At 37.0% G+C, this 72,089-nt stretch overlaps 3 protein-coding genes and 1 long non-coding RNA gene across 8 annotated transcripts; all 4 read left to right on the top strand.

Moving 5' to 3' along the window:
* The first annotated feature begins 13,538 nt into the window (after positions 1-13,538).
* LOC111888715 (uncharacterized) lies at positions 13,539-16,285 on the top strand. 2 transcript variants are annotated; one of them, XR_006188378.2, is made up of 4 exons: positions 13,539-14,422; positions 14,632-14,697; positions 15,696-15,902; positions 16,002-16,285. It is a non-coding gene; the product is annotated as an uncharacterized LOC111888715 (long non-coding RNA). The 2 variants fall into 2 exon arrangements; XR_002849300.3 differs by having other exon boundaries at positions 13,542-14,422; positions 15,823-15,902.
* Positions 16,286-42,984: 26,699 nt separating this feature from the next.
* Positions 42,985-45,153, top strand: LOC111888738 (uncharacterized). Of its 2 annotated transcripts, none has more exons than XM_023884862.3 (3): positions 42,985-43,219; positions 43,360-43,902; positions 44,272-45,153. In XM_023884862.3, exons 2-3 carry the CDS (start codon positions 43,366-43,368, stop codon positions 44,911-44,913), a joined length of 1,179 nt encoding a protein of 392 aa, XP_023740630.1. In that variant the 5' UTR covers positions 42,985-43,219; positions 43,360-43,365; the 3' UTR covers positions 44,914-45,153. The 2 variants fall into 2 exon arrangements, with proteins under 2 accessions (XP_023740630.1, XP_023740622.1); XM_023884854.3 differs by having other exon boundaries at positions 42,985-43,223.
* A 60-nt stretch (positions 45,154-45,213) lies between these two features.
* On the top strand, positions 45,214-47,505 carry LOC111888730 (pentatricopeptide repeat-containing protein At3g26782, mitochondrial). Its single transcript, XM_023884849.3, has 2 exons — positions 45,214-46,292; positions 46,381-47,505. Exons 1-2 carry the CDS (start codon positions 45,357-45,359, stop codon positions 47,422-47,424), a joined length of 1,980 nt encoding a protein of 659 aa, XP_023740617.1. The 5' UTR covers positions 45,214-45,356; the 3' UTR covers positions 47,425-47,505.
* Positions 47,506-55,015: 7,510 nt separating this feature from the next.
* Positions 55,016-58,784, top strand: LOC111888753 (histone-lysine N-methyltransferase SUVR4). 3 transcript variants are annotated; one of them, XR_006188377.2, is made up of 9 exons: positions 55,017-55,356; positions 56,100-56,337; positions 56,519-57,253; positions 57,490-57,752; positions 57,851-57,917; positions 58,004-58,054; positions 58,165-58,258; positions 58,366-58,559; positions 58,639-58,784. XR_006188377.2 is itself a non-coding variant. In XM_023884875.3 (8 exons), exons 2-8 carry the CDS (start codon positions 56,107-56,109, stop codon positions 58,431-58,433), a joined length of 1,506 nt encoding a protein of 501 aa, XP_023740643.1. In that variant the 5' UTR covers positions 55,016-55,356; positions 56,100-56,106; the 3' UTR covers positions 58,434-58,784. The 3 variants fall into 3 exon arrangements, 2 of the variants coding, with proteins under 2 accessions (XP_023740643.1, XP_023740639.1); XM_023884875.3 differs by having other exon boundaries at positions 55,016-55,356; positions 58,369-58,784; XM_023884871.3 differs by having other exon boundaries at positions 58,366-58,784.
* The last annotated feature ends 13,305 nt before the right edge of the window (positions 58,785-72,089 follow it).

Genomic DNA, 72,089 nt, shown 5'->3' with positions numbered 1-72,089 from the left:
CCAGACTTTGATTACATAGTTGACAATTAACATCTTGGACATTTATGGCCCTGCATTTAAGATCCACGACAACTAGGATTCTATCTGCTCTCCATACAAAGCACCTAACCTTTGGAGGGATAAGATTTGACCAACTTATGAACTAGACTGACCAGTGTGTTGAATAAGGTGTGTCTCTATCAACTTCCTTGTTATGCCAACTGAATAATTTCCATTAGGACTATTGATTGAAATAAAATCCAATGTTTTTGTAATAACTAAAATTTGTTGAGCAGATCAGAGAATAAACTTCATGAAGTTATGTGCATGCTACATCATCAAATCTCTATGTTTTCCATTTCCAGATAAATCTTGATACATAACATAATATGGTAATTAAAGGGACAAATGAACCAAAGTTGCTACATGCATAATCTTGAAGAAGTAAAAGAGTAAATCAGGTAGGCCTGACAATCGGGTTGGGTTCGGGTTGGCGGATCACGAGTCAGAAAGCATAAACTCAACCCAACTCATATAATATATGGGTTGACGGGTTGGAAACATTAACCCAACCCAACCCATATACCCGTTTAAGTATATGGGTTCATGGGTTTACAAGTTAGCGGGTCAAACTCAACCCATATAACTTGTTTAATAAATAAGCAATTCACTTTCAAAAATGAGGATTTTTTAACATAAAGTCATGAAGTTGCTGACTAAGGGGCTGTTTGGCAGGATCTGAATTTTTAAGAGCTGAATTTTTAAGAGAGCTGAATTTTTAAGATCTGAATTTTCAAATATTGTTTGGTTGAAATCTCTGAATTACAATGCTGATTTATAAAAATGACCATTTTACCCTTTTGTGTTATTTTTTATTGAATTCAACATTTTTGTTTATAAAATAACCGAATCAACTACTTGAATAATTATAAAAAAAATATACAAACACCATATAAAATCCAAATTAAACATATATCCAAATCAAACATAACTCTATCATTTCTTAATTATACTCAAAACAACTCATTACAATAATACAAGAAAATCAAGATTTCACATCACAAATGACAAGCCTGTTTCTTAATTGTTGTACCCAAAACAATTAAAAGCTCCAAAACAATGATAACCTAAAACATATCTAAAAATGTAAAAATATTCTATTCTCTTGTTAATTTTCACTTATTCCCCAAAATACCCTTTATGTGTAAAACATAATTTCTTTACTTCAATCAATAATAAATGATGTTAATGAATGTCTGGTATGAAATTTTCTCCACTAATAGACACCGCCTGTTCAAGATATAGCATCATACTTTTAGTTAATGAATCCATAACATGTCTATAATAGCACACCGAATACTCTTATAGTATTTTAATTTTGTTTAGGTTTGGTTCTATAATCTCTTTGGATAATTTAATGGTAACTTTTTGATTCATTGTCCATCACAATTACTCCCGAATACATGTTGGTCATATTTTGAATGAATGTAGTTGATCAGGCTACATTCACCCCCAATATGACTACATAGCTGCCTGAGTTTAATAGCGATGTTCAAATCCTCCAAAGACTTTTACAGTTCTTGTTGTGTTATTACTCTAAAATGCACATATAGGTATGTATTTTAATTATTATGTTCAGAGTATTTTAGTCCCATTGTATTTATAGTTGCATATCTTGTATGGTTATATATGTTAGTTCACTATAAACAATGCTCTGATACTAATCTGTCACACCCCCAAACCAGACGGCGGAAACGTCATGGGGCTTGTGCGTGACTTCATCTTGAAATATCATTACAGTGAATATAAATGAAACATAACATCATCATTACCATGCATAATATAATACAACTGTCATTGTTTACATCAAGTACAATGTAACGCCTGTGTTTCTGGGCTTGTCATTAATGTTGATATAATAGTCTAGGTTAACCTTTGTAACCCGTTTTGAAATAATAGGAGTGTATTATTTGAGTATTATGTGTTTTGTGCTTAATTGCTTAATTATGTGATTTGATTAATTAAGAATAAAAATAAGCGTCAAAATTTAAGTGTAAAATAAACCCGTTATCTTTGCATAACGATGTAGTGGTCGAAACAAGGATTCCGAAGATATAAAGAATGCCGAAATCCGAGTTATAACGAAGAAGTTATGACCTGTCGAAGTTTCGCGATAGAACCGGAACGCTGAATGACGTAAAAAGTGAAATTTACATTAGAACGATATTTAGCCTTAGTGATCTAAACGAAATTCGTAGAGTTCATTAAACCGAGAGCGTACATAAAAGGAACGCCCAAATCTGACTTCGTATGAGGAAGTTATGATTTTCTGAAGTTTCGACTTAGCGGTATGCAACCCGAATATTCGATTTGAGATCGGGCGGTTTTTAGCCAAAACAATCTAAACGAAAATCGAAGATCTCGTTGTTAGTAGCGAAACGATGAAAAGTTAGGCGAGAACGGATACCGGACGAAGAAGTTATGAATTTATAACGAAGTTTTCCTGTCCGGGCCTACTAAAAATAAATAATAAAAATAAAAGTCAAAATTAACCGACGGAGTCTAAACGAAAGTTGTAGAGCGTAGTCTCACCTACGCGTGGATATAAAGAACGTCGAAAACGGAGTTCGTATGAAGAAGATATGAATTTCCAAAGTTTGTTAAATAATTAATATTTAAATTTAATCTTTAATTCGGATGTATATCCGAAGGAGTCACCGATCTGATCCGAAGTACGCCCAGCGTACAGCGAAGCATGACACGCCTCGCACTTGAGTTCTTCGGATGACGCATGCAGTGACGAATTCGGACGCGTACGCCCTGCGTACGGCTGTACGCCCAGCGTACTGCGAGGGTTCCGAGCATATTTGCTTAGTTCCTCTCTTTTTTCGTGCCGAAGCTCTGCGTGTAAACTTCCGAAGCCATCCCGACACCCTGGATCTTATATCCAAGTTAAGAAGGAAGTTTTACGCTCCCGAGATCCCGAGAGGTGCGATTCTCGAGCCGAAGCTCTGCCCGCGAGGAGTTCGATTTTTGTGAAGATCTTCCAGATCTACGGAGAAACACTACTTCTGCATGTCGTAGTGTTGTCTGATCATCTTCTGATCAAGTGAGTGTGTGGTTACTTTCTTCTAACGCATAATTATGAAGTATTTTATATAAAATACGTGTTATGTGTATATTTTGTTGTTATAAGTGTGAATGTATATTCACTCTCTTCTATTTCATAGATCTGATTTATTCTCTATGAAATACGTGTTATGTGTGTGTCTCATCTGTTATGTGGAATATGTATTGATTAAAGCATGCTATACAGGTTTTAAACTATGTATAAAAATGTATATTTTTATCTACTAATATGTTGGGTAGAACATGGGTAGATAGTTGGTGTGTAATAAACAGATGAGAGGCCTCAATGTTGTTTTTGATTCAGTCATCTAGCGGAGTTTAGATGACGACCACAGACTTTTCTAGATAGTCTAGTGGAACGCTAGCAGGCTCATAACCTGTAGGTGTTAATGAACTTGGGTGTTCATTCGTTGTACTTCATCCCCCTCATGGTTGCCTTATTTGACTTATATTGCTGAGGAACCCCTGAAGCATGTGTTGTCGCCCCGATGAAATATTCTTAGACTAGGTCCCTTATGTTAGTTGTCTTAGGGACGTAAAGTGAGAATAACGGGAATGGGTAATTGGGTTATTGTTGATTGGTGGAATTAAATATAATTATTTATTGTGGGTTAAAAACCCTATATGCTCACCAGGCTCCCAAGCCTGACCCACTCAGTTTTATTTGTATTACAGGAAGTGGCGCAAGGGCATAAGATGGATGAATCATCAATTTGTTTTGTTTACAAGTCTGTATATGTATATATTTGTTGAACGACTTGTAATGTTATCGTTTATGCTTTATGGTCTGTATCAGAACATAACATCCCGAGTTTTGATTATATAATGAAAATACATTTCTTCATGAAATGCTTTGGTAAATATTATTTTATCATACTTTGTTTTTGGGAACAAATTCCGCAACCCTTTCAAATCAAAAGGATTTACTCTGAAATTATTTTAAAAGCATAAATGAAAATCGGTATTTTCTGGCCGAGATTTTGGGGATGTCGCATACAATCATTTAAATAACATGACCTAAACATTCAATGTATGATGTTTAACAGTACACAAAACTAATCCCCTATTCTTGTTGATTCTTTTGCTTAACGAGTCCCTGAGAATACAGGTTATTTTGAAAACGTCAACATGTATAATGTTGGTGAGTTCATAAGCATGTTTGTGAAAATGATTTGTATAACTTTGAAACCACCAGAAAATTCTTTATTTTCTGCAAACTGTTTAGTATGTTTGTGTCAGATCTTGTATTAATGCATGTATTTTTTTGCTTATTTGACCAAAAGGGTAGAGAGAATGTAGATGGAATGTAAAGAGCATGTAAAGAGAATGTTCCCAGACAACCCGATGTTGTCTGTAAAAGAGAAAGCTGTCATACCAACCCCGAGGTTGAGTACCAGTACGAGTATGTTTCCGAGTAATCCAAGAGAAAAGAGAATGGTCTTCCGTAAACTTCATAATGTTAATTCATCTAAGTGAGTCGTCATAACCATACTAAATAATGACAATTTTGTCTGTCTTGGCATTGTTGGACGCCGATTTTGATTATAAGGTTTTCGTCACCCTGGACTGAGTTAGCCTAACTGTAGCGAACAGCTCAGGCGTGGGGTGTCATCCCCGTATAGATCTATACACAAATCCCCCTCTCCCTCCAAGAGACTCTGGTTATAACTACATGCTACAATCGTACACTTAATAGGTACCAACCGACAAAACTCACTAGATCCTTAATCGAATTTACGCGAAGAAAAAGTATAAACTCATTCCATGCCCAATGAACCATGTAAGTGAACCATTAAGGCATCACTAAACATGTAAGTCATTTCAAGGCCCAATAGGAATGGGATTATATAACATGGGCCCAAAATATATGTAAAAGGGACAACTAAGACTCATTTCACATGTAAGATACTTATAGGCCCAAATAGTATGCAATTAGTATCCAAGGTCCGTCGCGCATGTTAATGGGTCAATGAGGCCCAATAAACATATAAATAGTATTCAGGACCTATCGAACATGTTAATGGGTCACTAAGGCCCAATTATAACACAAATAGTATCCAAGTTCCGTCGCACATGTTAATGGGTCAATGAGGCCCAATAAACATACAAATAATATTCATGACTCATCAAACACATAAATGGGCCACTAAGGCCCAATAATATGAAAATGGCAAAATTAGCCCGTTTAGTATTGTATTGATAGTTTTAGCCAAAATATTTACCAAAATAGCATAAATCGTCCACTTTTTGTAAAAATGACATTCTTGGCCCAATAAGCCAAAAATTTACAGTTAAGACCCAACCTTAGTAAAAATAATATTTTAGTCCCCATTTTGTTCAAAACTTGTATTTATGGTTAGTTTTTGGTAAAAATAACATTTTTAACCCATTTTGTCAAAAATATCACTTTTGGCTTGATTTTTGTGAAAATTATACATTTTTATGATTTTTGACTTTTCTGACCCGTTTGTTGCAAAATTTGTAGAAAAATCATCGTAATTCAAAATTTGGATCCGTAAACTCTGGAAGTTTGGAAAAATTGTCTACTTTGTTCACAATTTGTATCATAGTTTTTTAATGGCCTCAAACTAGTGTGAAATTGCTCACCTTCACAGGTTGGTCCGAAAGTATTTCAATTTTGATAGGCAGTTTTGTAAAATTCACCAAAAATTGTAGAAAAATCGTATGAAAACGTGAGAGTAGTAATTTTAAAGGTATAAATCTGGACTATTTGCATGTAAAACAGTGTTGAAAATATTACCATTAAGGGGTCAAAACAGTTCGAGATTGGCCTAAAACTTTTCTGTCAAAAGCTGATTTTTTAGTATAATTTATTCATGTTTGTTCACAACACTTGTTTTTGCTATTTTAAGTGTATAAATCCCAGATCTACAAGGTTACATGTATTATATGTGATGACACATACTTTTCTCAAGGTTTTTATGCAGATCCAAGTGATAAACTTCATATTCAAGTAAAGATCTAAAAGGTAAACACATAAACATGCATATATATATATATATATATATATATATATATATATATATATATATAGATCTAACACAAAAGCACTTGTATCCTCCCCCATAAACATTATAAAACCGAAAACAAGGGGGTATGAACTCACCTTTGCTTTGATGTTTCAGTTGTTGATGAAGAAGTGAAGAGATCTCGGCCCTATGTGTGTTATTGAGATGATTTTCGAGCTTTAAGGTGTTATATGAGTATGATTCACGAACACATGGGTGTAAGTGGAGTGAATGAGTTTAAAGATGAAGTATGACACTTGGATTTGCAAGATCTTACCACAAAATGAAGCTTGAGGTGATTCTCTTGAAGATCTTCCTTATACTCATGAGTTTCTTCAGGAAAGTGGATGGAGGGGTGTTAGATGATCTAGAGAAATATTGTTGAGTTTGAAAAGGGAGAGGTTGGAGAAATGAGAGTGTGGCCAAGAATTAAAGAGAAGAGAGAAGAAGGAGGGAAATGTGAAAGTGATGAGCTTAGATGTATGTAATTCCCTTGTTATATGGTGGGTTTAAGCATGGAAGTCCCCCATGCAAAGATTAGGTGGCACTTGCATGTTTAATCTCTCTCTCTCTCTCTCTCTCTCTCTCTCTCTCGCTCGCTCTCTCTCTTTTGTTAATTGGGCCGAGAATTGGGCCAAGGAAGGTAGGAATTTGAATAGCTTGAGCCCATTAAACTTTAGTTAGGATTTTTGGAGCCTAATCATAAAATCTTTCGGCCCATTGGGCCTTTAGGGTATCTTACGGCCCAATAGTATAAAAGAATGGGTTCTAAGGTCCATTAAGGTTAATTGGAGTTGTTATGGCCCAATAAAGCCCATTAGGGTTAGATTGAATCTTTCTAGGCCCAAATGGTCCAAAATGTTATAGATTTATGAATTGGGTCCATTTAGAATCCAAATAGGGTTTCCAAGCCAAAAATAGTCGAGTTGAATGCTTATTGGTCTGTTAGGCCCAGTAAGAAAATCCTAGTCCATAAAGAACTTGAACCGGGATTTCTAAGGTTTTCAGTCCTTAGTTGGGCATATGAGATGTATTTGAACGAGAATAGAGTATAGTATTCACTTAGAGTATAGGCTTTTACAATGGATGATGTTTACATGGGAATAGAATTTCCTAGCAAAATACCAGCTGTGACACATGATCATCATAATTTTATATTAAATCATTATTGAAAAAACTTACAAATAGCTTCACTTCTATTTTTTACGAAAAGGCTAAAATCCTATGAGTATCACATTTTTTTTGCACCAAAGGGCTTCTAGCCCAGCGGTATCCGGTGTTGCCCTCCCTCCCTTAAGGTTAAGGGTTCAAGTCCCGTCGTGTACATAGGTGGATTTAAGGTGTAGTTTAGGAGTTGGTTAGATTTTCCGTTTAAAAAAACCATGCTTTTTTGCAGCTTTATAGCCTCACCAACAAATCATCAGTGCGCTTGAAATTTGTCCCTTCAAATAAATTTTGATCTCTATTGACTTTGTGTTCTTTTGCTACACCAAGTGAGCACCTTCAGTTTTAATAACTTTAAACAGATCACCCTTCTGGGATAAATGAAAAAATAGAACAAAAACAATTAAAATACGTGACATGTCTCTCTTCAATGTCCAATTCTCCATTTTACCCTTCACCCTCTGCCTCTTCCTTTACACCGTTGCTTCAGCTTTCCCTTTCCTCAAATATGCTTCTGCAAAAACAATAATCCACAATCATGAGAATTTTATACTAATCATCATTATAATAATCCAATTCTCCATTTTTCCCTTCATTCCCCGTATATGCATTCAAATCACGTTTGATATAATTGTAATATCTAACAAAATCAAATCTAATTAATATAATAGTCTTTCAACTTTGAAATTTTGATGAAAACATACACAAAATCTATTGGTAGATACAAAAAATCATAAGCAGATCAACTCTAATTCCTCTCACAAGGTCTGAAAACAATTGTCTACTTCTAGACTTCAGTAGATAAGGATTGTTAATAGGAGCAGTCACATGACCTCCAAACATATATAACAACAACAATAGCAAGAAACTATTTAATTACCAACCCCATTCCAAAAATTGAAATATGCAATTAGAGTACATGTGGAAATTAACAGTAATCTATCAACACCGACATTGAAGACTAAACCTACGTTTTTTTTTGTGCATTGATTTGAAGATGGAACACATATCACTACAGCTTATTGCTCTTTTAAACTAAAATCAACGAGTTTTTGAACATATAGATGTTTAGATTCCAAACCATTAAGAACTTAAACACATCAGAGCTTACCGACGATAGAAGAAGTCCCTAGCCGAAAGAATCATGGTGAAGAAGGCGTCGATGATGGTAGAATGGAGGTGCAAAATCCAGTGAAGACAAAAGCGAGAGAAGGAGAAACGATGGGGATTGTCGTTCATGTCATCATGATGTAGAGTACAAATCATCGGGGCAAAGTGGGCAAATTTTCGGTCAGCTTCCTTTTTAGGGACCGTTTGAGGTTTGAAGACGTGCTTCTAACTGAAACTTGTTGTTTAATTTTGCATCTGATTGATAGTACAAAATGATTATATTACCTTCAGATCATATAAAAATTATTTTATGATTTACCATTTAATTTATAACATTACATTTTTTACTAAAACATTCAATGATGTCAAGGTTATTAGCTTGATATAAAAACATTTCTTTATAGAAACATATATTTGATCTTCAATCTTTGAGTTGATATAATAAAAAAAATTATCACTCTATGGAATGGAATTTTGGTCATGGTTTTAATATGTTCAACGTTATACCAAGACAATCATGACAAAATAACTATTCCAATAAACATATGTGTTCATGTACCAAGGTTTATGACTAATTACACGTTTATGAAGGTGAAAACAGTCCATAAATAACACTAGTGATTTTTGGTGGAAAGGAAAAAGTTGTATTGGTACTTTACGATATTAAATTCCTATGCACTACATCCATGTCTTTGTGAAGACTCACCGATTCTTATGCCCTGCAATACACAATTACACATACACATATTAGAGATAAAGAGCTTTGCAATACATAATTACACATAAATATATTAGAGATAAAGAGCTCTTAACGGAAGCAAGGTGATCTAAAGATCCAAGTCTTTAAGTCGTGCAATTATCCTTATGATCTCATTATAATAAAACTAATTACAATAACAAAAGGACTTTATGATGTTACAAACACTTTGTCCTGAAATTATATTCAAAGCATATAAGAATGTGCTAAAAAGTACCAGTGGGTCACTTTCTATTGGTGTAATCTCCATGAGGGCCTAGTTTAAAACAAAAGGTTAAACATATGTGTGGAAGCTCTAAGTATCGCATGTCAATCACTTTCCATTTCTATGTTGACCTGTGGATACTCAACTCCAACAATCATTCCTTTCCTCAAGATTATATGTGATCCTAAAGTATAATTCAAAGCATCAACAAATTGAAATATGCACAGCTATTAACTCACCCGAGAAGGTAGCAGATGATCCTAAAATATAAATGCTTAAGGTTTTTATGTGATCTCTTGCAATCCAAATTCTAAACATATAGCAAAACTATATAAGAAATTAGAAAATCACATTCTTGTCTCGTGAAGAACATAAACATCATAATATTCCCAACATCGTCAATTCAACTACATGATTCTAAAATTGAGGGGTAAAAAAACATAAAAGCAGGAATCACATTAATTAAACTCATAACAATGTGAATTTACAAGATTTTAGACGGCTTCACACAATTGTGATCACAAAGATGAAACATTGAGTACATATGCTTAAGTACTTCTGAAAAATGTCTTTTTTTTTTCTCAAAAACCCCTTTCTCCAAAAAGGAAAAACAAACTATTTACCTGCATCGATAGGGGAGAGGCGCATAGACTAGGGATTAAGAGGATATGAAGCTTGATCGCAATATAAGAAGTGGTCGATGATAGAGAGGACGGTGCTAGAGGATCACGTGGTCGGCAAGGCTAAAGTCTGGAATAAAGCCGTCATCCTTGGGAGGTGCTGGAGTGAAGTCCGGTTCAATGAGAAGTAGAAGGGCACACACATGAAATTGATGCAAATACCCAGTCAGCTGGAATTTCTTTCGATACTCGGTCAACCATTAATCAGCCAATCTACTGACCGAGTAAGGGTAAACACCTTGGTAATTGGTATCAAACGGCCTTACTCGGACCGAGTCAGTTAAAAGCTCTGACGGGGCCCGGTTAGAGTGATATCAAACAACCCCTTACTACGGACAAAATCGGACAATTATCTAGGACCGAACAAGAATATTGGACCAGGTTAGACGAGAGTAGCCCTTTATCAAACAAGCTGACCGGGACCGAATCATTCAAAAGTGTTGAACAGACACGGTCAACTGCATATCAAATGGACCCTATGTTGGGTATGTTGCTGATAACCCTCAACCAAATACATTCATTTTTCAGCCACCACATCCTTTTTATTAGGAGGGATATATTTTGCGCTTTAAGTGTGCCTACTCCAAGACCCCCATTTGTTTTTACAGCAACCACTTTCGTCCAGTCCATCCATTGTATTCTTGCCTTGTTGTCTCCTCCACCCCACAAAAATTTACACCTCAATTTCTCCAATGCATCTATAACTCCAGAAGGTGCCTTAAATAGAGAGAAGAAATAGGTAGGTAAACTACCTAAAACAGATTTAATCAATGTCAATCTGTATCTGTAACACTCGTACTTTCAACTAGTAATTAACCGGGTAGGGGATAAGGTTATGATTAAAGTATCACCTTGGAAATGAGTGATTAGATGCAGGAAGTATGGGAAACTTAGTCCTCGATTTCTTGGACCCTTCACCATACTAGAAAACTAGAAAGAAATGAATCATAAGCGTATCGATTTTAATTACCACATGAGCTACAAGGTATTCATAATATCTTTCATGTATGTTATCTACGTAAATGTTTAGCAGAAGAAGATATTGTTATACCTTTATCAGACATCCAAGTTGATAATGAGGTTTGGTATGTTGAAGAACCTATAACTATATTAGATAGAAAGATCAGGAAACTACGTAGAAAAGAAACCTGGTTATTCAAAGTTCAATGGAAACTTTTAGTGGTACTAATATGACATGGGAACCTGAAAATGATATGAGACAACGTTACCCTCGATTATTTACTTAAGCTGATTTTGATGACAAAATCTATTCTAAGGAGGAGGAAGTTGTAACACTCGTACTTTCAACTAGTAATTAATCATTTATGTTTTACAATGTTAGCTATCAATTATTTACTTTTAGATATATCATAAAATAATATTTATTATATACTCGAAAATCTGTCATATGTAATTATATAGTAAATAAAATTTTATTTACAATATCTTTTGAAGATTTTTTTTTTCTCTCAAATTTACATACATATAATTCAAAAAAAATGAAATATGTATTGTTAATATAAAAGAAAATTAATTGTTAATAATAATTTAACGTGTATGCATATATTTATTTGATATTTCGTTACTTGCATGGAAAAATAAATAAATAAATAACAATAGTAATAATAATAATAAATTATCCAAGTTAGTTGGCGATTCACCCAAAAATGACATTTATCAAATTTAACTAGGCAACTCAATAAACCCTAATGTGATAAGTCTATTTAATTTGTGTCAATGAACTAACTATTAGTGCACAATTTCAAAATGATTAGCGTGGTATGTGTTAAAATTTGGAATGACTAAGACTTTATGGTATATTGAGCACGAGACTTGTCGACCACACACTACCCCTATCCTTTATGGTTGCTCGTTATCGTGGAGGATCGTGGCCACCACCACATTTGACCACAAACTCTTCTTTCTGCATTCTTTCTTCTTGTTGTCTTCTTTCTCGCTTTGACCACAATCTCCTCTCGTGCACACTATCCTGGTTGCAAGGGGAAGAGTTGTGGTGGTGATGTGGAGGTGGAAGACGGTGGTGGTCGTGAAGACCATTACAGATGGCCTAAGATGCATAATCGTTGAGTATAAATAGGAACGTTCTTTGTGAATTTTAAAATACATCAGCAACAAAATATTTAGAGGGAACCAATGGAAAAAAAAAGAATTTAGAAGATAATATCTACATTGTTTGATTTGAGTTTCATGATGCCTTTTCAAAACTGAGATATATATGATATATATTGTGTTTGTGTGCCTAATTGTTTATTGTCTGTCATATTTATTGCTTTATTGTATTATATCATGTTTATCATTTTTACATATATAAGTAACGAGTTGTTTGGTAAATGTACAAATAAATGTAACATCATCTAATATTAGATAAGTTTTGTACTATTATTACACGGGTATAATAGATAAGTTTTGTTACTATTAGTACACGGGTAACATCCTGAAGCTACTAAATCGATACCGGCAGTACATATCTTGCCCCGCTAGAAGTTTGTGCAGAAGTCATGACTGAGATTGCATGTGGTATTTTTTTTGGTACACTAACATACAATTTCACTAAGTTGTATGTCTTATAAATTTAAATATATATCTCAGGACACATCCGGTAAGAAAAGTTTGGAAAAATTTCAGTATCGTAGTTATGGGACCAAATGACACTCGAAGACGTAGTTTAAAATATATAGTCATTAATAAGTTTATGGTAGAAACACTAGTTCGTATTTTATTTTATTTCCGTTGTAACCATGAATTATGGTGTTTATAAATAAAATTCATAGTTTGTTTATATGAGGTCTCAGGTGTCACAAGTTGGTATCAGAGCCCGAAGGTTTAGATTAAAATATGTTGATAATTAGATAACCTTAACCTAGTTTTACCCTAGACCATGAAGGCATGATATTTAGTTTTGCCACACCATAAACATACACCGGCCATATATATATATATATATATATATATATATATATATATATATATATATATATATATATATATATATATATATATATATATATATATATATATATATAAAAGGAAATTATCAAATGAGAACACCTAAAAAGTTGAGAACGCGAGAACAATTATATTTATCTGTGATTCCATATATTCATTTGTGGATAAATGATAAATTTTTATGCATAATCAACATGAATATGTTTTTTTATCTTCAATGGAATTTAAAGGTGTAAAATTTACCATTTCTCCACAAATGAATACATGGAATCGCAAATGAATATACTTTGTTCTCGTGTTCTCAACCTTTTTGGTGTTCTCATTTGATTATATATATATATATATATATATATATATATATATATATATATATATATATATATACATATATACCTTAATAAGCATTTAACATGTTTTGCTGAATTTAAGATGTACAAGACTTAATGTGATTTGTACAATAAATTTATGGACTAACTGTATTATATAAAATTAGGGAAGGAGATCGGTCAAAAGACTTAGTATTCCCTGTTTTAAGCAAATAGAATCGGTCTACAGATGAAGGCTATATAGCATATCCTATCTCTTCCCACCACTACCACACTCTAGACTAGCCCCCTTATCAATGAATTCTGGCATTCACCTTCCTCCATGACCACCTTCACCATTCACGATGGTTCACCATCCCATCTCCTTAAAACCCAGTCAAACCAACAACAACACCTTCACCTTAATCTCTCCTCACCTGTCCCACTTGGCCATTTCCTCGGTCGTAAGCATCGTCGCCACCAACTTTCGGCTTCACCATATTCTCTATTGTCGACCCACTGGTAAACCTTCCCTCTCTGTCCAACAAAACACAAAATCACAACTACTTTTCCTCCCTTCCTCTAGCCGCATCTATCTTACTGGTGAAACCTTCTAATCTGATTGCCCCTTTTTCCCGCCTATACTTGCATCACATCGATCGAGACTCACAACAAAAAAATCCCTCTCCACACCACTAATAGCTCACCCTACCACCGCTACCACGACCACCATTAAGCACCATCGTCACCAAATCAGCGACACCCACTATATCGTGGCCATGACACTCCAGCGTCGTCATCGGCAAATAGCTCAAATATCTTAAATTCTACATATATTGACCCTGCTCTTCATCTTCACCCAACTGAATCAGATTGGCCCTTCATCTTCATGTAATTGAATCGGTCAATGCAAGATTCAGTGGAGACTTATTCAAATTGGAAGAACTTTCAATCTCTTTTTTCCCTCTCACTTTCTCACATCACCGTTTGCACGAACAAAAACTCTAGCATTTGTCACCGCATCCTACATTGTCAGATCACTCACAGCCGCCTCTATTTATCTAATACATCAAGCAATGAATCTCACTAAGAGTCTGGTACTTTTTTCTCATCTCTACCAAACCACCAATGCAACACCAACATCTCTTTCTTCTCTCTATCTCTCTGTTACTCTATCAAAGAAACCCTAACTACGGAATTTCTGAGCAACCACCATCTACATTGTGTAATTTTGATTATACTTTTAGAATATGAAGTTTTCCGATTTTGGTTTTAATTTGATTTGTTTTCTTTTCCATTTATGTAGGTTTGTGAAACTACTAAATTAATTTTCTACTTTCCCTTTTAGTAGGACGAAAATCTGAACTTAAAGGTACTTCTTTAATTTATTTTTCATTTTCTTTCATTTTTTCACTTTTATGTTGATGATTAAAGCTATGTGTGGACAAATTTGTTTGTATGTATAAATATATGTATTACAATTTGGTAAATCTATACAGGCTATGTGTTTAAGATATATAAATATGTACAAATGTGTGTACATCAATCTCATTAAAGCTATGTGTGTATGTATATTAGTATTTCTGTAATTTAGGCAAACTATCTTCGAACACCAACTAAATGTTGAAAATTAACTTACTTGCATGGATGTTGAAACTGTTCCAGTTATATATTTTAGAGTCAAATATGCACCTAACGATTATGCTTCTGAATCAGTGAGTGAGTAGACATTTCTTGAAAATTTTCTTTCAAATATTTTTTAATCATATTCTTTTCTTGTCAATTTAATATTTATGAATCTTGTAGGAGTGGAAATGTAGGTTATTTAAGGAGAAATCCTTAGGTATGAAGTGTCCTTCACTCTTTTAGTATTTAACAGACACCAAGAAAGTTTAGCATGAGCTTGCAAAACCTAATGTACTCAAGATGTAATTTTCAACTTAAGATGAGTTTTTGGTGATTTGTGTTGTATTTATCATGTGGGGGAAGATTTCTTGATGATAAATATGGCATAGCAGCTTCAGGCATGCTTTGCTGTATTATGCAGTTTTGATGATTCAAATTCGTGCACAATCCAAAGACAAATTTCTACTCATTTTTTTCTGCAACTGTTTGTATATACACACTAAATTGTCCAGTTTTGCTCTCTGTTTCAAATAACATTCCAAATTCAACTTTGTATAGAAGATGGTGAGTCGAAACGGAGAAGGTGAGACACATAGATGGCTTAATATGTGGGTCATGTAGTTACCAGACCTTGCTTTTCCATGTTTTTAGTTCTAATTTAATTCCAGTTAATTTAATCATTTATAGGGAAGCATTAAAATCATCTTTATTTCTTGTGATTTTATATTATATTTGATGGTGCAGGGTGTAAGGACCATCATTGGTTTTCATTGCAAAATTATATTTTAATGAGGTTTATTATATAATTGTTTTTTGAAGTATTTTCTAAGGGCTACTTAGTTTTTACATTGTTTTTCTGACATTATTATAGATTTCGTGAGCAGATTTGTATATGTGATTAATGGATGACACCCCAACTTTCTCATAGACACAAGTACTTCTCCCACAAAGGTAATATTGTATTAAAAGGAAAAAATATAAGATTTCAAATACCTTTTATTTAGTTTTCTAATGGCCACTGTGTTGACTATTGACTTTTCCTTATTGTAGTTTACATCCAAAGTTATGATTTTTATAAAGAAGTCTTGTGGCCCACAGAACTTGCTATTTAGTCCATCAATTGCAACATGATAGTGAAAATGATAATGGAGTATAATTAGAGCTCTTAATTATCCATTTCAAGATGTGTAATTATGAAACTCAATCTGTTGTGGGTGGATTAGTTTAATGTGGAAATTCTGATCCCTTGAATGAGTGTTTTTGAAACAGTTCAAATTTACTGTAAATTAAAGGATTATAAGTTCTTCTAATTAAATGAAGTTTCCATTGCTAATTGTCATAGTTTTTTCCAATAAAAAATCATGATTTACATTGAATTTACTATGATGTTATATTTTGATTCAATAGGGAGAAGGGCACGTATCTTACAAAACATATGCATGTTTCCTTCGAAACATATTGGTTTTATTGTTTGCTTAAAAAGAAGTAGAGATATCCTTAAAAATGATGGGTTTTGGTCATAAGAACATCCTATGTGCTCATACAAACCCTAATGCTTGGATCTAGGTTTCTCTATTGTACATGCAAGTTATCTAAGACTATAAACCCTAGATCTAGCATATGATAATCAATATAACATACAAATTAGGGTTTAGATCATACCTTGATTGTTATGTAGCAATAACAATCTCAATTCTTCCTTGTAATGACTTTAGAAAGCTTAGAGTCACAAATGTCACTCCTCTAATGGTTCACAAACACCAAGAGCAAGAGGATGAAGAAGATAAGAGAAGGAGGCTGCCCAAAACGTGTGGAAACCCTAGAAGGAAGCTTGTCCACGTTTTTGGGGCATAATGGTTCTTTAAATAGTGAGGCTATTAGGGTTATCTAACAAGGAAACCCTAATTTGGATGCTTAAGCCCTAAGCAACCCATGGACTCCTTTCCTTAAAGGCCTTGGACGATTTCTAATGGGTTTCCCCATAGAATTCATCCAACCTTATAATATAAGGCAATCCATAGCCCAATTGCAATTATCTTATAATTACAATTCTAGTCCCTTAAGTTTAATTAATCTCTTTTAGCCACAAAATTAATTACCAATTAATTCTTGACTAATATTAATTAACCAATATGATTTCTCCTTTAATATATAATTCTCATAATATATTAATAAATCATATTTAATCCTTTCTTTCCATTATTCATCCTATCAAATTGCTTTGGTGAAGGCAACCCAAAAGGACCATGCACCATCGGGTCAAGTACATACCAAAATAGTTATTGACTTAGACACTAATCCAACAGTCTCCCACTTGGATAAGTCTAATAACTATTATGCGTATGACTTTAGATCCTGATCTGCAATCGTAGCTTTCCAAAGCCGCTGTCAACTCTGATCCTATCAGATACGCGTGTCCTTTAGATAAGGGATCATGTATTCCTCCATTCTAGATATCGTATGAGACATGATTTCTAATCATTATCTCTGTACTATTTCTCGACTTCCGATTTATGACGACTGACTAATTGAACAAATCAAATTAGCCCTAGCCCGGCCGAGCATTTACGTTTGTCATCACAAAATCATCGAGGGGCCCAAAGATATCGCTTTTATCCTACTTTGGATAAAAGGAACGGATAAACTTTGATTCAATGCTCGCTTGCACTCACTCACCGAATCACACACAACAATATGTTTTATGACACCAAGTTACTGGTGCGTTTACATATTATCAATGTGCAACCGATTTGCAAGATACAACTCACACATCTCGGTTTCAAGAATATAAGATGTTATCGTCTCACCAATCACTCGTGACACAATTCATGGAGTGATCCAAGTGAGCGTGGGTTTAATCCAATGCTCAAATCATATTCATAAGCACTCATGAACATTGCAGCAAACATTTGCTTATGTCTAATACCCTTTAGACAATCCACACACCAATTCACGACAATCTTCATTCATACGTACTTCCAACATATGAACGACTGTGGCCCGTTCGAATAATTTGACTGTTCTCAACCAATTAAATTATTCAGGAAGTCAAAACATGCAAAGTGAAACACAAGAATAATACTAATCCCATATGGCCTCAAACCTTTGAGCATAAATAAAACACCTTTTATTTATCACCATATCGATTACTCATTATTTGTTGTTTCAGATAATCAACTTTTTACTTGAATTATTACTAAACTTTCCCCACGCTCCTAGCATGCACACAATGTTTACCTATGGTTCTTACTTTGTGAAATAGATCAAATTGAACACATTTTCAATCATACTCATTTCACAACTCCGAATCCTTTTCACAAGTGAAATAATATCAAATTCTTGCCACTTATGGAATATTTTAGATTCTAACATTTTATGCAACGATCCTTTTGTAATGTCACTGCACTAAAGTCACAATGACTAATGCCAATGAATTATAAAGTCCTTTATCGGAGATTGTTACAATACAATTCCTTAGATATGATGTCTCTCACTCAAAGTACATTCCTTTGAACATCCTTTTGCATAAAAGTTTCTAATCTAGATATAGATTTTCAATATTCAATTCCCAATATGGACACGTTTCCATATTTTCCATATGAAAACTCATTCTTAATAGAATCTTATCTATTCATAATAATTTCGATATGGTCCATCCAATACTGTGACATCCCCATTTTCACGGCCAGAAAAGACCGATTTTGTTTATGCTTTGTTTTATAAAATCAGAGTAATCTTTTAAAGATAACGGTTGCGGAATTTGTTCCCAAAACAAGATATGATAAAAACATATCAAAACATTTCTCAAAGAGAATGTATTTTTATTTCAATAATAAAACCTCGGGATGTCATGTTCCGATACAGACACATAAGCATAAACAGAACATACATTCATTTACTCTAGTAATTTACATCTCCTTTAATCTCTCAGTGCAAAGCAGCTTCATATCGATACCTATGATACAATTAAACTGAGTGGGTCAGGCTTGGGAGCCTGGTGAGCATATAGGGTTTTCATCCCACAATGTTATATCATATAAATATATATATAGAACATCCAAAATTATATAATTTCACCATATAAAAGCAACTCTTATCCCACCCCATCGATCCTCACAACGACACGATCTGAACTCTCGTATCTAAACTTTTCCTCTTTATCTGATCCCTACTCACGGATCTAAACTAATCTCTCCACCTGATCCATACTCTCGGACCTAAAACTAACCTTTTGGTCTAATCCATACTCCCGGATCTAAACTAATCTCTTGGTCGGATCCATACTCCCGGATCTAAAACTGTGCCCAATCCATACTCCCGGACTAGGGCCAATTAACTATGTCTTAATCCATACACCCGGATTAATAACAAGTTTACCTATTGGTCTGATCCATACTCCCGGATCTAAAACTGTGCCCAATCCATACTCCCGGACTAGGGACAATTAACTATGTCTTAATCCATACTCCCGGATTAATAACAAGTTTACCTATTGGTCTGATCCATACTCCCGGATCTAAAACTGTGCCCATCCATACTCCCGGACTAGGGACAATTAACTATACCTTAATCCTGATCTGATCCATACTCCCGGATCTATAACTGTGCCCAATCCATACTCCCGGACTAGGTACAATTAACTTAGTCTTAATCCATACTCCCGGACTAATAGCAAGTTTATCTCTTTACCTGATCCATACTCACGGATCTAAACTAACCTCTTAATCTGATCCCTACTCACGGATCTCATCTACCCATGTCCTACCCAACATATTTGTAGATATAAAATACATATATAGTTTAACTCATTAAAAATCTATATAGTTCATCCATTCCACTAATACCTCAATTAAACAACAATATATAAACACATAGCATGTATTTCGTAGCAAATACTTCATACTTATGTGTTAGAAGAAAGTCACCACACACTCACACATATAAATCACAATATACTTAATACACTCAAACCATACTTGTATTATTATCGTGTTCATGAAAGGTAGTATACACTCACTTGATCAGAAGATGATCGGACAGCACTACGACTTGCAGAAGTAGTAATCCTCAGCAGATCTGGAAGATCTCTTCAAAAATCGAACTTCTCGCAGGCAGAGCTTCGGCTCGGGAAACGCACTTCTCGGGATCTTCGGGCTTCGGGACTTGCTTCGGGTCTCGGGGTTGACACCGGGGCTTTGGGGTACTTCTGGCATGCAAATCGATGCAAAACGGGAGAGAGAAGAGAGAAAATAGCAACCCTAAACGGCTGGCCCTTCAAATCTATTTATAGGGCAAATTTGGCCCTTGCCACGTCGTGGCAACCTTGTTCCACGTCGTGGGCTTGGTCGTCACTGCATGCGTCATCCCAAGTTGCATCTGGGGGCCTTCCGGAGGTGTCAGGACACTTGCCACGTCGTGGCAACCTTGTTCCACGTCGTGGGCTCTGACAGTTTTGGGGTTTCGCAACCCGAACTTCAGAAATTCATAACTTTCGCATACGAACTCCGTTTTCGACGTTCTTTATATCGCCGCGAAGGTGAGATTATGCTCTACAACTCTCGTTTAGACTCCATTGGCTAATTTTGAATTGATTTTTAATATATTATAAGTATATTACTTATATAGTATTTTTAGTAGGCCAGGACAGGAAAACTTCGTTCGAAATTCATAACTCCTTCATCTGAACTCCGTTTCCGTCTGTCTTTCCGTCGTTGCACTACTATCGATGAGATCTTCAATTTTCATTTATATCACTAAGGATAGATATCTATCTACCTTAAATTCACTATCTACGTCGCGCTGGGTCGCGCTGGGTCGTGCCGGTTCTGTCGTGAAACTTCGACATGTCATAACTTCTTCGTTATAACTTGGATTTTGGCGTTCTTTATATGCACGGAAACCTTGTGACATATACTACAACTTGGTTAAGATTAATCCTTCTAAATAATCTTCCATCAAAAAGTCATTTTTGACGCTTATCGTCTCTAAATTGGCTAGCCCTGATCTACGGGCGTTACAAATACTATACTTCTAACTACTCACAAGCGACCAATCCTCGGTGAACTTTGGATTGTCCTTTGATAGTTGTTTAATTATCTTAGTCAAAACCGATTCTTGTCCTTTTTACCTCTAAATGCGCTAGACATTTTGAAAATTTTAGAATGGCAAAATATTATAGCATTTGCAATAAATCCTATACCCGAAGCGTATGGGACACGATGCATAATGTCTTACATAAAGATTTGATATTTTATCCATCTTCTGCTATAATATTTTATGTGCTACGTTCTCAAAATTCGAACTATGAAGAGGAATGCCGTAATCATAATCGAAATTTGAGAACACACTATGTATCCTTGACTAAATTTATTAACATTCGACAACCTAAGCCTTTAGATTTGAAATGAAGCATAATATTCTCTCCCTTAATTATAGCAAAACAATATTCAACCCTTACAGCTTTGCAAAGTATGACTCTTGTTTTCTATAATTAATATTGCTAACTTGCAATACTTGCCTTAATAATCATACAATCATAACATTTATGCTCCCACTATCAATATGATTATTATAAACATAACACTTATGCTCCCACTAGCTTCCAGAAAAACAATTCCTATTGAATTTCTTTAAGTTCATATTTCTAATACCCAATGCTTTGATAATCTTTTATCAAGGCTTCTTAAACTTATACACCTTTGCCATAAATAGCTCATATGTGTTTCTAAACAATTCAGACTAATTGCCAAATCTCACAATTCGAATCATGGAAAGGGATACCGTAACCAAAATCGAATTCGAGAATACAATTTCACAATCACTATCTTCTTAAAATCTCTATTAGTGAAAGCATTTCCTCACAATCATTTTCATGAAGGAGGGAATCTTATGAAACTTAGATTTTAATGGTGTATGTGTTCCTATCCATGTGAATTTGTTAAAACAAAAGTTTACGACAAATTCAAACACATATGGACCGAACTTTCTTAATCTTGATTTCTTTGCCTTATGGTAATACAGCTGCCCACCATGTCTTCCAAGTAGTTAAGCAGCTCACCTTTTCTTATAAATGTACTTTTCATTGATCAAGGTCTTTGCCTTTTATGCATTCAAATGAGAATTCATAGAACTCACATGCATAATTAACTTAATTGGAACGACACATAAACAAAATAATGTCAACACGATAGGTTGTAAACCTCAACTCGTGCGCTAGTGATGATCGATAAGGTCTATTTTGATTTGTTCTTGAAACATTTCAAGACCATTAAGACTCCCATTGACTCCTTGACATATAAGGTTCTCTTGTCAATAAACATTTCTTGACAAACAAATATTCAAGAGTTAGTGTAGCTTTTATTAAAACACTTCATAAATTGGTCCTAGTTGGTCTTTGTCGTATCCAAGACATCACAACTTTCCACATTTGATGAATGTTATAAACCTTCATAATACTTGTCACTCAATATCACAATCTTAACTCTAAGACTTTTTTTGGAATGAAGTATGATTGACTTTCTGATTTAACCATTTCTTCAATTCTTGATTCCTCTTCTTAAACATACAATTGCACTAAGACTCACTTAAGGATCAACTGAGATATAGTTCTTAATCATTAAGACATATCATAAAGCATAAAAGGTACTCTCCCTTCTTCTTAGAATAGAGAAACTATTATCTTTCTGCCTACTTGATTCTTCTTATTCGTTCTGCTATTGATCCAAACCCTTTAATCAATTCAGAATTACACTTAATCTTGTAAGTATAATCATATTTACTAAACCTTTAGTAAATCATGACGAATATCTTTGTTATTTTTGTGGTGGAATCAACACACAACTTTGTGTACTCGATCTCTTAGTCCTTCACTTGACACTATGTCAACGAATTTAGTCTAATTTCCAAATATGAAATTTCTCATTCATCGTGCAACCAAGTTGCATGATTCCAAGTTTCTGTCCAATTGAAACTTGGGCGATGAGAAACTTTCCCTATTCGGTAAATTTCCACAAATAACATAACTAAGAATCAAATCCATTATTGCTAATAATAGAAACATTTTAACGTCAATTTTTCATACACGCCATTGTAAGGATAAATAAATAAAATTTATTTTATTGCGGAAAAATTTGTCCTTACAATGCAATTCATTGAAAAACTATGCTAATACGTCTTTCTTAGCAATCTAATTCTAACTCTAAGTAGCAGCTCAAGAATCTAATCTTCAAGTAATGCGATCAAAATCCATTCCTTCACGGTTAGATTCTGCTCACTTCTTCCTTTAAGCTTCCTCTCTTTTCTTTGATCCTACAAAACATCAATTGTAATCTTATCACATTATGTATTAAGAATCTAGAATAGGAGCTTAAAAGAGTTAGTCAATGGATTTTACCTAAAGCAGAGCCATACGTTTTGACTCTCCAATCTCTTAGGTAAATAGGGCAGCTTCGTCTCTAATGCCCCTTCTCTTGGCAATGAAAGCAAATTGACTCTTTTGGAACAGCACATGGAACTACTTCAGATATTGCCTTTCTCTTATGATCAAACTCTTTGATCATGACATGTCTTTCGTTGCTATTACCTATATCCATAGAGGTCTGGAAGGCAGATTCACCAATCAACTTTGCTTCTCCATTGCGCCAAACCATTGCTGATTCAGCAGCAATAAGCAAATAAGTGAGATCTATAAGGGTCACGTCGTGGTTCATCATATAGTACTCTCTTACGAACTCACTATACGAGTTAGGAAGTGATTGAAGAACCCAGTCAACAGTCATCTCCTTACAGACAACGGATCCCAACATCCTTAACCTGTCAATGTGTGACTTCATCCCTAGGACGTGTGCACACACCGACTTTCCTTCTTTATGTTTACTTGCCAAAAGGGCTTGATTGAGCTTGAACTTTTCAAGCCTTCGAACTTGTGGGTTAGGGAGAATAATTGGAGGAGGTGGAGGAAGTGAAGCATGATGTCTTGTTCCTCGATCGAATCGTGGAATATCATCTTCATGTGGAAAGCTTGTTCCACAGGATTTGGGAATACCATAGTTGTCATACTTTGACATCTACAAAACGGGAGAAAAACAAATTCAAGTTAGTTGATTGACTGAGTCCTTAATAAATCACCCAAATGATATATTAAGGCTAGGACCCAACACCATACGCTACAACCTAGAAAAGGGATGCCGTAATCTAGTTGCAGAATATTTGAAGGTAAGTGAATGAAGATTCACTAATTTTCCACCATGAAAAACGAAAAATAAATTTAAGTTTTAAATTTATGAAAACTATTAGATCCTTTGAGATTCATTGAACATTTCAATGGCATGTTTAAATCTCGATATGCCCCTCTAGTTTGTGACTGGGATGCCGAGGATCATAAAGCGGGTGTGAATAACCATGCAAACTTACATGGTGCCCTCACATGTTATGTGACAACCCCAATTTCACGGCCCGAAAAGACCGATTTGTTTATGCTTTGTTTTATAAATCAGAGTGATTGTTTAAAGAAAAACGGTTGCGGAATTTGTTCCCAAAATAAAATATGATAACCATTTTATCAAAACATTTCTCGAAAAGAATGTATTTTCATTAAATAATAAAACCTCGGGATGTCATGTTCGTTACAGACCAAAAGCATAAACAATATAAAATAGATCTTACAATAGTTATTCAACTACTGATCTATAATCCAAAATCTCTCGTCAAGTCCGTCGAGTTATACTCTTGTGTCATTACCTGTAATGAAAAGAAAACTGAGTGGGTCAGGCTTGGGAGCCTGGTGAGCATATAGGGTTTTCAACCCACAATAATACATTTATTATATTCACTTATCAAACAATCAACCCAAATACCCATCCCCATTATCTTCTTAAGGTTTTACCCTAAGAATCCACTATCCTTCATTCATTCATTCCTAAGGATTTACCTAAGGAATTGGCACGAAGTCCATTGCTGCCAAAGTTTATAGATCAGGTACTAAATCCATAGTTATCAGACGCTAACTCCATAGTCGTCGGGGTTTACTCAAGTGACGCTAACTCCATAGTCACCAAGGTTCACTTAACAGGCACGAAGTCACATCGTCACCAAGGTTTACTTAATAGGTGCTAACTCCATAGTCACCAAGGTTCACTTAACAAGCGCTAACTCCATAGTCGCCAAGGTTTACTCAACAATAGGCGCTAACTCCATAGTCACCAAGGTTTACTCTACAATAGGCGCTAACTCCATAGTCACCAAGGTTTACTCTACAATAGGCGCTAACTCCATAGTCACCAAGGTTTACTCTACAATAGGCGCTAACTCCATAGTCACCAAGGTTTACTCTACAATAGGCGCTAACTCCATAGTCACCAAGGTTTACTCTACAATAGGCGCTAACTCCATAGTCACCAAGGTTTACTCTACAATAGGCGCTAACTCCATAGTCACCAAGGTTTACTCTACAAGCGCTAACTCCATAGTCGCCAAGGTTCATCAAATAGGCACGAAGTCACATCGTTGCCAAGGTTTATACAATAGGCGCTAACTCCATAGTCACCAAGGTTTATCTAATAATAGGCGCTAACTCCATAGTCACCAAGGTTTATCTAACAGCAGGCGCTAACTCCATAGTCACCAAGGTTTATCTAACAGCAGGCGCTAACTCCATAGTCACCAACTATCCCATCTACCCATGTTCTACCCAATAATTTTTGTAGATATAAACAGTTACACAGTTTAAATCATTTAACACTTATATAAAACTCCAAATTCCATGCCCATCTCAAATAGACAAATAACATATAAACACATAACACGTATTTCATAGCAAATACTTCATATTTATGTGTTAGAAGAAAGTAACTACACACTCGCGCATATAAACAACAATATACTTAATACACTCAAACCATACTTGTATTATTATCGTGTTTATGAAAGGTAGTATACACTCACTTGATCAGAAGATGATCGGACAGCACTACGACTTGCAGAAGTAGAAATCCTCAGCAGATCTGGAAGATCTCTACAAAAATCGAACTTCTCACGGGCAGAGCTTCGACTCGGGAACCGCACTTCTCGGGATCTTCGGGATCTCGGGACTTGCCTCGGGGCTAGAGAATAATACCGGGGCTTCGGGGTATTTCTGGCACGCAAAACGATGCAAAACGGGAGAGAGAAGAGAGAAAATAGCAACCCTAAACGGCTGGCCCTTCAAATCTATTTATAGGGCAAATTTGGCCCTTGCCACGTCGTGGCAACCTTGTTCCACGTCGTGGGCTTGGTCGTCACTGCATGCGTCATCCCAAGTTGCATCTGGGGGCCTTCCGGAGGTGTCAGGACACTTGCCACGTCGTGGCAACCTTGTTCCACGTCGTGGGCTCTGACAGTTTTGGGGTTTCGCGCCCCGAACTGCAGAAATTCATAACTTTCGCATACGAACTCCGTTTTCGACGTTCTTTATATCGCCGCGAAGGTGAGATTATGCTCTACAACTCTAGTTTAGACTCCATTGGCTAATTTTGAATTGATTTTTAATATATTATAAGTATATTACTTATATAGCATTTTTAGTAGGCCGGGACAGGAAAACTCCGTTATAAACTCATAACTCCTTCATCTGAACTCCGATTCCGTCCGTCTTTCCTTCGTTACACTAATATCGATGAGATCTTCAATTCTCATTTATATCACTAAGGATAGATATCTATCTACCTTAAATTCACTATCTGGGTCGCGCTGGGTCGTGCCGGTTCTGTCGTGAAACTTCGACAGGTCATAACTTCTTCGTTATAACTCGGATTTCGACATTCCTTATATGCACGGAAACCTTGTGACATATACTACAACTTGGTTAAGCTTAATCCTTCTAAATAATCTTCCATAAAAAAGTCATTTTTGATGCTTATCGTCTCTAAATTGACTAGCCCTGATCTACGGGTGTTACATGTTACAGTCACCTATTCGATGTGCCGGTAAACCACACACGCTCCACCGAACTATGACAAACATTGAGTCACCCTTTGCTACCTTTGTTTAGAACCATTTAAGTGAATGAAGATTCACAAAGTGTAATTTCATGGAATTGCATCAATTCACTTTTGCCTAAGTAACTAAGATTGGGAATTTGTAAAATATTTAGTTACTTTTGTACTTCATTATACTTATAATGGAAGGTTCCTGTCCTATCCTACCCGTTCGGTTAATGACCCTCCACTAGTCAAGAGTGCGGTGGGTAAGAGTGGATACCCATTCAATCGCCATTTTATAGGCAATTTCCTTAAACACCCCTTATAGACCAGCTTCGTGAATGAGGCCTACTAACGATAAGACTGACTTTTACTCACACATATATATATAATGTTAGACTTTTAATGTTATATATAGTATAGGGTGTATTTTACACTTTTAAAATACTAGGTGGTCAAATTTAACAATTATACTCTTAATTCAATTAAATTGTAAACCAAAACTTTATGGATTTATTAAACCTCTTTTAATTATACACCTTAATTAATTAATAAAACCATAAGGGTGTGATTTGAACTTTTCAAAACAATACTAGGGTTTTAGAATTTAACATTCCTAAATTAAACCTTTAATCAACTTTTAATTCCAAAACTTGAGGGCAAGTTTTGAAACATTTCAAAACATTTAGGTTTAGAATTTAAATATACATCAAAATTAAACTTTTAATCAAATTTAAATTTCAAAACTTGAGGGCAAGTTTTGAAACCTTTTCAAAACATTAGGGTTTCAACTATTTAAATTTCAAAACTAAACTTTTGAGTTCAAATTTAAACTATAAAACCTAAAGGGGAAAATATGAAACTTTTCATAACACAATGATCAAATAACAAATAATACAAATTAAACAATTAATTTCATCATTATCTATATTTGACCTAATTTCAATTTCTTGCAAAATAAGTTACCCAATTAATACAAATAATCCAATCTTTATCATATAAGGAAGTTATTATCTAATCAATTGGTAATTATCTTGTGTTTTGGCAAGGATATTCTTTAAGAAACAATAAAATTCGTATTTTATAGGTTTAAAACGAATATGGTAATATCCTTAAGCAAAACAACAACAAAATCCGAAATTTCCTCTGTCTGACGCTCCGACTCGTCGAGTCACGCTTTGGAACTCGCCGAGTAGGGCCGACTCGCCGAGTCCAAGTAGTGACTCGCCGAGTCAAGTCAAACAGTAAGCCAGAATATGATTTTCAGCTACATAATGCATCAATACAATAGAAACCAATCAAGGCTCTGATACCACTGATGGGTTTTGGTCATAAGAACATCCTATGTGCTCATACAAACCCTAATGCTTGGATCTAGGTTTCTCTATTGTACATGCAAGTTATCCAAGACTATAAACCCTAGATCTAGCATATGATAACCAATATAACATATAAATTAGGGTTTAGATCATACCTTGATTTTTATGTAGCAATAACAATCTCAAATCTTCCTTGTAATGACTTTAGAAAGCTTAGAGTCACAAATGTCACTCCTCTAATGGTTCACAAACACCAAGAGCAAGAGGATGAAGAAGAGAAGAGAAGGAGGCTGCCCAAAACGTGTGGAAACTCTAGAAGGAAGCTTGTCCACGTTTTTGGGGCATAAGGGTTCTTTAAATAGTAAGGCTATTAGGGTTATCTAACAAGGAAACCCTAATTTGGATGCTTAAGCCCTAAGCAACCCATGTACTCCTTTCCTTAAAGGCCCTGGACGATTTGTAATGGGTTCCCCATAGAATTCGTCCAACCTTATAATATAAGGCAATCCATAGCCCAATTGCAATTATCTTATAATTACAATTCAGTTTAATTAATCTCTTTTAGCCACAAACTTAATTCTTATTAATTCTTGACTAATATTACTTAAACAATATGATTTATCCTTTAATATATTATTCTCATAATATATTAATAAATCATATTTAATATTTTCTCTCCATTATTCATCCTATCAAGTTGCTTTGGTGAAGGCAACCCAAAAGGACCATGCACCATCGGGTCAAGTACATACCAAAATAGTTATGGACTTAGACACTAATCCAACAAAAAAGAGGATTAAATAAATACTTAATCAAATTTAGATGTATATAAATGGAAATAGAGAGCAAACAAACACTCCACATCATAAGTTTGCTAGAATCATGGCTATTTACCTTTTCTGTTTGATGGTTGTATTTTTTACAAATTATTGTTAAAAACATTATATTATTTTGACTAAGTTTATGGAAAAGTCATAATTTTTTCTTTAATACAAAAGTTTTGATTATAATTTACATGATAATATGTAATTTGGTGTTAAAAAAACTAAAGACTTTTCTATTAATTTGGGCAAAGTATTTGATAATCTTGACTTTTTGTTTAAAAGATAAAAATTGAGACTTTTCCATATATCAATTCAAAATATAAAACTTTTCTAACAATAACCCCATTTTTTACATCAAGTCAAGTATGGAGTAACATGACTTAATGAGTTATTATGTTTGAATATATTAAAAAAATTATTTTTTATGGGCTAACTAACCGTTTATTTGACATTTTTTTTCTTCTTCAGGGTGCACCTGTGTTCACATTATGCTAAGAAAACCCTTTATGTACTACACATGTGATGGTTCATCTTGTTTTAATGTGATTGGTTTTGGATTCGGGATGGTGCAAATAGACTAGAGATATCCCATGCATGTTAGGTGTTGGTTGAAAAACATTGACATTTAGGGCACATTATTGTTATTTTAGATATTATTTGTATAAACTTAGTTACATTGATTTCATGATTTGTAACATGGTTAATATGAGATATGACAATTTATTTTAATTTTTTTTTTATATTATAGCATCAAACTTTCTTGTATTCCGATTACAACATTCTACTTTGAGAATCTATCTAAATATACCAATGTGAATACAAAACAAAATTCCCATCACTATAATGATAGATTATTCAAAGTATATAGCTTTAAAAAAACCAATAATACAATGTTATTATTTGGTTGATTCTAACCTTATTTCCCTTCTTTGGTGAATATGATGTTAACATTTTTTGTTGGATGAAAAATAAGACCAAATATTTGATGGCCTTGCAGCAACTGTAAGCGATGTGGTTGGACTTAGCATATATTTTTCTTCTTCGTAGTTGGAGCCAAATCATTCTTAAATGCATCTAGCTTTACAGTACCGTACATTGTTGTATTATTTAATATGTTAATAGTAATATTAAATTTTTAAGAAATTTAATGATGTAAAGTATAAAAGGTTTATACGAAAACAACCATATTTAAAATAAATGTTAAATTAAAATTATAGTAAGTGAGGTTTAAAAAGATAATAATTTAAAGCAAATAAAAGACAAAATTCATTTTTATTTTCTTCATAGAAAGCGAATTTCTTAGTAGAACTGAACCAAAACCGAAACCCTGAAAAGTGGTATGCGATCTAATTTTCAGCTCTTAGTTTATGGTTTATTCAGTTTTTGGTTCCGGTTTGCTTCCGGATTGATTTACATGTCTATAGAAATGAAACAAATTGTCGTCTAGAAATTATTCACCGACCCTCATTCAACAGCCGTTTAGATTTAAGTGGTTTTCAATCAACAATGTATATTTATATAAAAAACAAAACACATTTACTTTTAATCTAGAACAAAACATTATTTTGAACAAAATACATCAACATACTTCTATATTTAATAAAAAATAACAACATATTTTTAAAGAGAGATTTCTGAATGACAAATTAACACCGAAAGAAAAAGATTCTTCGAAAAGTAACTTACGTTCCTTGAAATATAACATGTTTTCGAATGGAAATAATTGCCGCAACAAACTATTTCGCATCCGTCGCTTAGCACGGGTAAATGGCTAGTGTGTGTGTGTGTATATATATATATATATATATATATATATATATATATATATATATATATATATATATATATATATATATATATATAGGAAGCATGCCGATAGACTTTATCGACCTCACCAATGAGATAAATGACCCAGAGTTCATACTCTTATCACCAGGCATAAAAGGACAACCATATAATTATATAATTATACAACGTGACTACTACCAAACCCTGCTTACTGACTTAATTCAATACTGTAGCGACCCGTCTCCGGTATGATAATTCCTGGTATTTATTTTGAATTTTTGCAAGAGGGACTCGGCGAGTTCATAGCCTGACTCGCCGAGTAGGGTCGGGATTTCGAGCACGTGTTAGCTGGCGACTCGGCGAGTCTGTCCGTCTGGGAGAAACCCTAAATCCCCGGGTTGCCCACTATTTAAGCCACCTTATAGTCCCCAATCTCGCCTCCTTCACCCTCAAAAGCTGTGAGAAAACCCTAATTCGTTCTTGAGTGATTCTAAGTGATTTTGTGTGCTATTGTGAAGGCTTGAAGAAGGAGAAGAAGAAAGGAGCAAGGAGAAGGATTGTAGAGCAGAGATTCAAGGGAAAGCAAGAGCTCTTTGAGGTATTCTTCAGTTTTCCTTCTCTTTTATGCCTTAAAACGCTTTCTAGATCTTGTTAATGCCTTTCTCAAAGCTTTATGTTGATATGGAAGCTCTCTTATGCCTAGATAACCTTAGATCTGTTCATTTAGGAGTTGTAGAGCCCAGATCTATTGCCTTTATGGAGCTATTTTGCATATTAACCCTAGATCTACCCCTTTTAAGCATCTTTTAGCCTTTATTCCCTTGTTCATGCGTTTGTACACGTAAAGTTGGAAACTTTACGTGGTAAATCAGCTTATTGGACTCAGATCTATCATTTGTATGTATTGGATTCGAGCAGAATCGAGTGTAGAATAGTTGCATGGCGGTGACTCGGCGAGTCGGAAGAACGACTCGGCGAGTCTAGTCGCGAATCCCCGATTTCTTCCTTTTGAGCGGTGTCGAGTGGGACCAGTGAGTAGTGGAGTGGACTCAGCGAGTTTGAGGGTAGACTCAGTAATGGAGGGACTCGGCGAGTTGTTCATACAACTCGGCGAGTCCAAGGCAATCTTCTTAAGCTCAAGAACAACTCGTCGAGTTGTTCATAGGACTCGGCGAGTCGGATGAAGATTGTCTGAATTCTTGGATCGGGAGGGTACTCGTCGAGTCGATGCCATACTCGACGAGTAGCAGCGAGTAGAGTCGAGGAGTGAGAATAAGGACTCGGCGAGTTGGCGGCCCAACTCGGCGAGTCAGGTCAACTGTGGGCTGACCTTGACCGAGAGTTGACTTTGACCAAGGGTAAAAGAGTCATTTTACCCAGTGCAGTGTTTAGTATTTGATTGAGTGTGTTTATGGACTTGTAGCCGGGGAGATACCGGAGCAGCAGCAGTTAGCCCTCAGAGCTATTCACTCAGCAACCAGTTCACGAGGTGAGTTTCCTTTCAGTAGAAACGGGTCTAAGACCACAATGCCGGCCCGTTTAGCTAGCAGTAGTATCCGGATTTTGACCCGATGCAGTAGTTAGTATGTTTGATGCCTTCGTGGCTCAGACAGGAATATGTGTGTTCATGTTAGTAATATGTTTATGCTATGATCAGTCAGCTTCGGACTTCGGTTCGATGTAGGGGACAAGGTCCCAGTCAGCTTCGGACTTCGGTCCGATGTCAGCTTCGGACTTCGGTTCGATGTAGGGGACAAGGTCCCAGTCAGCTTCGGACTTCGGTTCGATGTAAGGGACAAGGTCCCAGTCAGCTTCGGACTTCGGTCCGATGTCAGCTTCGGACTTCGGTTCGATGTAGGGGACAAGGTCCCAGTCAGTCAGCTTCGGACTTCGGTCCGATGGAGGGGGCAAGGCCCCAGTATGTGCTTGATATGTTACTGTATGTTATGTGGTAATTTGGGGGAGCTCACTAAGCTTCGTGCTTACAGTTTCAGTTTTGGGTTTCAGGTACTTCCGCTAGCAGAGGGAAGAGCTCGGGATGATGGCATCGCACACACCACAGCTTCAGCTTTTATCCTGGGAGTTGACTTAGTTCTTGATTTTTATATGACATGGACATGATACGGTTTTCCGCACAGTGTTTTATTATTATTTTGAGATACATCATGTATGGTTTTATGATATAACACTCAGATTATGGTTTTTGGTTATGTTGAAAAACGAAATTTTTGGGTCGTATATTTGGGTCGTTTCAAGTTGGTATCAGAGCCCTGGTTTGAGGGATTCGGATGCACCTCCGGGTGCATCTGAACTTAAACTAAGGGAAAGATAAAAAGATTTTCAAAAAAAAAAAGAAAAATGTTTTCGAATTAGATTCTGAAAAGCACTTAGAAAGGAAAGATTGTTTTTAAAAACCAGATAAGGGTGTGGTGCATGTGATCAGCCGAGCTCAAGTAAGTACTCCCAAATTACCAATACAAGTTTTATTATTATGATTAATTGTTCCAGCTTCAGTAGAACAGCATGCTAGTATAGGACTAAGGATCTAGGAGGATGCCTTATGTGCCTGCTTTATGTGTTACAGTTTTATGAGAATTGCATGCTAGTATTAAGTAAACAGCAGTAGGATAGCCTATTTAGGTTATGCCTGGTAGCGCGAGCTTAGCATTGTATGCTAGAGTAGCTTCTCGTTATGAGAATAGTTTTGCCTGAGTATGTTTCCCTTATCCGAATGTTGATTGCTTTGTGCTTTGTGGGACTCTGAGTGGTGGGAGTTAGCCATTAGGTGAATACGCCACATCACATGTGATCAGGGTTGAATAATCTCAGAGTGCTGGATTTGGCCCTATTGCGCAGCTCTTGTTTGAGTCCAACTGTTATAGGGACGAGTCTTTTACTTGAAGGATTATCTGAGCCTCGTCGCATGTGATGGTGTTCAGGTGGTGGCTAATTAGCATTATAAGGAGGCCTTCAGCAACTGAGGACTAGTTGTGTTGAGTCTGAGGTTTCCCTAGGGCAAGCCTAGGATGAGAGTGGCAGAGGTCAGCAGTAGTAGAAGTGACTTGGTGGAGTCAAGGCGGTTCTTGAGGAAAGTACGGATATATGTGGAAGGTAGTATGGGCCCGTACTACTGAAAGCAGAGGATCCGTACTCGAATCAAGGAAGGCCGAGACAAGGCCAGGAAGCTAGTAGTAGTATCAATGATCCCTTGAGATATTTCAGTTTTCTGATATTGCTATGATGTGTTTCAGTATGGTGGTTTTGCGTCCGAGGACAGCAGCCGGCAGTGGAGGTGCCGGGGAGGGATCAGGATCAGGCTCGGGGAGCGAGCACATGGATGAGCAGACCAGAGAGTTTCCTTCTTCAGAGTTTACTCGTATCATTTTAGAGCAGACTCCTGTGATCTTCGGTTCGATCAAGGAGGGGATTCTAGAGCTGATGGATGAGAGATTGGGCACCTTCCGTGCCGAGGTGGCGGCCATGATGGGGTCGCGCACCCTTACTTTCAGGGAGTTCAGGGCATGTGGAGCTCCGGACTATCATGGGGCGCGAGACCCCATAGCGAGTACCAGATGGTTGGCGGATGTGGCCAACGCTTTCCGCACTAGCAGATGTCCCGAGGGGGACAAGGTCAGACTGGCGTCCTGTCTTCTGAAGGACAGGGCACGGGATTGGTGGGAGGAGGTCGGACATGCCATTGGAGATGATGCAGCATTGGACGCCATGACCTGGGCTGATTTCTCTACCAGGTTCAGGGCGGAGTTTGCACCGGTTATTGAGGTGCAGCAGCTAGCTAGGGAGTTTCAGGACCTCACCCAGACTACAGAGACAGTGGCGGAGATCACCGCCAAGTTCAGGGAGAGGGCTCTTCTCGTTCCTCAGTACATGGCTGATGAGGAAATGAAGAAGGCCCGTTATCATGAGATGTTGCGGAGCGATATCCGCCAGTTTGTGAGCTGATCCAGCTGTAAAACGCTGGAAGATATGATTGCTAGGGCTCGGGAGAGGGAGATCGACCTCGAGATGGAGAAGAAGAGGAAACCGGAGGCGGTTTCGGGTTCAGGTGGTTCGGGCAAAAAGCCCAGGGTTTCAGATCACAGGTCCAGGGGACAGCCGAGCCACGGTCGATGTGGTAGGTGTGGGAAGATGCACGAGGGGGCGTGCAAGGCAGGGAGTTCCGGATGCTTCAAGTGCGGTCGGATTGGACATGTGAGTAGGGATTGTACGGCTCCTGCTACTACTGTTGCAGCATCAGATCTGATTTGCTTTCAGTGCAATCAAAGGGGACATAAAAAGTCCCAGTGTCCGAGCTTAGCCGCAACAGGGAAGGTGGTTGCACCTGCCCCTGCTACCTTGAGGATTACAGATGGCCGGCAGGGCCGAGCCGAGACGCCAGTGGCGAAGAGCAGGGCGTTTCAGATGACAGCAGAGGAGGCACGAGCGACTCCTGATGTGGTGACGGGTATGTATCTTCCCTTCATCTCTTTATTATTATTATTGTTTGAGTATTGCTTATGATTGTATGTTTTATTCAGGGTCGTTCTCTATGAACGGCATTTCTGCTATGGTATTATTCGATTCGGGGGCTACCCGATCTTTCGTATCGCTTGCGCTTAGCAAGAGATTTAGTAGAGCTCTAGGGGAGCTGGATTGTCCATTAGAGGTTGAGATAGCAGCTGATAGGACCGTGAGGGTCGGAAGAGTGCACAGAGGGTGTTCCCTTCAGTTGTTTGATGAGCAGTTTTCAGTGGACCTGGTACCTATTCCCCTGCGAGGGAATAAGGTTATTGTGGGCATGGATTGGCTAAGCCCCAATGGGGCGGTGATTGATTGTGAGCTTCAGCTAGTGAGGGTTCGCACTCCCAGTGGGGGAGAGTTAGTGATTCAGGGCGAGAGGCCACAGCGTGGACCGACCTTTTGTTCCGTCGCAAGGGCGAGGCGCTATGTTCAGCAGGGTTGCGCCGGTTTTGTAGCTTACGTCTTGGATGCCCGAGAGAAGGGCAAGACGACAGTTGATGATGTTCCTATCGTTCGAGACTACCCGGATGTGTTTCCCAAGGATATGCCGGGGATACCTCCTGAGAGACATGTTGAGTTTAGGATCGACCTCATTCCTGGTGCGGCTCCGATAGCCAAGGCACCGTATCGATTAGCTCCCCCTGAGATGCAGGAGTTGTCTACACAGCTGCAGGAGCTGTTAGACAAGGGTTTCATTCGGCCGAGCAGTTCGCCTTGGGGAGCGCCGATCCTGTTTGTGAGGAAGAAGGATGGGTCGCATCGAATGTGTATTGATTATCGGGAGTTGAATAAGGTAACGGTGAAGAACCGTTACCCACTTCCGAGGATAGATGATTTGTTTGATCAGCTTCAGGGAGCGTCTTGGTTCTCCAAGATCGATCTACGCTCCGGTTATCATCAGATGCGGGTTAGAGATGAGGATGTTCAGAAGACTGCTTTCAGGACCAGGTATGGTCACTATGAGTTCGTGGTGATGCCATTTGGGCTCACCAATGCTCCAGCCGCGTTCATGGATCTCATGAACCGCGTGTGCAGGCCGATGTTGGATCGGTCAGTGATAGTATTCATAGACGATATCTTGGTATATTCCAAGACGCAGGAGCAGCATGAGGAGCACCTGCGGGAGGTGCTGGAGGCTTTGAGGAGGGAGAGACTTTTCGCAAAGTTCTCCAAATGTGAGTTTTGGTTGCGCGAGGTGCAGTTCCTTGGTCACCTCGTCAACCAGAAGGGCATTTTGGTAGATCCGGCCAAGATAGAGGCCGTGATGCAGTGGGAGGTCCCGAAGTCTCCATCTGAGATTCGGAGCTTCCTAGGGTTGGCAGGGTATTATTGGAGATTTATTCAGGACTTCTCCAAGATAGCAGTGCCGCTCACCCGACTGACCAAGAAGTCAGTGGTATTTCGTTGGGGTCCAGAGCAGCAGACAGCGTTCGAGACCCTCAGGCAGAGGTTGTGCGAGGCTCCGATCCTTACCTTGCCAGAGGGAGTAGAGGACTTTGTAGTCTATTGTGATGCCTCGATCACAGGTATGGGAGCAGTTTTGATGCAGCGAGGTCATGTGATAGCTTATGCCTCAAGACAGTTGAAGCCTCACAAGGCTAATTATCCTACCCATGATTTGGAGCTGGGGGCAGTTGTGTTTGCCCTCAAGATTTGGAGGCATTACCTTTATGGGGTCCGTTGTACTATTTACACGGATCACAAGAGTTTGAGGTACCTTATGGATCAGCCGAGTCTGAACATGAGGCAGAGGAGGTGGTTGGATGTGCTAAAGGATTATGATTGTGAGATCCTTTACCACCCAGGGAAGGCCAACGTGGTGGCCGACGCCCTAAGCCGCAAAGTGTCGGCGGCCCCTATCAGAGATCTGTGTTTGAGAATGACAGTGATCACTCCGTTGTTGGAGCGGATCAAGGAGGCTCAGGTGGAGGGCCTCAAGGAAGAGAGACAGAAGTGTGAGAGGATCGTGGGCCGAGTAGCCTTGTTTGATTATGATAGTCGGGGATTGCTGACGCTTCACGGGAGGGTATGGGTACCGTACTGGGGTGGAGTACGGCAAGTGTTGATGGACGAGGCTCATAAGTCTCGATTTTCTATCCACCCAGGGGCGACGAAGATGTATCGAGATCTTCGACCTGATTATTGGTGGCCTTGCATGAAGCGGGACGTCGCCTGGTATGTTGAGAGATGCCTGACCTGCCGGAAGGTCAAGGCGGAGCACCAGAGGCCTCACGGCAAGATGCAGCCGCTAGACATTCCCGTGTGGAAATGGGAGGACATCACCATGGATTTTGTCACCAAGCTCCCCAGGACCGCACGAGGAGTATATTCGATATGGGTAGTAGTGGATCGGTTGACGAAGAGTGCCCATTTTATCCCGATCCAGGAGAGTATATCGGCGGATAAGTTAGCCGATATCTATGTACGAGAGTTTGTGGCACGGCATGGAGTGCCGGTATCGGTGGTGTCAGACCGAGATGTCCGTTTCACATCCAGATTCTGGAAGCAGTTTCACGACGAGATGGGTACTCGTCTTCATTTCAGCACCGCTTTCCACCCTCAGACGGACGGGCAGAGCGAGAGGACGATTCAGACTCTCGAGGACATGCTTAGGGCATGTGTTCTTGATTTCGGTGGCAGTTGGGATACGTATCTTCCGTTGGCGGAATTTTCGTATAACAACAGTTATCATGCGAACATTGATCGACCTCCTTTTGAGATGCTGTATGGGAGGAAGTGTAGGACCCCGATTTGTTGGGGCGAGGTCGGTCAGCGGGTCATCGGGAGCACAGAAGTGGTGCTCAAGACGATCGAGTTGATCCAGCAGGTCCGTAGTAGACTGCAGACTGCGCAAAGTCGGCAGAAGAGCTACGCCGATAGGAGGCGTTCGGACTTGGAGTTCCAGGTGGGAGATATGGTCCTTCTGAAGGTCTCACCTTGGAAGGGTGTCATCAGGTTCCGGAAGAGGGGCAAGTTGGGCCCCAGATTTATTGGTCCTTTCAGGGTTCCCGGGTGGGTCGGGTTGCTTATCGGTTAGATCTTCCTGAGGAGCTTAGTTAGATCCATAACACTTTCCATGTGTCTCAGTTGAGGAAGTGTTTGGTGGATGAGTCAGCAGTCGTTCCCCTAGAGGATATTCAGGTTGATAGCAGCCTGAATTATATTGAGAGGCCGGTCGCGATTCTGGACCGGAAGACCGAGACCTTGAGGAACAAGGTAATTCAGTTAGTGAAGGTGCAGTGGCAGCACCGGAAGGGATCAGAATGGACGTGGGAGGCTGAGGAGGAGATGAGGGAGCATTACCCAGAGATATTTGCAGATTCAGCCGTAGCAGACTTCGAGGACGAAGTCTGAGATAAGTGGGGGAGAATTGTAACGACCCGTCTCCGGTATGATAATTCCTGGTATTTATTTTGAATTTTTGCAAGAGGGACTCGGCGAGTTCATAGCCTGGCTCGCCGAGTAGGGTCAGGATTTCGAGCACGTGTTAGCTGGCGACTCGGCGAGTCCATATTCTGGACTCGGCGAGTCTGTCCGTATGGGAGAAACCCTAAATCCCCGGGTTGCCCACTATTTAAGCCACCTTATAGTCCCCAATCTCGCCTCCTTCACCCTCAAAAGCTGTGAGAAAACCCTAATTCGTTCTTGAGTGATTCTAAGTGATTTTGTGTGCTATTGTGAAGGCTTGAAGAAGGAGAAGAAGAAAGGAGCAAGGAAAAGGATTGTAGAGCAGAGATTCAAGGGAAAGCAAGAGCTCTTTGAGGTATTATTCAGTTTTCCTTCTCTTTTATGCCTTAAAACGCTTTCTAGATCTTGTTAATGCCTTTCTCAAAGCTTTATGTTGATATGGAAGCTCTCTTATGCCGAGATAACCTTAGATCTGTTCATTTAGGAGTTGTAGAGCCCATATCTATTGCCTTTATGGAGCTATTTTGCATATTAACCCTAGATCTACCCCTTTTAAGCATCTTTTAGCCTTTATTCCCTTGTTCATGCGTTTGTACACGTAAAGTTGGAAACTTTACGTGGTAAATCAGCTTATTGGACTCAGATCTATCATTTGTATGTATTGGATTCGAGCAGAATCGAGTGTAGAATAATTGCATGGCGGTGACTCGGCGAGTCGGAAGAACGACTCGGCGAGTCTAGTCGCGAATCCCCGATTTCTTCCTTTTGAGCGGTGTCGAGTGGGACCAGTGAGTAGTGGAGTGGACTCAACGAGTTTGAGGGTAGACTCAGTAATGGAGGGACTCGGCGAGTTGTTCATACAACTCGGCGAGTCCAAGGCAATCTTCTTAAGCTCAAGAACAACTCGTCGAGTTGTTCATAGGACTCGGCGAGTCGGATGAAGATTGTCTGAATTCTTGGATCGGGAGGGTACTCGTCGAGTCGATGCCATACTCGACGAGTAGCAGCGAGTAGAGTCGAGGAGTGAGAATAAGGACTCGGCGAGTTGGCGGCCCAACTTGGCGAGTCAGGTCAACTGTGGGCTGACCTTGACCGAGAGTTGACCTTGACTGAGAGTTGACTTTGACCAAGGGTAAAAGAGTCATTTTACCCAGTGCAGTGTTTAGTATTTGATTGAGTGTGTTTATGGACTTGTAGTCGGGGAGATACCGGAGCAGCAGCAGTTAGCCCTCAGAGCTATTCACTCAGCAACCAGTTCACGAGGTGAGTTTCCTTTCAGTAGAAACGGGTCTAAGACCACAATGCCGACCCGTTTAGCTAACAGTAGTATCCGGATTTTGACCCGATGCAGTAGTTAGTATGTTTGATGCCTTCGTGGCTCAGACAGGAGTATGTGTGTTCATGTTAGTAATATGTTTATGCTATGATCAGTCAGCTTCGGACTTCGGTCCGATGTCAGCTTCGGACTTCGGTTCGATGTAGGGGACAAGGTCCCAGTCAGCTTCGGACTTCGGTCCGATGTCAGCTTCGGACTTCGGTTCGATGTAGGGGACAAGGTCCCAGTCAGCTTCGGACTTCGGTCCGATGTCAGCTTCGGACTTCGGTTCGATGTAAGGGACAAGGTCCCATTCAGCTTCGGACTTCGGTCCGATGTCAGCTTCGGACTTCGGTTCGATGTAGGGGACAAGGTCCCAGTCAGTCAGCTTCGGACTTCGGTCCGATGGAGGGGGCAAGGCCCCAGTATATGCTTGATATGTTACTGTATGTTATGTGGTAATTTGGGGGAGCTCACTAAGCTTCGTGCTTACAGTTTCAGTTTTGGGTTTCAGGTACTTCCGCTAGCAGAGGGAAGAGCTCGGGATGATGGCATCGCACACACCACAACTTCAGCTTTTATCCTGGGAGTTGACTTAGTTCTTGATTTTTATATGACATGGACATGATACGGTTTTCCGCACAGTGTTTTATTATTATTATTTTGAGATACATCATGTATGGTTTTATGATATAACACTAAGATTATGGTTTTTGGTTATGTTGAAAAACAAAATTTTTGGGTCGTATTTTTGGGTCGTTTCAAATACCATGAAGCATTAGGCACACAAGTCAACTTCACACAATAATTAGAACAAGCTCACATAATAGCAAATCGTCTTTGGTATGTCAAAGTCAAGGACACATTCACTTATGGGAAACTCAATATATGTGATGTTGCTCGTCACGCCCAGCGTGTATATCGTATGTTTCGTATCTAGTTCACGTTTATATCTTTCCTTGGGGATTATCATGGACATCCCTTTGTACCATATGCTACAAGTTATTCTGCATGGATAGTTGACAAGTATCCTCCGACTTCATATTAGATAAAGATATAGGTCAGGTTTGAAGGGTAACAATATGCTGAGCTATTACTCACTTTAAACTAAAAAAAGGAGTTTTGTTGTATTATATAGGTTTTTGATCAATCCTGGTCAAAGTTTAGATCATATGTTTAATAACAAGTTGACGACATTGTAAAATATACTAACAGTATATATATATATATATATATATATATATATATATATATATATATATATATATATATATATATATATATATATGTTACACATGCTTTAATTGTGTTTTATAATTACCATAATTAGAATTATATCATAATTGTACATAGGAAAATAACAACAAATGTCTGCTTAACAACCTAAAACAAATATTGCAAAGATATCACTAGAACTATTCGGGAAACTATTCCACAAATTCTACAAGAAAATAAAAAAGAAATCTTGAAATTTGTTGAAGAAAACACGGTTAGAATAGTTAGGGAGGTAGTTGACAACAATATTAATCAAGAATAACCCGAACAACTTCGTCTCAAACCAGAAAAATAATGTAGTTATAAAAAATCATGAAAATCAAACACACTGTTGATTACGGAAAAAGAGGTCCAATAGCCACTATAGATTGGATAAGTAATATAGAAGTTTGTTTTGAAACATGCCAATGTCAACCAAACCTTATAGTAAGATATGTCACCACCCTATTGTTGGATTAGGTGTCTAAGCCTATAAGGCTATCACTATAATTGGTATATACTTAAATTGATAGTAACACGGTCCGTTTGGGTTGCCCTCAAGACTAGCAACTAGGAATGATGATTTTGGAAAAAGATGTTGATTTATTATTTGATTAATAAATTGAAATTAATTAGAAATTATAATATTTAATTAATATTTAATCAGAAATTAATTTGAACTAATTTTAAGATTAAAAAAATTAAATAAATGTGTAATGACTGAATTGTAATTGTTCAATAGTTGTGCAAGAGGCCGTCTATAACCATCCATAGGCTATGGGCGATTTCTTAAGGGTTAAGGGATTCTAGAATAATCCCTAATGGATAATCAGGAAAGTGGATAATTACCCGGTTTAAGATATATTGAATTTAGATTTATCTAGGGTTTCCTATCTGTACTATAAACGGAATCATATCCCGGTATTTCCGAATCATACCTCATCATACACGTTTGTTTATATATATTAAAACCGGATAAGAAAAAAAAACAATATGATAGAGCATCAAATAAGCAACCCGAAATCAAAAGAAGAAGAACTAGATCATACATCATCCAAACATTTAATATAACTTTTTTGCTTGTAGCTGTCATATCAACATGTCCCACTATTTAACACCGAATAATCTATGTTACCGGATAGTTAAAGCTAACCGATGCTAGTAAATTGAAACTTATTGATTGTCGTTGTGCCATTAACCCCAACTAGTAAACAACAAATATATAAGTATAAAATAAAACTTCGAACATATTTAATTTGTCTTTAATTTAATAACATTTTCAGTCATCTAGACGTATAACAAATCATGATTATTTAGATTGTAATGTCGACGTTGACACATATTTTATTTTTAACATACAATCTACCATTAAACCTAAAGATATTTACTTGATTCGTGAACAATCTCTAACCAATTCGATTGTTTGGACTTTGGACAACCTGGTTTGTACTTTGTAGAATCCACTTGCTACCTACGTACTCAATTTTATTCTTTTTGCAAGAAACTAATTTTGTCGAAAAATTGATAAGCTTTCTAAAAGTCATTTGAAGTTTATAAAAAGTAGATTGAGAAACTTTTCGGTTTATTTGTAAACAAGATGTTTCTATTACAAAAGTAGACAAAATCATTAAATGCACAGATGTTTTCCTAGTTTGTTGAATCGCTTTTACCCTTCTTTAATGCCGGTTTCAAAACCAGATAGGTTTTTGACCGATTTATCTCAGAGTAAAAAAAGGAAAGATTTTGATAAACACAGACGAAGAAGACAGTTGATTACTCGATGGGTAAAGTGAAAACTGAAGTATGTAGCAAACTTGCTTGACATGTGAAGAAAGAGAAGAAATCCACTCGTGTCTCTTTTCGGCCCTAATCCCATACGCAACCAGAAGCAAGTAACAACTCCAGATCTACTTCAATTTCCCTTTTTAATAATAATTCCCATAATCTGATGTTGAATCATGAATCGTTTGTTTGAGTATTTTGATTCGGTAGATTCGAATTTCGAAACATCTGAGTAACGGATTGCAGGTTGAAATGGGGGCATCTGAGTCTGTACAAGTAACCGACGACGACGATGAAGAAATAGAAGAAGAAGAGGAAGAAAGAAACGATCATGGTCACAACGACACAATCAGATTACTTGGTGAAGAAGACAGTTTAATGAAGAAGGTCGTGGAACAAGAGCCGGAACTGTTACCCTGCCACGCATCTGCATCGCCGTTATCCCCTCAGCCGTCGTCTTTCGGCACTCCACGCCTTGCCCCATCCATCAAGGTATGGGACCCTTGCAACGTCCTTTCTCCGCCGCCGCAGTTCACTCGGAGCTTCTCCGACGCGGTGGATGACGATAGAGCTATGACGGAGGTGTACTTGATATGCCAAGGCGAGTGCCATGTTAATTTAAGACCAGATTTGGTCGGTGGTCGTTGCCCTGAAGCTACACTGACGCCTAACGGGAAGAGACAAGCTAGAGCCTTAGCAGTGTTCTTGAAATCTCAGGGGATTCGATTCAATGCCGTTTACACTTCCCCTTTAGATCGCGCTCGATCGACAGCTCTTCCCATCTGTCAGGTACTCCATTATTTCATCTGCTTGATTCACAACTTATGCTCATTTGTAGGAATTCACATCTTGATCCTAATTTTCAATAAGTTTAAGGAAGTAACCGATTGACTTGAGTAATGAGTGTATCTTCTTGAAGCTTCAAATTTGGTTCGATTGATAGATTCTTCAGAATCCTCAATTGGAAGTGATACTTCGATCACGAATCTTCTCACTGGCCCACCCCTGGTCTGCATTCCTGCAAAAGGGGAATATCAAATATGAATCTCGATTGATTGATTAACTTACAAATTGTTCTCAAGTTCCATCAACTAATTTCCGTCGTAGATTTGGGTTTGTGGTTTTGCATCTTAATTTTCGTGTTCTGTTTGTTTGCAGGAGATGAATTTTTCCGAACACCTAATACAAGCATCGGAAGCCCTACAAGAGATAAGTCATGGACTATGGGAGGGGTGCGTGAGGTCCGATGTATACACCCCTGAAGTGTCAACCTTAATCGAGAGATTCCAGCCGGATTTTGCAGCCCCATCCGGCGAATCACTCCGGCAGGTGGAATTCCGAATGCTCCAATTCCTAAACGGAACAGTAGTATGCTTGCCGGAAAAGCTCCGATCTGGTGGGTTTTCACCTCCAGATCATCAATATGGACCTCCATCACCCCGGTGGGATTTACTACAAAAGCCCAAACAAGTGTTGGCAAGGAGGAAGTCCGGGAAAAGCCGCCTGCAAATGGTGACAACCACCGGAGATCAGGAGGCGGATGAAGAACCAAACCACCATCACCACCACCACCATGTGGGGGCGGGGATGAGTGGGAGAAGCAACAGCAGCCATTGTGTGGCGGTTTTCAGTCACTCGATTCCTATCAAGTGTCTTTTGACAGGGGTTCTTGGTTGTAGCCCGGTGATGTCAAACAAGATTTGCATAGAAGATTCATCTGTGACACTACTCCAACATTCATGGAAAACAGGGTGGCAGATTAAAAGATTAAATGATACCTCCCACCTTCGGCTTCTGTAGTAGACTAGTACTAGTAGTTGGGCCTGGCGGCAGATATATGGCCAACTCCGGCGGCAAGTCGGCGGAGGGTGGTGGGAATTGGGATGGTAGTCGCATTCTTTCAATTGTGTATTTGTGTAGCATCACACATGAAACAAACATTTATTTATGATTTATGATTTATGATGATGGTTGGTTTGAGTTGTTTGTATGTATGTATACTTTAACATTTTGATTTGAAGGGATACTTTCATTACAATAGTTTGATTTGGAAAAAGTATGATTATATATAGCAAAAAATAGTATATAAAGAGACTTTCTTGTCATGTGACACTTTATCTTCAAACTAAACAACATTATAAAGAGAAATTCGAAACTCTTTATAGCTTCTTCAAACTAGTTGTCTCTATCGTAGTTTGTAGAAAAAGAAGCGACCACAAGGAAACCCGAAACCCGGGAAATGAATGAAGATAACCAAAGCAGCTATGGTCGCTGCTGCTTTGTCGGAGCTCACAATCAACAACTTCCCCCGCAGTAATTCTAACCTTGCTACTTTCTTCAACAAATACGTAGACACCACCAATGTCTGGTCATGGAATTCGGTCATCGCCGACCTTTCTCGCGCCGGTGAGTCTGTGGAGTCCCTTCTCGCCTTCTCCGCCATGCGAAAGCTATCTCTTACTCCAAACCGCTCCACTTTCCCTTGTACCATCAAATCATGTTCCGCTCTCTATGATCTTCACTCTGGAAAGCAGACCCACCAACAAGCTATTGTCTTCGGATTTCATAATGATCTTTTCGTTTCATCTGCTCTCATTGACATGTACTCGAAATGTGGTCACCTGGATGATGCACGCAACCTGTTCGATGAATCGCCTCTGAGAAATGTTGTTTCTTGGACTTCAATGATCACCGGGTATGTCCAAAACGGACTTCCCCATGAGGCTTTATCCCTTTTTAAAAACTTCCTGACTGAAGAAAGCATGAGTGAGAACGAAGACGAGGTGTGCATAGATTCAGTTGCCATGGTTTCTGTCCTTGCCGCTTGTTCTAGTACTTCAAGTAAGAGCATTACAGAAGGTGTCCATGGGGTCGTTGTCAAAAAGGGATTTGCAGAAAATACAAAAATTGGGAATACTCTGGTGGATGCTTATGCCAAATGCGGTCAGGTAGCTTTCAGTAGGAAGGCCTTTGATGAGATAAACGACAAGGATGTCACAACTTGGAATTCAATGATTGCAGTTTGTGCTCAAAATGGATTCTCTACAGAAGCACTGAAATTGTTTTCTAAAATGGTGCAAGATCCAAATGTTAAATACAATGCTGTGACTTTGTCCACTGTTCTGTTGGCTTGTGCTCATTCTGGTGCTCTACAACTTGGAAAATGTATACATGATCAGGTACGTTAAACTACTTCTCCTCAAAACATATATGATAGATTAATAAATATGCGCACAAATCACAACATACATAATCTTGTGTATGTAGGTCATAAAGATGTGTCTTGAAGAGGAAGTAATCGTGGGCACATCAATTGTGGACATGTACTGCAAATGTGGAAGAGTAATGACTGCAAAAAGAAGCTTTGACCGCATAAAGAACAAGAATGTAAAATCATGGACTGCAATGGTTGCAGGTTATGGGATGCATGGTTATGCTAAAGAAGCTTTAAACATGTTCTATGAAATGATTCGTGTTAAAATAGTCCCAAATCACATAACATTTGTATCAGTTCTATCCGCATGTAGTCATGCAGGTATGGTTGATGAAGGGTGGCACTGGTTTCAAACCATGAAACATAAATATTCAATCGAGCCAGGTGTCGAGCACTACAGTTGCATGGTTGATCTTTTGGGGAGGGCGGGTTTTCTTGATAAAGCTTATGATCTGATCAAGAAAATGAAGGTAAAGCCTGATTTTGTTGTGTGGGGTTCACTTCTTGCTGCGTGTAGAATGCATAAGAATGTAGAGCTTGGAGAGATTTCAGCAAGACATCTTTTTGAGCTTGACCCTGAAAACTGTGGATATTATGTTCTACTTTGTAACATGTATGCTGATGCGGGGAGGTGGGAAGATGTTGAAAAGATGCGGGTTTATATGAAGAGTCATGGGTTGAGTAAAACACCAGGGTTTAGTTTGGTTGAATTGAAAGGTAGGGTTCATGTGTTTCTGGTTGGGGATAAAGAGCATCCTGATCATGAGAAGATTTATTTGTATTTGGAAGAATTGATGATGAAGGTGCAAGAAGCTGGATATGTAGCGAATATGACATCTGTTTTACATGATATTGATAAGGAAGAGAAGGAAATGACATTGAAGATTCATAGTGAGAAACTTGCTGTTGCTTATGCGATTATGAATTCGGTTCCTGGGACATGTATCCAGGTGATGAAGAACTTGAGGATTTGTGGTGATTGTCATGAGACTATAAAGTTGATAGCCAAGATTGTGGATCGTGAAATTGTTGTGAGAGATTCTAAGAGGTTTCATCATTTTAGTCATGGATTGTGTTCTTGTAAGGATTATTGGTAATTGGTGATACATTTGTGTCTAAACTCTAAAAGTATTTAGATTCTAAAATTAATACTAAGAGAAGTGCAAAGTTTTGGGGATTGTTTTTCTTACGATATGGGGATTGGAACAAGCTTTATTGGTAAGAGAAATGGAATTGGATTGAAAGACAAATTCAATTTCAAAGAATCATTTAAACTTTGAGACAAGTTATATATATATATATATATATATATATATATATATATATATATATATATATATATATATATATATATATATATATATATATATATATATATATATAGGTTTAGGTTCTATGGAAAACAAAAACTTAAAAAAAAAAACTCTAAAAATAAAAAAAAAATGCATAAAAAAATATTTAGAAATCATAAAACTTTTTTTTGAATTTTTTTATAAAAAATTGCAGTTTTTTCTTAAAATTCGTTGAAAAAAAAAATCAGTTTTTTTAATTTTTTTTTTCAATTTTTTTTCAACGAATTTGAATAGAAAGCTGCGATTTTTTATAAAAAAAATTCAAAAAAAAGTTTTGTGATCTGTAAGTATTTTTTTTTATGTATTTTTATGATTTTTAGGTTTTGTTTTCCAAATAACCATTCCCTATATATATATATATATATATATATATATATATATATATATATATATATATATATATATATTGTGTGTGGACTTGTGGATAATGTTATTATGTGAGAATTACAAAGAAAATATTTTGTTTGATAATATGAATACGTTCAATATTATATAATTATTTTAATTATTAAGCATTTTTGCTAATTAAATCGTTTATAAGGTTATTATACACTTTTTTAATTATTATCATTCTGTCAGAATGTTATCAGGATTTTTATTGAGTCGTATTCTGTAAGAATTAAAATAAATAAAAAACGATAAATGAGAACAAAAATGAATTAGAATTGGTGAGAATCCATTAAAATAACAATAGTTTTGTGAGATTTAACGTATTCACATTACTAAACAACATATTCTCTTAGTAATTTTCATAAAATAGCATTATCCACACATTCACACAATAGTTGTTCATCCACATTATAACCTATATATATATATATATATATATATATATATATATATATATATATATATATATATATATATATATATATATATATATATATATATATATAACGGCTGGTTAGTATATGCCTGTGATAGAACCCTAACTCCTTGTTAGACACATTGTTATCTAAATGGGCTATCCCCAACTTGTTAAGACAAGTTATATAAAAATCATTCAAATTTATCACTTTTTAGGTTAAACCACAAAGTAATATTTTTTACTAATTTAAGGCTAATGTATAGTTACCGACTACATCAACTTCCCTACATCTTTACTCATTTTAGTATACACTAATCACTTCACATCATCGTTTTTATATAAATAAAATAAGAGTCCATCTACTTAGACCACTTTTATATTATTAAGTGATTTCATCAACCATAAGGTCTTTGGCTTAATAGTAAGATTTAAATATTTCAAATGAGAAGTCATGGTTTAAATCTCACTAGGAGATCATTGTATATTAGCTTAGTCATGGGTTTGGTTTAAGTGTCACTAGGAGGTCTAGATTGTATATTAGCTTAGTCATGGGTTTAGGTCTTGTTAGGAGATATAAATGATATTTTAATAGCAGCTTAGTTTTGTTGTTTTAGAAAAAAGAGTCAATTTTCATTACTTTATCTTTTTTTCTTAAATAGCCCTAATTATTACATAATAATTATTTTTTATTAACTATCATTACACAATAATTTTATTGTTTTTACCTATAAGGTTGATGGGAGTGGAGCGCTAAACATGCTCGCTAGGAAAAGGAACATTGCCCCTAGCTCTCGCTAAGGGTTCGCTACCTTGCTTTTGCTATGGCCTTAACGAGAAGAGAAAGTTAAGAAGAGAAAGAGGGGATTGCTTGCATGTGATTGGTTGCTTCAATGTTGACACGATCCACCATTTTCAAAACTTCAATCCCCAAATTTTCTTTTAAAAAATAATTTTTACCTTAAATTTCAATATTTCAAATTTCAATCTAACCCCTATAAATTAACAAATTAACACGACACTCTCAACATTTCTCACACACAAACATCTTTCTTTCTTTCACAAAAAGACTTAATTCACCAAACAAAAATGTTTTCATCTACCAAAACAAAACTCCAAGGGGAAAAAAATCTTCAAACCTTCCATCACTAAACCTTCCACCTCCAGATCCTTAATCACCAAACCTTCCATCACCAACATGTTATCAACCTTCATTTGATCAACCCATTCATTCAACTGGTAGTTACTATTATCATACTATGGCTCCACAAATGTTTCCATTCAATCCATACTCTTCTCAATTCCAATCTCAACCCATGCCATTTTACCAATACAAACCCCAAACTAATTTCCAATCTCAACCAATACGTCGTCCAAATTTTGATCTCGATCCGTTTGATTCAGTCTAAGAAACCCAATTCTTTTCCCAACCTTAACCCTAAACTAATTTTCAATCCCCACCACACTAACTACTCGATGAGTCAATCGATTCTTCCGATGAAGCACCTGTTGAATAGCCCGAAGCCGACCCAAAAGGAAAAAAGTAAAGGAAAAGGGAAAGCAAAATGCCAAGGATGGATGGATAAAGAAGATAAGGCATTAACTCAAGCATGGCTAGATGTATCGGAAGATCCGGCGACGGGCGACGACCAAGATTTGACAACATTGTAATTTAGAGTTTGGAGAAGTTTTTGTGTCCGAATTAATAAGGAGTATTGCAAGCATAATCAACTTTACTCGAAATGGAGGAACGCCAACAAAAATGCAATGGAGTTTAACAACATCTACATGAATGCGATCCGCAACCTGCAAAGCGACGCAAATGAGGTAGATGTCGTAGCAAAATGTCGTCAAATTTATAAGACGAAAGTCGGAAAAGCTTTTGCAAATGAGGCGTTTTGCGGAGTTGTGAGCAACAAATGGAAATAACTTTGTCTAAAAAGTTCTGATGATTTCACGGGTATGTTTAAAAGAAGCAAAACTTCCAAGCCAACCCACAGTTAATCTTCTGATGCGCATATCGGGGGGATTTTCCTCAATAGCGATGATCCATATGAAGCTCCAACTCGTCCTATGGAACGAGACAAATCAAAAAGAAAGCTGAAAGGAGCACAAAGTTTATCGAGTGAAGTGAAGAAGATAACGAGCAACATCCAAGGGTGGAAAAAAGAAAGGAACTGCACACTAAAGTTTTTCTTAAAATAAGGAAAGAACTTGAATGAGGAGGATCCTCGGATGTTCAACAATGCAAGGGAGGAGATTGCTAAACAATATCAATGGGGTAAGATGTAGTATTTTTATGTCTTAGATGTAGTTTTAATTTGAAATTTTTTTAAATCTACAACTTATAACTTAATTTTATAATATTTGAAATCCACAAACTTTATTTTATGAAATTTCAAATCAATAACTTTATTTGTATTATTTTCAATCCACAAGTTTGATTTTCTAAAATGACAAAATTGCAAAAATGGTCCCTATGGTATGCATTTTTTGGGGCTTTTGGTCCAAACCCTAACTTTTTTGGATTGGCGGTCCTTTTGAGCTACTTTGTTTGTGGTTTTTGTCCCTCATAAAATTAAAAAGACAAAAATACCCTTTTGATACATTTTCTATGTTTTTTTATTTAATTAAAGTTTTATTAATAAAAATTATGGGACCCACCTCTCTCTCTCTCTCTCTCTCCCCCTAGTTAGAGGAAAGAAAGCATCGGTGATTGTAACATCGGTCTAGGCTGCTTACCACCACGACTGCTGCCATAGACCACCACAACCCCATCGAAAATCACCCTCGTCTGTCTTGGTCAAGCCCCACCACCATTCCCTTACTGTTTCTGTCGAGCAAGCTGCCAAACACCACCGTGTTCTTCCCCCTCTTGGTACTGATCGAAGCAAACTGCCACCACCATCTTAACCCACCTAATTTTTCGAACACCTCATCCACCTCCCCATGTCGTGACCCACCACCAGCAAACACCCTTCCCAAACACGTACGGACCATAGCCTTGCTCCTCCCTGCCCTCTCTCTCGTCGAGCTCACTTGAAAAGAAAGGAAACGAAGGCAGTGAAGCTGCCACCGTAGCTTCGTCACCACCCACCGTTGGCAAAACCCACTTCGCCACCTACCATTTATGTGACTGTTGGCAAAACCCACTTCATCACCCACCAAACACCTCCATGATGTCGTAACCCACCACCACCAAACGTCATCATCGTTGCTGCTTTGTCTTGGTCCCTCGTCGAGCATCCACAAATAGAAATGAAGCAGCAAGGCCACCCACAGCCACCCATCGACGTCGTTGCTCTTCCATCGTCGTTGTAGTCCGCCACCTGCGACCCACCATTCCTCCGAGTTTCAATTTGAGGTTAAGAATGTGATTCAAAGACGTGGAAATATGGATGGTGGCAGTGGTGTTTCTTAGTGGCCGGAAAACAGCTCCACCTCCGGTGGGGTGTTCTTGAGTGTAAATGAAGAAGGTGGGGGGGGAAGTTGTTCTGGAGAGAGAGAGAGAGAGAGAGAGAGAGAGAGAGAGAGAGAGAGAGAGAGAGAGAGAGAGAGAGACTATTTTTATTTGATATATAAAAATACATTTAAAAAAGAAAATGGAAAATAAATCTAATAAGGGCAATTTAGTCATTTCAATTTTACGAGGGACCAAATCTACATACAAACATGGCCAAAAGGACTACAAATCCAAAAAACTCGAGGTTTGGACCAAAACCCCGAAAAATACATAACACAAGGACCATTTTTGCAATTTTGTCTTCTTAAATTTCAAATCTATAAGCTTCATTTCATAAAATTTCAAATCTACGACTTCATTTTTTAATATTCCAAATTTATATACTTAATTTCATAAGATTTCAAAGACAAAATTGCAAGAAAAGGTCCCTATGGTATGTCAAAAGTAGTAGGTTTGGTCAAAAAAAGTTTTGGCTCGTAAAGGTGGTCCAATATTTGGTTTTGTTGCAAGTTTGTTCCAACTTGATTTGAACTTTTTTCGTATTGATGATTTGCCCCCTATTATTTTATTTTCCATTTTTGTTTTATTACAACAGTTAAAAAACTATTAAATATAAAACAATAATAAAATACCCCTCTCTCTCTCTCCATTAGAATCGACAAATGTGCCTGTATTCATCTACTTTGATCATCTAAACCACTACCGTCCACCACTTTCTTCTTTAGCCACCACCTTTAACTACCATCACCACGTCCCGCATCCAACACCACCACCACCGGATGCCACCACTATAAAATAATCATAAATCAAAAATCGTTTTTGTTTCTTGTTTCAAATCACTGCAAAATAAAAGTTGGTTCGAAATAAATCATCAAATATTTAGCATTCATAACCAAAAACTGATTCAAAACTCAAAACACCAATTTATCTATGAATGTTCATCAATTTTTAAGTACATAAAACATTCAAAATTGGATGAAGGAACCAACTATTTTGGGGGCCTCTTTGTTTGGGTAATCTGGTAGCAAAGAAGAGAGATAAATCGAGACCCACCTGCAAATCTATCTTCAAATAAATCGAGTAAATCAAGACCCACTTATATACAGATTCAGACAACACTTTCATGGCCTCAAATCGATTCCAAGAGTTGTGTAAAATGGTCTCCCCATTTCTTGTTCTCCATCTACTTTTGAAACCTACAAATCGATCTGAACAAAATTCAGGTATCGGCTTAAGACTATGTAACAAGCTAACTAGCATAGAGGTGGGAGGAGGTGCTTGGGTTGCAAATTACCGATGACAACAAAACCCTAGCTATTTAGATGACGACGACTTCAGATTAATTATGTTTTCTATACGTGACGACGACTTTGACATCAGAGGTTGGTGATGGCGGAGACGATGGGGCTAAATAGGATAACCCTAATTGGAGTTGGATCTGTAATAATGGTCTCTCCCCTTCCAGTCGTTCGTCGATAGATTGAGTGCTAGATTGTGTCCTCCAACGGCGGTGCTAGATCGACTCCTCCAACGACTTTACTAGATCGTCTCCTCCAACGACGAAAGCTAGGGCATAGTGGTGGAGAGTTTGATGCCTCCGATCTATGAAAGGGACGTCCAATGAAAAAAGATGGCGCTCTAGATCTTCGAAATCCATGTTTAGGTCTTGTTGCAAATTTTCTAAGCGTGAGAGAGAGAGAGAGAGAGAGAGAGAGATTTTATTTTAAATAGTTTTAATTGTTGTAATAAAACAAAATTAGAAAATAAAATATTAAGAGGCAAAATCATCAATACGAAAAAGTTCAAACAAAATTGGATCAAACTCGCAACAAAACCAAACTATTGGACCACTATTGTGAGCCCAAACTTTTTTGGACTAAACTTGTTAGTTTTGGCATCCGATAGAGACTATTCTTGCAATTTTGTCAATTTCAAATTCATAACTTAATTTCATAATATTTTAAATCCATAACTTAATTTTATAATATTTCAAATAATTTCAAATCCATAACTTGATTTTATAATAATTTAAATCTATAAATTTGTTTTCGTTTTATTTTAAATCCATAATTTCAATTGCATAAAAATTAATCTTAAATATGATGTTTTAATATTTAACATTAATTTTTGTGATTTATTTTAAATACATAATTTCAATTGCATAAAAATTAATCTTAAATATGATGTTTTAATATTTAACATTAATTTTTTGTGATGTGTGATATTTTAAATCTATATTTTATATGGTAATTATTAAGAGGGTTTAAATTGGGACATAAAATAAAATTAAAAATAATTTTAAATTATAATCCTACCTGGTTTAAATTGGGACATAAATAAAATTAAAGAGCAATTTCAAATTATAATCCTACCAAAACCGATGATATTATTATACTTAAACTCATATTTCCATAAATCAAAAATATTTTGAATAATCATATATAGTATAGAATACAATAAATATGTTTGAAACTTGATATTCGATTAACAAAACCTATATCATTTGCATAATTATATCATAATTGAAATCCTCCTTAATAAATGAAGGTTTTTTTTGCCACATGTCAATTTCTCATTAATTTTGACACTTGTCATTTTGTGGTATTTTTGAAATAAATATTATCCACTTGTCAATTTTTGGTTTGTTCTAATTTTTAAAATTAAAGTCATATACTTATATATGTAAAGTATTAAATATGATATATATGATATATTAAATTGCAATAAATATGTATCTTCCTTAATTTAAAGATATACATTAAAAAATATTTTTCGTTTACACTTTAATATTTAATTTTTTTTTAAATCAACCCGTGTAATACACGGGTATTTCACACCTAGTTAATTATTCAAAACTGTATATCAGTTTTGTTATCATATTTTAAACATAGTTATTGCATTCCATTTGGTATGAGTGAATGAGACAATTCAAATTTTTTTTTGAGTTTGCCCATAAATTCTTGCGGAATTGGGAAAAATAAAAGAAAAGAGGTTGGAGGTCTATAACGAAATCGCATGAAGTCAGGGGTCCAAATATAACAAAAAATGGATACGCCATTTGGCCCCCTCTATATGCAATGCATTGCTAGCTATCATGCAGAGATAGAGAGATAGAGAGAGAGAGAGAGAGAGCAGAGCAGAAACGGAGCGCAGCCGGTTGCGTCATGATCGATGCATTCCTCCACGAAAATAGGAATCCAAGCATATGCATCGGAGAAGATCTTTCCTGCTTACTCTCTCTCTCGTAGCTAATTTCCTCGATTGCTCGCACGTATGCCATAAACCCTTTATACACAAACCCTCTGTTTTGAGTTGCATTTCTATAAAATCTGGAGGTCATTTGGTGATTCATTGATTACTCAACTCACAAGAAGTTTGAAAGGCGTCTCCTTTACTACCTACCGTGCTGGTATTCCCTTGTTCATATAATTAGGGTATTTCCATTTACAGCTCTCTTCATTAAGCATATTTAGTCTGGCTTCGAGAGTATTTATTACCAGGTTAATGTCTTATTGAGTTGTGTATTTTCGGATTACACTTCCCAAATGCTATTCATTTCTGTTCTTTTATATCATTATGAATCTAATCTATTCTCTGTTATATGATATGTAGCATCTAGGGTAGAATTAATGTGTGTATAATACATATCAACGATCTATTCTTCGGATCTGAAATATATTGATGATCCCCTTTTTTCCACTAGCATGATCGTAACACTTGAATTCTATGCATTAGCTAAATGCTTTGTTTTATCATGATACTGCTTCTGACGGAGGGAATTTGATTCATTCTGAAACCTAATGTCATTGTTTAGCATTATCTCATGGGCTAAAGATGTCCTTACAAGTAAGTATTTATGAAAGTGTAATTGTTGACTCTGGAGACTGTATGTGGGCCCAGATGGGTGTCCAGAGCCCCATGCCTTGAAACTCAAATTGAAGTAAAGTTGGTGACATGTAGATACCTTTTTCCATAAATGGAACAAATTTACATCCCACAAAGCAAAATAGTGCTCCTTCTTTAATATGAAAGGAGTGTATAATTCTTATTTTGTGGTTATTTTTCTTATCTGTTAGTGTGAATGTCATCCTATGAAACACAGACCTAATTTCATATTTTACAAACTGATTAGAATTACTTGTGAAACTGAAGTTTTTACATGGCATCTCCTCAAAGATCTTCAAAGACATCTGAACCAAGGGCTCCAAATCCAAATGATCCAAAAATTTCTAAGGCCTTTAGTGCCATGGAGTGCTTAGGCATTTCCCGTGAAGTTGTCAAACCAGTCCTCAAGAATCTTCTTAAATTGTATGGCGGAAGCTGGGAGCTAATAGAAGAAGATAACTATCGAACCCTTGCAGATGCCATATTTGAATCCTTTGATGACAAGGTAATATATATATATATATATATATATATATATATATATATATATATATATATATATATATATATATATATATATATATATATATATATATATATATATATATATATCTTCTATTATTCGATTATCTTCAGTCCCTACGTCAGTGTACTTTTTTTTTTTTCTGTCTGAATGTTATTAACAGAAGAAGAGTAAGGCTGTAATGGTGGTGGAATCTGAAGACCAGGCTTCATCTGCAAGGGAGAATGGAAACAAGGTAAAGGAATCCAATTCCGATTCCAATCGAAAAGCACATAATTCCAATGTGGAAGGCTCCTCTGTTGATACAAGATTAGGTGCTCAAAGAGTATCATCTTCATCAGGAATACAAAGAAAGAGACATCAAAACAACGAGTCAGGTGATCATAGTGCTACTGATAAAAGGTTAATCCACAAGATCAACGACATAACAAGAGGCACAGAGAGATTGAAAATATCATTGATAGATGAAATTGGTATAGACCTTCCAAAATTTGGGTACATACCAGAAAATACTTCTTATCAAGATGCATATGTGCCTTTCACATTAGCTCGAATTGCAGATGAAAACTGCTGTTTGAAATGTAATGGTGATTGTCTTTCTTCACGGGTCCCATGTGCTTGTTCTCGTGAAACAGGGGGAGAGTTTGCCTATACTTCACAAGGTTTGTTAAAAGATGAGTTTTTAGGGGCTTGCATTTCCATGTATCGTGAACCACTTAATCATCATCATTTTTATTGCCAAGATTGCCCCTTGGAGAGGGCCAAGAATGTGCAAAATCCTGAACCTTGTAAGGGTCACCTAGTGAGGAAGTTTATAAAAGAATGTTGGAGAAAATGTGGTTGCAGTATGGAATGTGGAAACCGTGTTGTCCAAAGAGGTATTACTTGCAAGTTGCAGGTATGTGAATCTGTTATACCATTTCTAATTGCTTCTTATTTATATATAGGAGTTATATCATGATTTAGCAACCTACTATTTATGTTATTATTAAAAAGTATTTCTATGTTGTTTACATAATATAAATTAAAAAGAATAATTGGTTGCTAAACCATGTCATAAACTCTTATTTATATTGGATGTTGTACTTTTCCTCTTAACTTTGTTGTATGATAAACATGTACTTATTATATCAGGTGTTTGCAATGGAGGATAAAGGATGGGGTCTTCGCACACTTGAAAACTTGCCAAAAGGTTCATTTGTATGTGAATATGTTGGAGAAATATTAACGAATATGGAGTTATATGAACGAAACAAGAAAACTAGGATTAATGAGAGGCATACATATCCAGTATCCCTTGATTCAGATTGGGGTTCTGAACAAATACTAAAGGATGAAGAAGCTCTCTGTTTGGATGCAACCAATTATGGAAATGTTGCAAGGTTTATTAATCACAGGTAATTAGCTTACATGTGTATTTATTTATCTCCATAAAGTCATGCTCTTTTACTGGAATCTTTATAGCTCCTCTGTTTTCTTTTTTATATAAATCTAGATGCTTTGATTCAAATCTGATCGAGATCCCTGTTGAAGTGGAAACACCTGATCATCACTACTATCATGTATGTAATATGTATCAACTTTCTGCATTTAGTGTTTGTAACAGTAAGTATATTTAGACATCTGACTTGGGTTTTGTTTTATACAGATTGCTTTTTTCACTAAAAGAAATGTTAATGCATATGAAGAGCTGACATGGGTATGCACTCTTCACATCATATAAGCTTAGTTGTTATACATGTATATGTATATGTATCTGTATATGAAGGTTTAGTTAAAAGAGAAGTGAAGCATTTGAAATGATTCCAGGATTATCAGATTGACTTTGAGGATGATGGACATCCAATAAAGGCATTTAAATGTCAGTGTGGCAGCTCATACTGCCGTGATGTGAGAAGAGAAGGTTGGTGAATAATGCAAATGCAATGCTGTATGCTATATGTATATGGTTTATTATTATAAATTTTTAATTTTGGTGGAAAAAAAATCAACTATGGTTATGTTGTGCAGCAGTAGGGACCAAAGTGAAAGAGTTGGGGGTAAAGAGGCGTAAATCTGGCACTAGCAGAGTGAATTAACTCTAACAATGGTGGGATTTGAGCTTTGTTGTTGCTGTCTGGCATATCATCGATACAGGAGTTTGGCAGCAGTTATAATTGTTAGTCGGTTGCATATATTTTTTGACATTGCTCAATCGACTTTTGGTAAAATGATGTTTCAATTGTTTTTTTGAGTATTGTCCTTTTTTTTCTCCTTAATTTTTATGCAACGATGGTGATATAGTATTGGGGTTCAGACATGGTGAAGCTGTTATTGCCAGGGATGGACGTGTCAAAAGATTAATATTTGAAGTTAGGATCTTTGGATTATCTTAAAGAAGACTTCATAATTTGCTTAAATGATACAAGCTGCCAACATGTTTGATGTTTCGTTACATTTCTTCTTTCATTTCTTCCCCTGGTTTTTTTCCAACCCTACTCCATTTTCACCTCCAATTTTGGAGATATGAATAGTATTCCCCCATATACGGGGGAATACTATTCATATCTCCAAAAATAGAGGTGAAGTTTGGTTGTCGATTTTAATCCCTCTCATTTTTATTTTATACATGTCTAGTTTATTTTATCTACTAATTATAATTTAAATGCAATATTTAATATTTATAATTTTATGTTATATACTCATTTATATTAATTAATCATAAATATAGGGTTTAATTAGTAAAAGGGTGTATTTGACAATATATATAAGTTATAAAAATAGAATATTCTAAGAATATATTTTTAGGATAAAAAATAAGTTAGAAAATGGAGTAGGGTTGGAGATAAAACATTTTTTACTCCATTTATAGGGGGGAAAAATGAAGATGAGTTGGAGATGGTCTAAGATGATGAGATTTGATGCATTGGTGCTGAATAGTGAAATAGTGAATAGTGATTTGAGGGAAGTGAAGGTCATTCCTTCGTAACTAACCCATTTTGTTTTTATTTTTCATCACTCAACTCCTTATGTGTAAGTCATAATGTCATATCTTTGATTTGTTTAATATGCCATGGCTCATCTTAATCAACGACTTCAAATTGTTTGGTTGTCTTTGTTTTTCTTGGCTTGAAAAATAATATTAGCAAGTGGAATTACTTAATTAGATCATATCATCAATTGTGTGGTCTCATCCCCTAGGACTTTCAAGCATCTATATACCTATATATATTAACCAATGTCAATAATATTGTATATGATATAATCTTACTAGGTAAATTGGATGATTTTCGAACCTTATTTTGTTCGGGCCTTGTGCAATGGAACACTTTGAACACCCTTAAGGTTGATCCTGATAAAGATCTATCATGAGTAATACATATGACACCCTCAACGGAAAGTCATAGAAAAAGGAAGTTCAAACGGTTTTATAAGATTTTATTCTGAATATAAATATATGAGCATCATCACTATTATATCATATTCGTAGATAATTTTATTTAAAGTTCTTTTTTAATTTAATAAATTTTCATAAGTTTTTTTTCTTATAGTAATTAGACATGTATCTTATATATTAGATATGTTTTTATCAAATATCAATATTTTGTTATTCGCTTTTAAAATATTTGAGGTGTCATTTTAACCGACTTAAAAGTACTTTTTAAATATATTTTTCTATACAAAGAATGATTTTTATTATATGTATTTAATACATTAGATCATTAGTAAAAAATTATAAAAAAATATATAAAAATAATTAAGAAGGATATAATGATAATACTATAAGAGGTAATATTATATGTAATGTAATAATAAATATAGATGGTTGAAAAATATTAGGTGGTAAGTTAATATTAACATAAAATGTAACATCCCAAAAATTAAGGTAAAATTTTTTATTTTTGAAACTAATCCAAAACCTTAAGTGTTTACAAAACATAGTTTCCAAAAGTCATAAACATGAATCAGAGTATCCCAAAATCAAAATCTCATAAAATCCACGATGATGTGCACGATTATCCTCTAAAGTACCTGAAACCATAACAATCAAACTGTAAGTCAAAGTTTAGTGGGTTTCCCCAAAATACCACATACAACAGAACATATACAATCATGCATGTTGGGTCCAATCAGTCATCAGACTGGAATACCCTCGAGTCCACAGCCATCGGCATCGATTACCCTTGAGCCCACATCATGAGTCTGGTGTAACATTTGCATTTCAAGTAATTTTCCTTTTTGCCCTTAACCTTAAAACCCTTGCATTTTGGTCCCTAGCCGAGCACGTTGGGCGTACGCTGGGCGTACTGGCTCGATAGATTGGTCGCGGAGGCACCCACGTACGTGGGGCGTACGGTCACCACAGGGTAAACCCTAATTTTTAGGGTTTGTACCTTATTCAAACACCTTAAGTTGCTCTTGGACCTTCTTATGACCGACCTCCATCTCTCTAAACCCTAAGAACAAAACCTTAATTTCCATTTGAGTGTTTTGAGCCTGGAAGTGAACTCTGAAGGTGTTTTTGGTGATCTTGAAGGAAGAAGAACTCTTGGAAGTTGTATTGGCGTAGCTAGAGCTTGTTGATCCATAATCATCACCAACTTGGAAAGCTTTTGGAGGTATAAAGCTCTTAACTTGATGTTTCATTTTGATAGATCTAGTTAGGCCTTGTTTTTATGCTTTTATGTTCGATTAAATCATGCTTGAGAGTATAAGCTACTCCAGAAGCCGTGGTTGGTAGATCTTAGCGTTTTTTAGGCTCTTTGTGTATAAAAATGCAATCTTGATGTGTTATATTGGACCATTCATGAGCTAGGGTTCTTATTATGGGTTTTTATTAGGTATTGGGTCCCACTAAGACATACAAAGGAGTAAAGTTGCCAAGTTTACATGTTAAGACACCGTTTAGGATTAGATCTGAGAAGTGGACTTAGTGGCTTAACCAATTAAGTACTTAATGGCGAGTTGGGCTTGTTGTGGAGTACGATGGGCGTACCCAACTCGTATGCAACGCGTATTGGCCAAAGGTTTCGTACGCAGGGCGTAAGTCCAAGTATGTTGGGCGTACTCAGTAGTTGTTGACTTTCGTTGACGTTTGTGATTTGGGCCATATTTGGACTATTAGGGTTTTGGGCATTGTTGGGCCACTAGTCTTTCTGATTTTGGGTCATTTTTAGTGTAAAATCCCAAAAGTATGACCCAAACTTTTATTTTTAATTTAAATAAAACAGTATTTCAAAAACATCATCAATCCAATCCAAGTGAAACTAAGTGTATCAACATCATATCAATCAGAGTAGATCATAAAAGCGGAACTATGTGGTTTGTGTGAAGCAGTCATCCCGAACTCTTCCCTCTGGAACCAGAAGTACCTAAAACATAAACTGGAAATTGTAAGCACAAAGCTTAGTGAGTTCCCCAAACTACCCCATACTATACATAATAAATCACATACTGGGCCCCCGCCCTCCATCGGGCCCCGCCCGACATCGATCCCCACTCGGTATACAGATCTGTTATTCTTATGTCCCGATCAATATACACATACAATATATATCACATAATCATGCTAACACATACAATGATCATAAAACAATAGCATACGTTTCAGTCATCGGGCCTCGCCCGACATCAAGCCCCGCCCGGTATACATAGCAGCACATAACACATGCAAGGGTCACGCATTCTCCTATCATCCTAACATAAACAATAAGAGCCGACATTGGTGCCTTATACCCACTAAACCTAGTGAGCAAACTCACCTCGACTGCTGAATCTTACTGAAAATCCCTGGTTGCTGGTCCGACGAATCCCCAGGCTATCAATACAAAATAACACCCAATTAACATTTTGGGTTCCAATCCATATCCAAAAATCCATACTTTGGGTAAAAATACCATTTTACCCCTCACCTAGTTTGGTCCAAGACTAAGGCCCAAACTCACAATCTAAAAGGCCCAAAAAAATCAATTAATCATCCAAGGCCCATTTAAGGCCCAATTTTCCAAATTGAGCCCAAACCCTTACATGGGCCTTACCCTAAATCCCAACAGTTTTTCCTAGTCCAAAACACTTGCACTCAGATGGCCTAATAAGAACTCAAACACCCAAGCCCAAAATGCAAAAACCCATCTGACTAAGTATGCGTGGCGTACTTAGATTTACGCTAAGCGTACACTATATATGCCTTATACATCGTGCGTATAGACTTGTATGCCCAACGTACTCACCCATTAATCCATAATCCTCCTTAAGCACTTAATGCTTATGTAACATCCTATTCTGAATCGATTCCTAGTCTGAGGCTGTGGCCCGAAGATTGATCATCATAAGGATTAGGGCTTTTGAAAAGGTAAGATCTAGGCCCATTTGGGTGTGGGTGATGTATTAGAAGTGATCCGGGTGTTCGGTTCGTGTTTTGGAGCCTAGGGGTATTTCGGTAAAGTGTCAGTTGGACTTTTATGGAAAATAGATTTTTTTGGAAGGTCTTAAGAAAGGCATGAGTTGATAGAAGTGTAGGGCTTCTCGTTACCTTTCTGTTGATATAAGGGTCGTCGGAATCAGGCTTATAACGAAGAAGTTATGGCCTTCGGAAGTTTCATGGTTTTCAGGCCTAGCCGAGTACATAGGGCGTACACAAAGCGTACGCGGGGTGTAATAGTGAAGAAGGTAGTACACGGGGCGTACCTTGGAGTACACTGGGCGTACTCACCAGGATGGTCGTGAATGTTCCCCAGAGTACGTTGGGCGTACCATATGTACGATGGGCGTACGCCAGTCAGATCAGAACCTTATTTTAGGGTCTTGGACCCTATTTAAGCTCCTTATCTCATAAACTAACCCTAATATCTTCATCCTCCACCCTCTAAAACCCTATAAATTGTCCCTAATTATTCATGGTGGCATTTTGAGCTTATGGAGTCCATTTTTGGAGTGTTTGGCCCAATTCAAGAAGGTGGAGTTTGATGCAAAGATGGGGATCAAGGAGAAGCTTATGGATCTGGATTTTGTGACTCATTGTCAGCTTGCTGAAGGTATAAAGCTCTGAACTTGACCATTGATATCTTAGATCTCTCATTTGTGAGTCTTAGTTCATTTTGGTCCCAAACATGAAGATCTATGGTTCCAAATCCGTTTTTAGGCTTAGGGTTGCCACCTTTGGTGCTAACTGAGTCCCTAAGGCAGAAAGTTTCCATATTGGAGGTCTTAATGGGTTCATGCAAGAGTTATGGTCATTTTCATGGAAGTAGATTGCTATACTTTGAGTTTGGGTTCATGTGGGTCATATAAAGTCACCAAGTCAGTGACTTTATGGATTAAGACGTTAAGTAGTGCTCAGATCTGTAATTTGGTCCCTTGGTTTGAAGCATTAAATGCTTGATAGCACAAAGGAATTAATAGGGGAGTATGTTGGGCGTACAAGGTGGTACGCACATCGTACAAGTCACGAACATAGTACGCGTTGCGTACAGCTGAGTACGCCCTGCGTACTCAGTCATAATGGGTTGTGCATATTAAGCTTCAATATGGGCCAGCTGTTGGGCTTGTTTATCTTAGGCTCGTTGGTCCATCAGGTTGTGGGTTGTAAGTGATGTTTAGAAAGGCCTCTGAAGGATTTGGGCCCAATTTTGGAAATTTGGGCCATGGTTTGCGCCGCGAGTGTTTTTAGAATTTTAGGCTTCAGTGTTTAGATTATTATTGGATCATCGGGATGCTAAGTGTGTTGGACTGAAAAGAAGGATTTGGGCCTCATGGCAAGACCCATGTAGAGGTTTGGGCCCAATTTGGAAAATTGGACCATTGATGGATTTATGGACATTATAGTATTGGGCTTTGTTTTGGGTTTGGGCCTTAGTTTTGGATCATACTAGGCCAAGGGTAGAATGGTCATTTTACCCCATGCATGGATTAAGGATTATGGTATGGGACCCAATTGCTAATTAGATATATTGATCGATATTGATAGCTCAGGAAGTGGACATGGCAGTAGCTACGGATTTCTTTCAGGAGGCTTATGCATTCGAGGTGAGTCTCCTCACCATACCAATGGGTCTAAGGCACCAAGGTCGGACCATTTTATGATATGTGGTACACGAGCTGAAGTTGTATTATGTGGCATGTTAGTTGGTTATGTGTTAGGAAGTATGCTAGTGGTATACGTAGTATGCTTGTATAAAAGACCATGGTAGAGCCCATGTCACCTGGATGTAAGACCATGTGGAGAGCCCATGGCTTTCCTATTATGTTGTAGTGTTTATTGTAGATTCGCTACTAATATGTTTGGTATGCATGTATAGGTGGTATGCTAGTGATTATTTGGTATGCTAGTTGTCTTCGTGATACTCGCATGGAAGACCATGGTGGAGCCCATGACACCTAGATGTAAGACCTGTGGAGAGCCCATTACTTTCCTATTAAAGACCTTGTGAGAACCCATGACACCCGAATGTAAAACCATGTAGAGAGCCCATGGCTTTCCTATTAAAGACCATGGGAGAGCCCATGACACTTAGGTGTAAGAGCATGTGGGGAGCCCATGGCTGTTGGGTTTTGAGCATTCTAACACTCCTAAGTGTACATGCAACCCTAAATACCTTGGATCTATGTTTTCTCTATTATACATGCAAATAAGAACTTCCAAGGTATTATCCTAATCTAGCATACAAAACTATCAATATAACAAGATAGAATACATACCTCTTTGATGTAGAAAGTCTTCATGAAGCTTGAGTGCCTAGTGCCCCAAGTGTGACACCTCAAATGGTTCACACAACACCAAATACACTTGGAATAACTTGAGAGAATTCTACACTTCATGAAAATCGGCTAGCCCTTTCTAGAATCATACTAGTCCCAATTTTGTCAAGAATAAGATCTTTATATAGTGTTACAATTAGGGTAAACCCTAATTGTCATGACTTTCCATTTCCTTGGATCCATGGGTTCAAATACACCATGGAGCATCCATGGACCATCCTATGGGTTTTAGCCCAACTTGATTATCCATGGAGCATTAGCCCACTATACAAGTATGGATGATTTACACAATCAACCCATATATTTAATTAGTCTTCTTTTGATCACTTAATTAATCCTAGATTAATTCTTGATCAATACTAATTAAATAATCTTATTATTCTTATTATTAATATACTAGAACTTATAATATATTAATAACCATAAGTGTCTTATTTCTCTCATTATAGTCTATCCAAGTGCATGATGCCATGTAACCTAAATGGACCATGCCAGGTCGGGTCAAGTCTTACCAATTATAGTTATGGACTTAGACATTAATCCAACAGTCTCCCACTTGGATAAGTCTAAAACTATTATTGCGTATGACTTCAGGAACCAACTGGCAATCGTAGCTCTCAAAAGCTTCTGTCGAACTCTGACCTTGTCGATGAACTCTGACCTTTGTCAATGACTTGTCCATTAGATAAGGGATCATATATTCCTCCATTCTAGATATCATATGTACTTTCAAATACCATCTCCATTTTGGAGATCCAATCCATTATCTCAACAGGCTTTGGGCTCCCAGAAAGACTTGGCGGTTTGGCGCCCAAGAAGTTCTTGTACATTCGCCCATCCTTGTTGTTTCTCCTTTCCAGATCGTTCCTTCGTTCTCCTTGAGTCCCAACTTGACTCATAATGCGACTATTGTTCCCTTCCTCCGATTGCTCGGGAATCAATTCGGGTTCCTCAATAGGTATATTAGGTTCGTCCCTATTATCATGCAACATCTGTCGCATCTCATCCCTTTGTTCGGCTAACATAGCCCGAATCATGGCTTGCACTCTAGCCATTGTTATTGGTTCTAGTGCTGCTGCTACAACAGGTATTTGCTCAATCACTGGCGGTTGATTCCTGTTTTCATCCGTATTTCCAACGCCACTCCTTGTTCTCACCATTTTTGATCTACACACCGAATAAGTTGAAATTAGATCGTCATTCACGATAGATATTCAAATCATCCTTATTACTCCGAAACGATTACATGCTAGTTCTAATATCGTAAACATACGCTTAGAATCCTAAACACATAAACCTTCAGATCCGGTTGGCAACAAACCGTAGATCCGAACAATTAATATCATATATGGCAACATATAACATTTAGCACATAAAAGCATTTTAGGCAACTTTCCTAAAATAAACTAGTGCTCGTGTCTATAATCCAACAGACACACATCTCAAAATTCCACTTAGCATTCTAAGTTTAAGTCTAGAAATCCTACAAATTCCTAGTTCGCTTAAACTAATGCTCTGATACCAACTGTGACATCCCCAAAATCACGGCCAGAAAAGACCGATTTCATTTATGCTTTTTTAAAATAATTTCAGAGTAAATCCTTTTGATTTAAAAGTGTTGCAGAATTTGTTCCCAAAACAAAACATGATAAAATAATATTTATCAAAGCATTTCATCAAGAGATGTATTTTCATTATATAATCAAAACTTGGGATGTCATGTTCCGATACAGACCATAAAGCATAAACGATAACATTACAAGTCATTCAACCAATATATACATATACAGACTTGTAAACAAAACAACTTGATGATTCAACCATCTTATGCCCTCGCGCCACTACCTGTAATACAATTAAAACTGAGTGGGTCAGGCTTGGGAGCCTGGTGAGCATATAGGGTTTTCAACCCACAATAAATAAATTATATTTAATTTCACCAACCAATCACTATCCCGATTACCCATTCCCGTTATCCTCACTTTACGTCCCTAAAATAACATTTATCTCAAGGGACCTAATATAGGATTTTCATCGGGACGGACATTACTGCTAAGGGGTTTCCTCAACAATATATATCCTAAAGGCAACCATGAGGGGGATAGAGTACACCGGTGAACACATCGTTCACAACACCTACAGGTTATGAACATGCTAGCGTTCCACTGGACTGTCTAGAAAGAGTCCGTGGTCGTTATCCATACTCTGCTGAATAACTAGATCAACAACATCGAGGCCTCTCATCTGTTTATTACACATCAACTATCTACCCATGTTCTACCCAACATATTAGTAGATAAAAATATATATTTTCATACATAGTTTAAAACCTGTATATCATTTTCATTCAATACATATTCCACATAACAGATGAAGCACACCCACATAACACGTATTTCATAGAAAGTAAATCAGATCTATGAGATAGAAGAGAATGAATATACATTCACACATATAACAACAAAATTATACACATAAACAACAATATACTTAATACACTCAAACCATACTTGTATTATTATCGTGTTTATGAAAGGTAGTATACACTCACTTGATCAGAAGATGATCGTACAGCACTACGACTTGCAGAAGTAGTATTCTTCAGCAGATCTGGAAGATCTTCACAAAAATCGAACTTCTCGCGGGCAGAGCTTCGGCTCGGGAATCATGCTCTTCGGGATTCTCAGGGCTTCGGATCTTGCTTAGGGACTCGGGAATGATACCGGGGCTTCAGGGTACTTCTGGCACACAAATCGATACAAAATAGGAGAGAGAAGAGAGAAAAATAGCAAAGGAGTCGGCTGCCCTCGCATCCTATTTATAGGAGGCTGGAGCCTCAGAGTACGCGGGGCGTACTACGTTACGCAGGGTGTACTGCCTCAGAATCGTCATTGCTTACGTATCCGAAGAACTCGAGTGCGAGGCGTGTCATGCTTCGCTGTACGCTGGGCGTACTTCGGATGAGTCTGATGACTCCTCTTCGGATAATGCCGAATTTAATAATTAAATTTAATTATTAATTATTTAATAAACTTCGAAAATTCATATATTCTTCATACGAACTCCATTTTCGACGTTCTTTATATCCACGCGTAGGTGAGATTACGCTCTACAACTTTCGTTTAGACTCCGTCGGCTAATTTTGACTTTATTTTTATTATTTATTTTTAATAGGCCGGGACAGAAAAACTTTGTTATAAATTCATAACTTCTTCGTTTGACGTCCGTTCTCGCCTAACTTTTCATCGCTTCGATACCAACAACGAGACCTTCGATCCTCGTTTAGATTGCTTCGGCTAAAAACCGCTCGATCTCAAATCGAGTATTTCAGGCTGCATACCGCTAAATCGAAACTTCAGAAAATCATAACTTCCTCATACGAAGTCAGATTTGGGCGTTCTATATATATTCGGAAACCTCGTTTCAACTACTACAACATTAACCAAAGATATAAAGTTTATTTTACACTTAATTTTTGACGCTTATTTTTATTCTTAATTAATCCAACCACATAATTAAGCAATTAAGCACAAAACACATAATACTCAAATAATACACTTCTATTATTTCAAAACGGGTTACAAAGGTTAACCTAGACTATTATATCAACATTAATGACAAACCCAGAAACACAGGCGTTACACGGTTAACCACACACGCTCCACTAACCGACTTAAACAAAGTGCAAAGTGTAATTTCATGGATTAGCACCTTATTCACATTTTCCTAAGTAACTAAGATTGGGTATTATTAAGAGTTTAGTTACTTAGTATTTATCATTAATACTTTTAGTGAAGGGAGAATTCTAATCCTGTCAAACCCGTTCCGCTAACGACCCTCCACCAGTCAAGCAAGCGGTGGGTGAGAGTGGACACCCATTAAGTTGTTATTTTATAGGCAACAACCTTATACCCACCTTATAGACTGGCTTTGTGAATGAGGCGTACTAGTGGTAAGACTGACTTTACTCTTATACATATATATATATATATATATATATATATATATATATATATATATATATATATATATATATTATTAACTTAGAATATTATAAAGTATAAGGGTTGAATTTTAACTCTTTAAAATTCTAAGGGCTAACTTGGAATTATAGTATTCATAAGTGAAAACTTTTTCAAATTCCAAAACTTAAGGGCAAGTTTTGAAACTATTCAAAACTAATTAATTCCATAACTTATGTATTTAAAGTAGTTTTAATCCAAAAACTCTTCAAGTTCCATAACTTGAGGACAAGTTATGGAAGACTTTAAACTAATAAAAGAATTAACTTTTCTTTATTTTATAACTAATGGAATTAATTAAGGTTACATATTTTATTACTTAATGAAGTGACTCTTGAACCTCCATAACTTAAGGACAAGACTCTTCATCTTTGTAACCATTGCCAACTTTTATGAGTTTTATGAAACTTAAATGTGACTTTTCATATAACTTGAGGACAAGTTACAAAAACACATTTTAGAATCAACTCTTAGATTAATTTGGATTGAAAACAACTATTTCACTCAACTTTTCTATTAATCTAAGCAACTCATAAGAACAAGATAATTCAAATCAAACTTTTTCATGTAATTAGTCTAAACCTTAAACTAATACAAAGCATGAATCTATTGACAATTATCTTTGAAATTGGATTAGCATGAACATTACCACATAAAAACAAGTTTATAAGTTCAAAAACATCTTAGGGTAATGTTCCTAGTCCAATTCCAGCCAAAAAAGTCGAATTTATGCTGTCTGGGGGTCCAACTCGTCGAGTGCATGAACCAACTCGGCGAGTTGGATCGATTTGATCACTTTTTAGGCATGGACTCGCCGAGTCTCCTGATGGACTTGCCGATTCTGATGATCAGACAGCAACAATTTCGATTTTTTAAGCTTCTTTTGCTAGTATAACAAGAAAACAAGCCTAGGCTCTGATACCACTGTTGGGTTTTGAGCATTCTAACACTCCTAAGTGTACATGCAACCCTAAATACCTTGGATCTATGTTTTCTCTATTATACATGCAAATAAGAACTTCCAAGGTATTATCCTAATCTAGCATACAAAACTATCAATATAACAAGATAGAATACATACCTCTTTGATGTAGAAAGTCTTCATGAAGCTTGAGTGCCTAGTGCCCCAAGTGTGACACCTCAAATGGTTCACACAACACCAAATACACTTGGAACAACTTGAGAGAATTCTACACTTCATGAAAATCGGCTAGCCCTTTCTAGAATCATACCAGTCCCAATTTTGTCAAGAATAAGATCTTTATATAGTGTTACAATTAGGGTAAACCCTAATTGTCATGACTTTCCATTTCCTTGGATCCATGGGTTCAAATACACCATGGAGCATCCATGGACCATCCTATGGGTTTTATCCCAACTTGATTATCCATGGAGCATTAGCCCACTATACAAGTATGGATGATTTACACAATCAACCCATATATTTAATTAGTCTTCTTTTGATCACTTAATTAATCCTAGATTAATTCTTGATCAATACTAATTAAATAATCTTATTATTCTTATTATTAATATACCAGAACTTATATATATTAATAACCATAAGTGTCTTATTTCTCTCATTATAGTCTATCCAAGTGCATGATGCCATGCAACCTAAATGGACCATGTCGGGTCGGGTCAAGTCTTACCAATTATAGTTATGGACTTAGACATTAATCCAACAATGGCATCCTGGAGTAAGACCCTAGGGACGAGCCCACGACATCCCTATATGTTGTATGCGTGGCTTATATGGTTTATGTAGCTTTTATAGCTAATACGGATTATGTGATATATGGAATGTGTGGGGTATGCTCTGAGGAACTCTCTAAGCTTCTTGCTTACAGTTTTGTTTATGGTTTCAGGTATCATTGTTTTGGAAAGGAAGGGCTCAACTTGATCGCAGCACACACACATACACCCGTGTTTTCCGCATTATGTGATTTTGGGATGAACTTTGATAAATGTTTTTAATTAGCAATGTTTTGGAATACTTGGATTTAAAGATATATGTGTTTTGATTATAATAAAAATGAAAATTTTACCCTCGATTTTTTTGGTCGTTACAACTTAAGTCCAAAAGTCTAAACCACATATCTAAATCCTAATAAGTGTCTAGAACCATAAAGTCACTGACTTGGTGACTTTGCATGCCCCAAAAGAACCCAACTTCAAGATATAACACTTTACTTCACTAAATGGACATAATCTCATGCATGGGTGATTCTAAACCCTAAAGGTGCCAACTTTATAGACCTTGAACCTTAGAAACGCCAAGAGTGGCAACTAATAGCTTCTGGAGTGGCGTCAAACCACTATATCTCATTCGTGGGACCAAAAAGGGTCCAAAACTAATATAAGCTTGATCTAAACTTCTAACAAACAAGGTCATACCTTTTTACCTCAAACAAGCTGGAAATGCAGTAGAAAATCAGGATCTACAAGCTCTTCCTTGATCAACAATCTTACACTGAGCTTCTATTTATTGATTATAGACCCAAACACACCAAAATGGACACAATTAGCTCAAAACACAAAGGAGAGGTTTAGGGTTTCGAATATGAGGCTATGAGGTCATAGGAGGCTGAGAAATGAGGGTTTCATGAGCCATAAATGTGTTTATATAGTGTCCGACCCCGAAATTAGGGTTTCATTAATTTACACGTACGCCCCGCATACATGAATCTACACCCCACGTATATGTTCGAAATCTCGTCATGGCCTCGAATGAGTACGCTAAGTGTACCATGTGCTATGCCCCGCATACTCGCTTCACAGCTTGTACGCCAAGTGTACCATGTGGTACGCCCCGCGTACAACACAAGGACCAAAATGCAACTTATAAATACACAAGGGGAAATAATGAAACATACCATGATTCAAGTGTTATAGTGTAGCATTCGAGATTTTCCAAGTATTATTATTATTCATTATAATTGAGGTGTGGTATGGTGTGGGTTGGGCTTGATATTT

This window comes from Lactuca sativa, chromosome 2, assembly GCF_002870075.4.
Source record: "Lactuca sativa cultivar Salinas chromosome 2, Lsat_Salinas_v11, whole genome shotgun sequence".
Taxonomy (NCBI): Eukaryota; Viridiplantae; Streptophyta; class Magnoliopsida; order Asterales; family Asteraceae; genus Lactuca; species Lactuca sativa.
Note: the sequence above shows the minus strand (reverse complement) of the source record. Positions and strands in the feature narration are given on the sequence as shown.

Coding starts and splice junctions, on each gene's coding strand:
- LOC111888738 (XM_023884862.3), top strand. CDS start 43,366: ATGGGGGCATCTGAGTCTGTACAAGTAACCGACGACGACGATGAAGAA. Junction 43,903..44,271: donor CAGCTCTTCCCATCTGTCAG/GTACTCCATTAT, acceptor GTTTGTTTGCAG/GAGATGAATTTTTCCGAACA.
- LOC111888730 (XM_023884849.3), top strand. CDS start 45,357: ATGAAGATAACCAAAGCAGCTATGGTCGCTGCTGCTTTGTCGGAGCTC. Junction 46,293..46,380: donor GAAAATGTATACATGATCAG/GTACGTTAAACT, acceptor TTGTGTATGTAG/GTCATAAAGATGTGTCTTGA.
- LOC111888753 (XM_023884871.3), top strand. CDS start 56,107: ATGGCATCTCCTCAAAGATCTTCAAAGACATCTGAACCAAGGGCTCCA. Junction 57,918..58,003: donor CTGATCATCACTACTATCAT/GTATGTAATATG, acceptor TGTTTTATACAG/ATTGCTTTTTTCACTAAAAG. Junction 58,055..58,164: donor CATATGAAGAGCTGACATGG/GTATGCACTCTT, acceptor AAATGATTCCAG/GATTATCAGATTGACTTTGA.